The sequence below is a fragment of the Dendrobates tinctorius genome, unplaced genomic scaffold (assembly GCF_039654945.1).
Source record: "Dendrobates tinctorius isolate UK_male_01 unplaced genomic scaffold, ASM3965494v1 ptg000135l, whole genome shotgun sequence".
Taxonomy (NCBI): Eukaryota; Metazoa; Chordata; class Amphibia; order Anura; family Dendrobatidae; genus Dendrobates; species Dendrobates tinctorius.
Window position 1 is genome coordinate 3,001,197 of NW_027361803.1, and position 72,089 is coordinate 3,073,285.

Sequence of the window (72,089 nt, forward strand, 5' to 3'; positions counted from 1 at the left end):
TTTAACCCCACGTAGTTCATTTACGATGTCCCGGGATCAGACAGATGGTTGTTTTTCTCTTTAGAATAGGTCATGTTGGCATAAAAATGGCTCCTCTCCTACGATGTCTGGGGGACTTCGGTGCTGGCGTTGGGTGAGATTTGGGTAGCGTGATTTCAACATGAGGAAGTCCCTGAAAACCAGGGAGATAAATGCTTGGCCCGCCACTTCTACCTCCCATCTCACCAGGAATCAGAGAAGGACCAGACTCATCCCCGAAGGACCAGACTCATCCCCAAAGAACCAGACTCATCCCCGAAGGACAAGACCCATCCCCGAAGGACCAGACCCATCCCCGAATGACCAGACTCATCCCCGAAGGACCAGACCCATCCCCGAAGGACCAGACCCATCCCCGAAGGACCAGACTCATCCCTGAAGGACCAGACTCATCCCCGAAGGACCAGACCCATCCCCGAAGGACCAGACTCATCCCTGAAGGACCAGACTCATCCCCGAAGGACCAGACTCATCCCCGAAGGACCAGACTCATCCCTGAAGGACCAGACTCATCCCCATGTATTCCTTATGATAAATCATGGGGGATTGTCTCCTCTACCATAAAACATGGTGGGCGGTTATGTTGTTCCAAAAAACTTCAGACTGTTACAAAGAAGAAAGTCCCCTGACCGCCGTCATCCAAGGTCAGAGACGGCTGCTACCCCTGACTGAGGATGGAAGGAGTGACCTACCTGAGGAGCGCAGTGAGAATTCATAAGTCATCAGTCACATAGAGTGGTGAACCCTAAGCTTTGGAAAACCCCTTTAAAAAAAATTCTCTCGATATGTGAACACTGAGTTTTTTTAAGGAGTTTTTGCAGCAGAAACTAACTGATCAGAAACTCTCCAAATATCAAAACTCATCAAAATCACCAAGTGTCAGCTCCAATAACTCAGGAAAAAAAAAACCCCTCCATGTGCAGCTACCCTAAGGCCACGTTCACACATCTAGTATTTTACCTCAGCATTTGTAAGCCAAAACCAGGAGAGGAACAATCAGAGGAAAAGTCTAATAGAAACACGACACGACTTCTGGATTTATCACCCACTCCTGGTTTTGGCCTACAAATACTGAACGTGTGTACGTGGCCTTAGGGTAGCTGCACATAGAAGGATTTTTTTTTTTTTTAATAAACTGCCTGAGAAAAAAGTATGCGTGGATGACTCGTCCTCCTCATTTCTATCGCTGCTCGTGCTTTTGGTCTTTTGATGATTTTTTTCACATTTTCAAAAACACTTGATGGTAAAAAAAAAAAAAACAAAAAAAAAAAAAACAAAAACGTGATGAACGGCGCTGCCGATGACACCCAATGGTGGAGTATATGAGGATTCGAGGAACCGGCGGCCGCACTGTTGGTGGACTTTGTCGTGGGACTGTCCGGTTTGGGTGGTGCTCACTATCACACCTGGTCACACTTGCTGTATTCTGTCCGGAGGTGCTGGTCAGTGGTTTTTTTTTTGAGTGGCTGACCATCACCTCCTCCTCCTTCTAATCAGTGCCGGATCCCACCTGCCCTTTATATTTGGCAGCTCTGAGGTGCGCCTGGTAGACATGGGTCAGGTCCCATCGCAGCACGGTGGCCCTGTGGGACGAGTGAGGTCTGGGCGGTGGTAATGCAGTGTCTGCCGCATATAGGTCTCTGTGCACACCGCGGCCGCCGGACTCTGTGGTTAGTGATCATGTTGCGTGGTTTTTTTTTTTTAAATTCTATGGAATATTTTTTCAGCAGAAGCCCCCCCCTGCTGAAGACCACACTGTTACTACATCCCTTATAATAAACCTTTTATTCGATGTGGATTTTACAGGCAGAAAAATCCCAACTAGGTGTGAACAGGCCCTCTGGTTGAGTTCACATGGAAAAAAAAAAAAAAAAAAAATATTTGCAAGCAGAAACTGCTCCTTTTTTGGCTTTTTTTTTTTCAATATACTGTTGTGTTTTTTTTTTTTTTTTTTTTGCATTTTATTTTGCATTTTTTTAATGTTGAAAATCTCTTTAATGGTCCAAAGTGGATGTGATTTCCTGGAAAACTCCTGTCCGCTGCGCATAGAATGACGCCGTTAAATTGTTTGTTTTTTGGTGCTTTTTTTTTTTTTTTCTCCCCCCTTGAGGCCTCACACTTGCATTCTTTAAGAGTTTCTGTACTGTATATTAGGAGGAAAAAAAAAAAAAAAAAAGTCTGCACCAAAATTGCGCAAAAATTGGAGGAGCAGAAGAAAAAACCGACTCTGTGTGTGAACGCGTCCTCCAGCGGACTTTATTTTCCAGATGCAATTTTAATTTTTTTTTTTCTTGAAGTTTTATTTCCTTTGCAGCCTTTCGGTTGGTCGTCGCCTTGTTTGGAGCCAAATCCTAGAAATAACGAGAACTTTCTTTTTTTTTTTTTTTTTTTATTATTATTTTTATGTATTTTTTTTTTTTTTCCGAGGAGCTCTTCAAAACCTGACAATGGGAGTAAAAAAAAAAAAATAATAAAAAAAACCTAAAAAAAAATCTTATATGAAAAGCAAAGTGGATTTCCTTCCAAAATAGGAAAACTTTTTTTTGGGGAAAGATTTTGAAGAGGAGCCACTAAAAATAAATAATATAAAAATAAGTGAAATTATAATAAAAAAATAAAATAAAAATATATATAAAAAAAAAATAGAGAACAAAAAATGGAATATTTTTTTTTTATTTAAGTTTTTGGAAAAGATGGATTTTTTATTTCCCTGCCTAGAAAGCGCAAGCTTTTTCCATGAAAACGCTAGTACCGTTCTTCACTTTTTTTTTATGCACTTTTATTTGTTTAAAAAAATTTTTAAAAGCCATTTTGATCTCAGTGGTGACAAAACTGCTGAAAAAAATTGATAAACGCGAGAAAAAAAAAAATCTGCACCGTGTGAATGATCTTAACAGTCATTCGTTCTGCCGCTATGGTAAAATACTGTCGTTAAATGCCACAATATGTCGCAAAGCCCTTCCTGAAGTGTTTCGGAGAGGACTTGCATTAAAAAAAAACCTCATACAAAAATAAAAATTGGTGAATGTGAACGGTCGTCTCTTTTTTGAACATAAACAGCGGACTACTTTTTATCGCAAGGAAAGGGTTAAACCGCTGTCATCAGAGACGGTTTCCTGTCCGAGAGATATCCGTCCGCCGCTCGTGCCGGCACTAGATTGCGGAAGAGAATCGGCGATACTGCTAGTGGAGAGGGCGCTGCCGCCGCCAGAGGGCGCAGTGCACGGCGGAGGCAGAGAGCGGCTGCGGGGCGATGGTGTAGGGGAGACGAGCCGGTCCATGGAGAAGAGGAGGATGGACTGTCCGGCGCTGCCGCCGGGGTGGAAGAAGGAGGAGGTCATCAGAAAGTCCGGGCTCAGCGCCGGCAAGAGCGATGTCTACTACTTCAGGTGAGGGGCGCAGTGACTAACAGCTGAGCTGGGGGGCTGCAGAGTGGGCTTCTGACAGGAAGGGTCACGTGACGCCTTTTTTTAAATTTTTTTTTTTATTTTAATGTTTATTTTTATTTTGCGAGTAGTCGGCGGTCACTCATCCGACACCAAATCGCATGACCCTCTGTGGCGATCAGATCGTTGTCGGAGGTCTGCGAGGGGTTAACGGCATAATGAAAAGTTCTGTAACTTTCCAATAAACTTTGTCAGAGTTTCTCGCCGTCGCCGAGCTGCCAGCGAGCGGCCCGCCGACGGGCTCCCTCCCGGTCCACATCGGGCCGCCGACGGGCTCCCTCCCGGTCCACATCGGGCCGCCGACGGGCTCCCTCCCGGTCCACATCGGGCCGCCGACGGGCTCCCTCCCGGTCCACATCGGGCCGCCGACGGGCTCCCTCCCGGTCCACATCGGGCCGCCGACGGGCTCCCTCCCGGTCCACATCGGGCCGCCGACGGGCTCCCTCCCGGTTCACACTGGCCCGCCGACGGGCTCCCTCCCGGTTCACACTGGCCCGCCGACGGGCTCCCTCCCGGTCCACATCGGGCCGCCGACGGGCTCCCTCCCGGTTCACACTGGCCCGACGGGCTCCCTCCCGGTCCACATCGGGCCGCCGACGGGCTCCCTCCCGGTCCACATCGGGCCGCCGACGGGCTCCCTCCCGGTTCACACTGGCCCGCCGACCGGCTCCCTCCCGCTCACACTGGCCCGCCGACTGGCTCCCTCCCGTCCACGTCAGACCGGCTCCCTCCCGTCCACATCAGCCCGCCGACTGGCTCCCTCCCGCTCACACTGGCCCGCCGACTGGCTCCCTCCCATCCACATCGGACCGGCTCCCTCCCGTCCACATCAGCCCGCCGACTGGCTCCCTCCCGTCCACATCAGCCCGCCGACTGGCTCCCTCCCGTCCACATCAGCCCGCCGACTGGCTCCCTCCCGTCCACATCGGACCGGCTCCCTCCCGGTCACATCGGGCGCTATATTTCTATGTATTTTATGCCGAAATCGTCCAAATGGCGACGCCAGGCTTCACCGGAGAGCTGCCGTGTATTTATTATTTTTGTGCCTTTTCTTGTTTTTTTTTTTTAGATTCTTTTCAGTATTGTAATATCACATGTTCGTTTAAAAAAACAAACAAAACAAAACTCCATTATGACACCGCAATGAATTGGGATAAATAAAAAAACACAGACAAAACCAAATAAAGATTTTTTTTTTTTTTTTTTTACTCCGGAGGGAGGAGGAAGCACTAAGGCGATGATGTGTTCCTCAATTTTACAAGATAAGGCCCTGATCGGAGAGGAGCCCTCGGATTCTTGCAGTTGCGGTTCAGCCTCCGGGCCGATTTTCTGTGGTGGTCGGTCTTGGACACAGGATTTCGGCTGTAAAGAAGGGGGAAAAAAAATCGACCGCTCATCACTTGTCGCCCCAACTTTTTATTTGCTTGAATTATTTTTATTAAAAAATATATTCTTCTATATTAATAATAATAATAATACTTTTCTATTAAGCCATTATTAATAAATAAAATACAAAAATTATACTATATCTTATCTTTTTTTTTAATTATTTTTATTATATTACTTTTTATTTTCTATTAAATTATTAATAAATCAAACATAAAATTATATTTCCTATTCTTTGAATTTATTATATTAATTAATTAATTTATTTTCTACTAAATTACTAATAAAATACAATAAAAGATTATATTTTTTTCTTTGTATTTATTTTGATTATATTAAAATAATAATATTAATGATATAATCAAAATAAATAATACAAAGAAAAAATAAGAAATAATATAATTTTTATTGTAATTTAGTAGAAAATAAAACGTATTAATATAATAAATCAAAGAAAAATAGGAAATATAATTTTTGTTTTATTAATAATTTAATAGAAAACAAAAAGTAATATTATAATAATAATTCAAAGAAAGAATATCATTTTTGTATTTATTAATAATCACTTAATAGAAAATAAAAAGTATTAATAATATAACCAAAATAAATACAAAGAAAATAAGAAATAATATATTTTTTATTCTTTATTTTTATTATATTTTGTAGTATTTTTTATTTTTTTTCGCTGGTGAATTTTAAATCCATCCCATTTCTTTTGGCTAGATTTTCTTGTTTTGTGCCTCAGAATTTAAAGTCTCATGATTCTTTAAAAGGTTCCACTATGTAAAAAAAAAAAAAAAAAAAAAAAAAGCACAAATAATCCTTCTCTGGGGGGTTAGAATGCAAAAAAAAATAAATAGATCGAATGGTAAAAGATGAAATGGGCCGAAAATATCTGGAGCTGTCTAACCCCGCCCACATGGCTAAGAGAAAAGTGATAAATGGCAAATCCAAAAATGAAAAAAAATTACTCAAAAAAATGCTCCAATTTAATGAGGCGTCTGCCCCGCAGTTTAGGCTTCGTTCACACCTGCGTCTTCTGGTTTTGCCCTCGGAGCAGTATCGGATGTTTTCGGCCGGTCACTAATGGCGCCCGATGGCCTCTGTCGACTTGTAATTGTTCCGTCAAGGCCTCTGTGGTTGGCACTAAGTTTGTGTTCACATGGGTGGAATCTGAGCAGAGTTGTTAGTTGTATCCTGTGTAGACTCCAGACTGATCCATTGTAACAATGTCTTCTTTCTGCTGGATGTCACTGATCAGGAGCAGAGAACTGATAATGGGGGGAAGCAATAAGCAGGTTTAGAAAGTTTCACAACTGCTTTGTATGTTGGGAGCCCCTAGTGGTCAGTGTGGGGAGATGCAGCTGACCATACTGCTGAGAGAATGTGGGATGAATGCTGACTCACCGGACAGCGATGTCTGCCGGATACCCATACACACGTGGACGCTCTCTTCTAGAATGAGAGTCTCTCCTGACTCCCCCATACACCTGAACTCTCACTCTAACAGCTGTCTCTTAGGTCCTCCATATACATGAATGAACGCTCAGCTGACAGTTCTCTCCACAGCCCCCCACACCTGTACACTGACAGCTAACTCTCCACAGCCCCCCGCACCTGTATACTGCCAGCTAACTCTCCACAGCCCCCCGCACCTGTATACTGACAGCTAACTCTCCACAGCCCCCCCGCACCTGTATACTGCCAGCTAACTCTCCACAGCCCCCCGCACCTGTATACTGACAGCTAACTCTCCACAGCCCCCCGCACCTGTATACTGCCAGCTAACTCTCCACAGCCCCCCCGCACCTGTATACTGACAGCTAACTCTCCACAGCCCCCCCGCACCTGTATACTGCCAGCTAACTCTCCACAGCCCCCCGCACCTGTATACTGCCAGCTAACTCTCCACAGCCCCCCCGCACCTGTATACTGCCAGCTAACTCTCCACAGCCCCCCGCACCTGTATACTGCCAGCTAACTCTCCACAGCCCCCCCGCACCTGTATACTGCCAGCTAACTCTCCACAGCCCCCCGCACCTGTATACTGCCAGCTAACTCTCCACAGCCCCCCCGCACCTGTATACTGCCAGCTAACTCTCCACAGCCCCCCCGCACCTGTATACTGCCAGCTAACTCTCCACAGCCCCCCGCACCTGTATACTGCCAGCTAACTCTCCACAGCCCCCCGCACCTGTATACTGCCAGCTAACTCTCCACAGCCCCCCCGCACCTGTATACTGCCAGCTAACTCTCCACAGCCCCCCGCACCTGTATACTGACAGCTAACTCTCCACAGCCCCCCCGCACCTGTATACTGCCAGCTAACTCTCCACAGCCCCCCGCACCTGTACACTGACAGCTAACTCTCCACAGCCCCCCGCACCTGTATACTGCCAGCTAACTCTCCACAGCCCCCCGCACCTGTATACTGACAGCTAACTCTCCACAGCCCCCCCGCACCTGTATACTGCCAGCTAACTCTCCACAGCCCCCTGCACCTGTATACTGCCAGCTAACTCTCCACAGCCCCCCGCACCTGTATACTGCCAGCTAACTCTCCACAGCCCCCCGCACCTGTATACTGCCAGCTAACTCTCCACAGCCCCTCGCACCTGTATACTGACAGCTAACTCTCCACAGCCCCCCGCACCTGTATACTGCCAGCTAACTCTCCACAGCCCCCCCGCACCTGTATACTGCCAGCTAACTCTCCACAGCCCCTCGCACCTGTATACTGACAGCTAACTCTCCACAGCCCCCTGCACCTGTATACTGCCAGCTAACTCTCCACAGCCCCCCCGCACCTGTATACTGCCAGCTAACTCTCCACAGCCCCCCCGCACCTGTACACTGACAGCTAACTCTCCACAGCCCCCCCGCACCTGTATACTGACAGCTAACTCTCCACAGCCCCCCGCACCTGTATACTGCCAGCTAACTCTCCACAGCCCCCCCGCACCTGTATACTGCCAGCTAACTCTCCACAGCCCCCTGCACCTGTACACTGACAGCTAACTCTCCACAGCCCCCCACACCTGTATACTGACAGCTAACTCTCCACAGCCCCCCCGCACCTGTATACTGCCAGCTAACTCTCCACAGCCCCCTGCACCTGTACACTGACAGCTAACTCTCCACATCCCCCCGCACCTGTATACTGACAGCTAACTCTCCACAGCCCCCCGCACCTGTATACTGCCAGCTAACTCTCCACAGCCCCCCCGCACCTGTATACTGACAGCTAACTCTCCACAGCCCCCCGCACCTGTATACTGCCAGCTAACTCTCCACAGCCCCCCCGCACCTGTATACTGACAGCTAACTCTCCACAGCCCCCTGCACCTGTACACTGACAGCTAACTCTCCACATCCCCCCGCACCTGTATACTGACAGCTAACTCTCCACAGCCCCCCGCACCTGTATACTGACAGCTAACTCTCCACAGCCCCCCCGCACCTGTATACTGACAGCTAACTCTCCACAGCCCCCCCGCACCTGTATACTGACAGCTAACTCTCCACAGCCCCCCCGCACCTGTATACTGACAGCTAACTCTCCACAGCCCCCCCGCACCTGTATACTGACAGCTAACTCTCCACAGCCCCCCCGCACCTGTATACTGACAGCTAACTCTCCACAGCCCCCCCGCACCTGTATACTGACAGCTAACTCTCCACAGCCCCCCCGCACCTGTATACTGACAGCTAACTCTCCACAGCCCCCCCGCACCTGTATACTGACAGCTAACTCTCCACAGCCCCCCCGCACCTGTATACTGACAGCTAACTCTCCACAGCCCCCCCGCACCTGTATACTGACAGCTAACTCTCCACAGCCCCCCCGCACCTGTATACTGACAGCTAACTCTCCACAGCCCCCCCCGCACCTGTATACTGACAGCTAATACTCCATAGCCCCCCCACCTGTATACTGACAGCTAACTCTCCACAGCCCCCCCGCACCTGTATACTGACAGCTAACTCTCCACAGCCCCCCGCACCTGTATACTGACAGCTAACTCTCCACAGCCCCCCCACCTGTATACTGACAGCTAACTCTCCACAGCCCCCCCCACCTGTATACTGACAGCTAACTCTCCACAGCCCCCCCCGCACCTGTATACTGACAGCTAACTCTCCACAGCCCCCCCCGCACCTGTATACTGACAGCTAACTCTCCACAGCCCCCCCCGCACCTGTATACTGACAGCTAACTCTCCACAGCCCCCCCCGCACCTGTATACTGACAGCTAACTCTCCACAGCCCCCTGCACCTGTATACTGACAGCTAACTCTCCACAGCCCCCTGCACCTGTATACTGACAGCTAACTCTCCACAGCCCCCCGCACCTGTATACTGACAGCTAACTCTCCACAGCCCCCCCGCACCTGTATACTGACAGCTAACTCTCCACAGCCCCCCCGTACCTGTATACTGACAGCTAACTCTCCACAGCCCCCCCCGCACCTGTATACTGACAGCTAACTCTCCACAGCCCCCCCCGCACCTGTATACTGACAGCTAACTCTCCACAGCCCCCCCCGCACCTGTATACTGACAGCTAACTCTCCACAGCCCCCCCCACCTGTATACTGACAGCTAACTCTCCACAGCCCCCCCCACCTGTATACTGACAGCTAACTCTCCACAGCCCCCCCCCACCTGTATACTGACAGCTAACTCTCCACAGCCCCCCCACCTGTATACTGACAGCTAACTCTCCACAGCCCCCCCGCACCTGTATACTGACAGCTAACTCTCCACAGCCCCCCGCACCTGTATACTGACAGCTAACTCTCCACAGCCCCCCGCACCTGTATACTGACAGCTAACTCTCCACAGCCCCCCGCACCTGTATACTGACAGCTAACTCTCCACAGCCCCTACACCTGTATACTGACAGCTAACTCTCCACAGCCCCTACACCTGTATACTGCCAGCTAACTCTCCACAGCCCCTACACCTGTATACTGCCAGCTAACTCTCCACAGCCCCTCGCACCTGTATACTGACAGCTAACTCTCCACAGCCCCTACACCTGTATACTGACAGCTAACTCTCCACAGCCCCTACACCTGTATACTGCCAGCTAACTCTCCACAGCCCCTCGCACCTGTATACTGACAGCTAACTCTCCACAGCCCCTCGCACCTGTACACTGACAGCTAACTCTCCACAGCCCCTACACCTGTATACTGACAGCTAACTCTCCACAGCCCCTACACCTGTATACTGCCAGATAACTCTCCACAGCCCCTACACCTGTATACTGCCAGCTAACTCCCACAGCCCCTACACCTGTATACTGCCAGCTAACTCTCCACAGCCCCCCGCACCTGTATACTGACAGCTAACTCTCCACAGCCCCCCGCACCTGTATACTGACAGCTAACTCTCCACATCCCCCCGCACCTGTATACTGACAGCTAACTCTCCACAGCCCCCCGCACCTGTACACTGACAGCTAACTCTCCACAGCCCCCCGCACCTGTATACTGACAGCTAACTCTCCACAGCCCCCCCGCACCTGTATACTGACAGCTAACTCTCCACAGCCCCCCCGCACCTGTATACTGACAGCTAACTCTCCACAGCCCCCCGCACCTGTATACTGACAGCTAACTCTCCACAGCCCCCCGCACCTGTATACTGACAGCTAACTCTCCACAGCCCCCCGCACCTGTATACTGACAGCTAACTCTCCACAGCCCCCCGCACCTGTATACTGACAGCTAACTCTCCACAGCCCCCCGCACCTGTATACTGACAGCTAACTCTCCACAGCCCCCCCGCACCTGTATACTGACAGCTAACTCTCCACATCCCCCCGCACCTGTACACTGACAGCTAACTCTCCACAGCCCCCCGCACCTGTATACTGACAGCTAACTCTCCACAGCCCCCCGCACCTGTATACTGACAGCTAACTCTCCACAGCCCCCCGCACCTGTATACTGACAGCTAACTCTCCACAGCCCCTACACCTGTATACTGCCAGCTAACTCTCCACAGCCCCTCGCACCTGTATACTGACAGCTAACTCTCCACAGCCCCCCGCACCTGTATACTGACAGCTAACTCTCCACAGCCCCTACACCTGTATACTGCCAGCTAACTCTCCACAGCCCCTACACCTGTATACTGCCAGCTAACTCTCCACAGCCCCCCGCACCTGTATACTGACAGCTAACTCTCCACAGCCCCCCGCACCTGTATACTGACAGCTAACTCTCCACAGCCCCCCCGCACCTGTATACTGACAGCTAACTCTCCACAGCCCCCCGCACCTGTATACTGACAGCTAACTCTCCACAGCCCCCCCCACCTGTATACTGACAGCTAACTCTCCACAGCCCCCTGCACCTGTATACTGACAGCTAACTCTCCACAGCCCCCCCCCACCTGTATACTGACAGCTAACTCTCCACAGCCCCCCCACCTGTATACTGACAGCTAACTCTCCACAGCCCCCCCGCACCTGTATACTGACAGCTAACTCTCCACAGCCCCCCGCACCTGTATACTGACAGCTAACTCTCCACAGCCCCCCGCACCTGTATACTGACAGCTAACTCTCCACAGCCCCCCGCACCTGTATACTGACAGCTAACTCTCCACAGCCCCCCGCACCTGTATACTGACAGCTAACTCTCCACAGCCCCCCACACCTGTATACTGACAGCTCAAATACATATACACTCGCTCATATGACCGCTCTCTCATGACTTCCTCATTCACAAGAACTCTGACGTCACTGAAAACTATCGACCGCACCCATACACATGGACGCTCGCTCATCTGACAGCCATCACCCCTGACTCTTCCCCGCCATACACGTTATTGGTCGCTGCTATGACCGTCCTCTTTCCCAGACCCCCATGAGTGCATGCTCAGCCTGTTACTATCTCTGCTGACTCTCCCATACACATGAACACTCTCTCTGCTGACAGCGGTCTCTAAGAAACCTCACAATATAAATGAATGCTCACTTATCTGACAGCTCCAGACCCTCGCACACAAAACCCATTAAACACACGAGCATCTGCTCTGCTGACCCCTATCCCTCCAAACCCCCGCATCCCCGTACACATGATTGCTCACTTTGCTGACCGCTATCCCTCCAGACCCCCCCCACATACATGAACACTCGCTCTGCTGACAGCTATCCCTCCAGGCCCCCCGTACACATGAACACTTGCTCTGCTGACCGCTATCCCTCAAGACCCCCTGTACACATGAACACTCGCTCTGCTGACAGGTATGCTCCAAGCCCCCCGTACACATGAACACTCGCTCTGCTGACAGGTATGCTCCAAGCCCCCCGTTCACATGAACACTCGCTCTGCTGACAGGTATGCTCCAAGCCCCCCGTACACATGAACACTCGCTCTGCTGACAGGTATGCTCCAAGCCCCCCGTACACATGAACACTCACTCTGCTGACAGGTATGCTCCAAGCCCCCCGTACACATGAACACTCGCTCTGCTGACAGGTATGCTCCAAGCCCCCCGTACACATGAACACTCGCTCTGCTGACAGGTATGCTCCAAGCCCCCCGTACACATGAACACTCGCTCTGCTGACAGGTATGCTCCAAGCCCCCCCGTACACATGAACACTCGCTCTGCTGACAGCTATTCCTCCAGACCCCCCCCCCCCCCCCCGGACACATGAAGACTCCCTCTGCTGGCAGTTCTGCTCCAGGACCCCTCACATACATGATCGCTCGCTCATCAGAGTTGCCATCACTCCACGGCAGCTGTACCACCCAGAGAGCATTTGCGTTTCCCCAAACTTGTGACTTCGCCTGAATGGACAATTTAAAAGGCCTACCCCATCTGCAGCGGGAGGGGAAAGGCGGCGCAGATGTGGGATTTCTCTGCCACTTGCCAGGAATCGTGCACCTGTCTGATACTTTGCATGTGGCCGGCAGATGACCACATCAATAGCTCCTCTCGCCTCCCAATATGGAAGTAGGAGGTAGTGGAGAAACCCTTTAAGGAGACTAAAGGAAACTTCCCTTAAAGCTACAAACACGCTTGTTTTAGGGTGATCTAGTTTCCTGGCGGGGGTGGCCGGCCCCGGTCGGGTGGCCATATTTGAAGTATCAGATGTGGTGTGACAGTGGCAGGGTGGATGAGTAACAGGACGGGGCGTAGCCTGGATTGCCGGTGGAATTATGACCGGGTGTGGTCCATTTACGCAGCTCTCTGCTCGGGATCACTTTCTGTCCTTGTGACGTCAGGGACTTAAGTCCTTGGCAGCGTCTGATCTCGCACGTGCAATGTCGGACTGCTTATGGCTGCTCAGCTGATGCCTTCTTCCACGTGTTCTGGTCATTGACTAATCAGGACCGGGCGCCTGTATGCCACCATAAGACGTATCGCTGATCTTTGGGCTGATGCCCCCCCAAGGTGTCGACAGGTGTTTTGACCACCTAGCTGGTCACTTGCACCAGTCTGATAGGGCAAATGCACGATGCCTGACAGCCGAGCGAACCGTCATCGATGTGGACGTGAGGGGCACTGAAAAGCAATCCCTTGACTGAATGTATGGGGGTCTGGTAATCAGAATAAAGAGCATTGTCTTTTCTGTTTGCATCAGAAGGGATCTAATCCCCCCCCCCCCCCCCCCCCCCCGATGCTGGCACAACATGCACATCACGCGGAGGGTGCCTGGGGGTCTCCGCTGTGTCACCATAGCATGAATGCTGACCTAGGGGGTCTTATCCTATAGGGATATGTGCACACTGAGTACTTTCTTGAGATTAATTTGAGCTGAAACTCTGCAAAAATTTGGATTCTTTTTGCTCCAAAAAGTCAGCGCACACATCCTCTTTCAGCTGACAAGCTGAGCCGGGTGGTGAGGGGTTAATGCTGGTCGGGGCGTCGCATGAGGAAACCTTCCAGCAAAATCGTCATTCCAGGACGCGGCATCTGCGGGTGTCGTGTGGGGAGTGGGGACGATCACTTCCGGGATCCTCACCGACCTCATGGGCTCGGTTCTCCATTCACACCCTGCGGTGATGATGATCAGACGGAGATTTTCGATTTTTCTCTTCTGCGATGTCTCCTGGCAGCTCTGTATAAAGAATCCGTTGCACACTGTCCGTCCTTAAAGGGTCACTCCCGTCTTGTGACTGTTGATAGCAGGGCTGTGGAGTCGGAGTCGGAGCTCATTTTGGTGGAGTCGGTATAAAATGGACCGACTCCGACTCCTAAAATACAGTGGGGCAAAAAAGTATTTAGTCAGTCAGCAATAGTGCAAGTTCCACCACTTAAAAAGATGAGAGGCGTCTGTAATTTACATCATAGGTAGACCTCAACTATGGGAGACAAACTGAGAAAAAAAAATCCAGAAAATCACATTGTCTGTTTTTTTTTTCATTTTATTTGCATATTATGGTGGAAAATAAGTATTTGGTCAGAAACAAAATTTCATCTCAATACTTTGTGATATATCCTTTGTTGGCAATGACGGAGGTCAAACGTTTTCTGTAAGTCTTCACAAGGTTGCCACACACTGTTGTTGGTATGTTGGCCCATTCCTCCATGCAGATCTCCTCTAGAGCAGTGATGTTTTTGGCTTTTCGCTTGGCAACACAGACTTTCAACTCCCTCCAAAGGTTTTCTATAGGGTTGAGATCTGGAGACTGGCTAGGCCAATCCAGGACCTTGAAATGCTTCTTACGAAGCCACTCCTTCGTTGCCTTGGCGGTGTGCTTTGGATCATTGTCATGTTGAAAGACCCAGCCACGTTTCATCATCAATGCCCTTGCTGATGGAAGGAGGTTTGCACTCAAAATCTCACGATACATGGCCCCATTCATTCTTTCATGTACCCGGATCAGTCGTCCTGGCCCCTTTGCAGAGAAACAGCCCCAAAGCATGATGTTTCCACCACCATGCTTTACAGTAGGTATGGTGTTTGATGGATGCAACTCAGTATTCTTTTTCCTCCAAACACGACAAGTTGTGTTTCTACCAAACAGTTCCAGTTTGGTTTCATCAGACCATAGGACATTCTCCCAAAACTCCTCTGGATCATCCAAATGCTCTCTAGCAAACTTCAGACGGGCCCGGACATGTACAGGCTTAAGCAGTGGGACACGTCTGGCACTGCAGGATCTGAGTCCATAGTGGCGTAGTGTGTTACTTATGGTAGGCCTTGTTACATTGGTCCCAGCTCTCTGCAGTTCATTCACTAGGTCCCCCCGCGTGGTTCTGGGATTTTTGCTCACCGTTCTTGTGATCATTCTGACCCCACAGGGTGGGATTTTGCGTGGAGCACCAGATCGAGGGAGATTATCAGTGGTCTTTTATGTCTTCCATTTTCTAATTATTGCTCCCACAGTTGATTTCTTCACTCCAAGCTGGTTGGCTATTGCAGATTCAGTCTTCCCAGCCTGGTGCAGGGCTACAATTTTGTTTCTGGTGTCCTTTGACAGCTCTTTGGTCTTCACCATAGTGGAGTTTGGAGTCAGACTGTTTGAGGGTGTGCACAGGTGTCTTTTTATACTGATAACAAGTTTAAACAGGTGCCATTACTACAGGTAATGAGTGGAGGAAAGAGGAGACTCTTAAGGGGGTTTTACACTAAGCAATATCGCTAGCAATATCGCTAAAACGTCACCGGTTTTGTGACGTTATAGCGATATTGCTAGCGATATCGCTATGTGTGATACTTACCTCCGACCGGCTCCCCCGCTGTCCATCGCTGATCGCGCGAGAATGTCCGGCTCCATTTCTCGTCGGGCGCTTACTGCTGGGCTTCCTGCTGTGACGTCCAGCGACGTGTGGAGGCGGGCGGGAGGACGCAGGATCGCTGTGTGTGAATGGTAAATATCGTGCGCTGCGTCGCTGCTGCATCGCTGTGAGATCTTTCTGTATGAAAGCTCACTAGCGATCATTTAGCAATGCACCAGCGATCCTGACCGGGTCGTATCGCTGGTTGGATCGCTGGTGCATCGCTAAATGTAAAAGGGCCTTTAAAGAAGTTACAGGTCTGTGAGAGCCAGAAATCTTGATTGCTTGTTTCTGACCAAATACTTATTTTCCACCATAATATGCAAATAAAATGAAAAAAAAAACAGACAATGTGATTTTCTGGATTTTTTTTTTCTCAGTTTGTCTCCCATAGTTGAGGTCTACCTATGATGTAAATTACAGACGCCTCTCATCTTTTTAAGTGGTGGAACTTGCACTATTGCTGACTGACTAAATACTTTTTTGCCCCACTGTATATAATAAATTGGGTACAGTAATTCAATGCAGGATGTGCTGAATATTTTTTCATAGGAGTTTGGGAACGTTATGAAATGTCCTATAAATGGCTGTTCTATTCCTGATCTAAGGCTACATTCACACACAGCGTTTTTCCTGCGTTTTTTGAGGATACATTTTTCAGTTGCAAAAGCAGTTCAGCTTTTTAAAAAACCGCATCACCTGAAAGGTTTTTGAGCTCATAGATAATGTTTTCAATATCAAAAGCAGATTAGAAATCTGCTCTATCTAAATATCCATTTATCCATATCTGTCTATCCATATCTTATCTGTACCAAAAAGAATGAAAGCCGGGTAGCACACAGACTAAGGCTGTGTGCACACGATGCAGATTTGCAGCGGTTCCGCAGCAGATTTTACCGCGCAGAAACGTTGCATTTCTGCATTGTGATGTACAGTAGCCTTAAAATCAATGAAAAAAAAAAAAACGCTGTGCAGACGCTGCGGATTTTTCCGCGCGGTTTTCCTGCGGTACAAAATCTGCAGCATGTCACTTGTTTTGTGCGGTTTTCCATCTCCCCTGTCTCCAAATCTGCAGGGGGAAAACCGCAAGGAAACCGCAGGAAAAATGCAGTTCATTTGACCTGCGGATTTCTTCCATTCTGCACGGAAAATCCGCAGGGCTAAAAACTCCGTCTGCACTCAGCCTAACACTCCTTTTTTTTTAAGCATCAGTCAGGTACACCTCATAGCTGCCCAAAAGGACGCCCAGGACAGGCATTGCTCGTCTTCAGTAACACATCAGCATCAATCAATAGTTGGAATAAATAGACTGCATTCATTACCACATCTTCTTAAGGTGCAGGCTTTATTTTCAAGTGTAGGGGTGTGCAGTATGAGGTTCTGCAGCAGCTGAGGTGTGCAGTATGAAATTCTGTGCAACAGTATGAGGTTCTGCCCCCCCCCCCCCCCAGGTTTGTCCTGGCTACGCCCATAGTGTGAATGTAGCCTGAGGATCTAGGCTTTATCTTAGCCGAGATAAGTCATAGTGTGTATGTATGTATGTATGTGTGTGTATGTATGTGTATATATATATATATATATATATATATATATATATATACACACAGTACAGACCAAAAGTTTGGACACATCTTCTCATTCAAAGCGTTTTCTTTATTTTCATGTCTATGAAAATTGTAGATTCACTCTGAAGTCAACAAAACTATGAATTAACACATGTGGAATTATATAATTAACAAAAAAGTGTGAAACAACTGAAAATATGTCTTATATTCTAGGCTCTTCAAAGTAGCCACCTTTTGCTTTGGTTACTGCTTTGCAAACTCTTGGCATTCTCTTGATGAGCTTCAAGAGGTAGTCACCGGAAATGGTTTTCACTTCACAGGTGTGCCCTGTCATGTTTAATAAATGGGATTTCTTGCCTTCTAAATGGGGTTGGGACCATCAGTTGTGTTGTGCAGAAGTCTGGTGGATACACAGCTGATAGTCCTACTGAATAGACTGTTAGAATTTGTATTATGGCAAGAAAAAAGCAGCTGAGTAAAGAAAAACGAGTGGCCATCGTTACTTTAAGAAATGAAGGTCAGTCAGTCCGAAAAATTGGGAAAACTTTGAAAGTGTCCCCAAGTGTAGTGGCAAAAACCATCAAGCGCTACAAAGAAACTGGCTCACATGAGGACCGCCCCAGGAAAGGAAGACCAAGAGTCACCTCTGCTGCAGAGGATAAGTTCATCCGAGTCACCAGCCTCAGAAACTGCAGGTTAACAGCAGCTCAGATTAGAGACCAGGTCAATGCCACACAGAGTTCTAGCAGCAGACACATCTCTACAACAACTGGTAAGAGGAGACTTTGTGCAGCAGGCCTTCATGGTAAAATACAGTGCCGGCAAAAAAAATCTTTACACTTGCACAGCAAAAAAAAACTTTACATATAAAATCCACATCATAATTTCACTTTTTAAAAGTGTACACAATGGGGGAGATAATAAAAAACTGTCTAATATTAAAGCTGGCTTTGTTGCAAATATCAACCAATCAACGCTCAGTTTTCACTTCTCTGGTAAAGCGAAAGCTGCACTCTGATTGGTTATGTGCAGCTCAGCCAGTTTTGCTATTAGGCAGTCTATTATTATCTCCCTCAGTTTTTTATTAGCTTAAAATGGAAGAGAAATCCCGTGCCTTGGCTCTGCTCGAGAAGGGGGATTCGGTGATTGCTGTAGTTAGAGATCTGGGAGTGTCAAGAGAAGCAATTTATCAACTGAAGCGGTCGGCGGCATCATTGCCTCCTGGGATGGTACCGCAGAGGAAGTCAGGCTCTGGCGCACCTAAGAAGACTTCACCAAGGACTGATAGGCTTCTGAGGCGTGAAGTGATGTCACATCCTTCTATAACTGCTGTTGAACTAAAAAACAAGTACCCTATGCTCCTCCAGAACATCGCAACTAGGACAATTCGTCACCGCCTGCAGAAGGACCTGGGTCTACCAAGCTGCCGTGCCGCAAAGAAGCCCCTGCTCACAGCAGCAATGAAGAAGAAAAGGCTGGCCTTGTGTAAGAAATATCAAGATTGGACATCTGAAGAGTGGAAGAAAGTGATGTTTAGTGATGAGAGCACTTTCAGGCTGGTCAGGGGAGGCTCAGAGGTTGTGCGTCGTCCGAGTACAGTGTCACGGTATGACCCAAAATAGACAGTTAAGACCCTGACAGTGTGATGGTGAGGGCTGCATTCAGTGGAAGCATGGGCAGGGTTGTACTTCCTTCCCAAGAATGTAACTGTGAAAGCAAGCAATTATATTACTGCTTTGGAAGAACACAAGCTTACTTTTTGGGTCATACATCAGTGTGATTAATTTATGCATGATGGAGCCCCTGTCCACAAAGCCAAGGCCGTGAGAAAGTTTCTCAGTGACCATAACATTAAGATTTTAGAGTGGCCAGGTAATTCCCCTGACCTTAACCCCATAGAAAATGCCTGGAATTTAATGAAAAACAAGGTTCAAGAGACACGACCCAGCAACATCAACAATCTAAAGGAGGTGCTGAAGACACTGTGGGTAAACATGGACTCCGCATTCTTAGCCAGCCTTGCTGAATCCATGCCTAAACGACTGCAGATGGTGATAAAATGTAAGGGTGACATGACAAAATAGTAATTGTAATAAAATATCCACAATAAAACACTTGAATCCACTTGAATATTAAGATTTTGTGGTTTCATTGAACTTGTAAAGATTTTTTTTTGCCGGCACTGTAGCTGCTAGGAAACCACTGCTAAGGACAGGCAACAAGCAGAAGAGACTTGTTTGTGCTAAAGAACACAAGGAATGGACATTAGACCAGTGGAAATCTGTGCTTTGGTCTGATGAGTCCACATTTGAGATCTTTGGTTCCAACCACCGTGTCTTTGTGCGAATCAGAAAAGGTGAACGGATGGACTCTACATGCCCGGTTCCCACCGTGAAGCATGGAGGAGGAGGTGTGATGGTGTGGGGGTGCTTTGCTGGTGACACTGTTGGGGATTTATTCAAAATTGAAGGCATACTGAACCAGCATGGCTACCACAGCATCTTGCAGCGGCATGCTATTCCATCCAGTTTGCGTTTAGTTGCGCCATCATTTATTTTTCAACAGGACAATGACCTCAAACACACCTCCAGGCTGTGTAAGGGCTATCTGACCAAGAAGGAGAGTGATGGGGTGCTACGCCAGATGACCTGGCCTCCACAGTCACCAGACCTGAACCCAATCGAGATGGTTTGGGGTGAGCTGGACCGCAGAGTGAAGGCAAAAGGGCCAACAAGTGCGAAGCATCTCTGGGAACTCCTTCAAGACTGTTGGAAGACCATTTCCAGTGACTACCTCTTGAAGCTCATCAAGAGAATGCCAAGAGTGTGCAAAGCAGTAATCAAAGCAAAAGGTGGCTACTTTGAAGAACCTAGAATATAAGACCTATTTTCAGTTGTTTCACACTTTTTTGTTAATTATATAATTCCACATGTGTTAATTCATAGTTTTGATGCCTTCAGAGTGAATCTACAATTTTGATAGGCATGAAAATAAAGAAAACTCTTTGAATGAGAAGGTGTGTCCAAACTTTGGTCTGTACCGTGTGTATGTAATCGATATTATATAGTGTATTACATATTTACAATTTATTACAGTTTTTTTGTGTTCTAAAGTTGTATTCCAATAGAACATAATATCTATTTATCTAAATATCTTGATTATTGCATCATAGAAATGATTAAATGTCTGATGTTCACATTGTACTACAATACATTTTTCACTTAAATATAAGCAATATATGTGGGAGTCGGAGTTGTGGAGTCGGAGTCGCAGGTTTGACTTACCGACTCCACAGCCCTGGTTGATAGGAATATACCATCTGTGGGTGGGAGGTCTTGCGTTTGGGACCCCTACGATCCTCAGATTGACAAGGACTCTGCTGCAGTTCCCTGCATGGCAGAGTGGTTGTGGGGCGCCGTTGGGCAGAAAAAAAAAAAGGGGCATTCGCAAAGAAGTCTTCTCAAAATTGCTAGTTATTCCCTATCCCCACTGTCCTATTGATAGGAGGTAACTTGCAATTTTGAGAACGTAAAATGCTTAAAAACTTTATATAGCTGCTTCTTTGGCCACAGCAATTGCTCCTGACTCCCCAGTAAACATGCACCCTAAATTTGTGCGTGCATGTGTTCATAATGTAGAAAGGAATGTGCCAGTGCAAATCATCTGTGGCACCAACGTGCCCCATCGACCATGTGCCCCATCCTTCTTTTTCCCACACTATAGAATCACCCCACCAATACAATAGAAAATCGTACCCCACCCTCCCAAATAGGCATAGGAGTTTGACAAACTTTAAACCAGGGGTCTCAAACTCGGCAGAGTAAATGGGCCGCACATAAAAAAAATTTAGCTGCTTTCCTTTCAAACTTAATACAGTTACAATTGATAGTGGTATCTAAGGGGTTAAACGGCCGCGATCGGTGCTAATACCGATCGTGGCCGTTTAAATAGGTTGTCAGCTGTGATGTACAGCCTAAGCCCCCGTTACACATAACGATGTCCCAGCGATCCCACGAATGATCCGACATGATGAGATCGCTGGGACATCGTTAGGCTGATCGCTGGTGAGCTGTCACATAGACAGCCCCAGCGATCAGGACACTAGTTTCTAATGTAAACATCGGGTATCCAGGAGACGTGCGACTCCTGGATACCCGATGTTTACATTAGAAACCAGCGATCGAAAAACGGGCCAGGCAGCTGCTGCACGATCAGTGGTAACTGGCAGGGGTGCCGGGCGCTGATTCCCGTCACACAGCACAAAGTCAGTGATCTCGCTAGCGAGATCGCTGTGTGTGACGGGGCCTTACTATCATCTGCTGAGGTTATCCGCACTGCATGTGAGCCGGCGCTATCATCTCGCTGTACACGCACAGCCACAGTCACCTGCAAAATCCAGCAATGGGAGGAAAGTCACACCTCCGCTCTCTGTGCGCTGGCGTGATGTCATTACACAGCGCCAGAGGGATGTCATCACGCAGGCCCACAGTCACTGCAGAGCGGCGCACTCCTCCTCTCTTCTAGCGTGAGCAGTGGCGTAACTACAAAGTTATGGGCCCTGGTGCCATGCCAAAATACACGCACATCTCCGCTCCGCACACCTCGTACACGCGCGGCTCTGCTCCGTACACGCGCGGCTCTGCTCCGTACACGCGCGGCTCTGCTCCGTACACGCGCGGCTCTGCTCCGTACACGCGCGGCTCTGCTCCGCACACGCGCGGCTCTGCTCCGTACACGCGCGGCTCTGCTCCGTATACGCGCGGCTCTGCTCCGTATACGCGCGGCTCTGCTCCGTATACGCGCGGCTCTGCTCCGTATACGCGCGGCTCTGCTCCGTACACCTCGTACACACGCGGCTCTGCTCCGTACACCTCGTACACACGCGGCTCTGCTCCGTACACCTCGTACACACGCGGCTCTGCTCCGTACACACGCGGCTCTGCTAAATCCACCCTATAAACCTGTCCTGACCCCACACATAAACTTACCGGCATCCAGCGCCATGACAACCAGCACAGACATTAGCGTCCTGCATACACTGAAGGGATCATGTGACCTGACTCCTCCCCTCCTGTGACCTCATCACAGGTCCTGTGCACACAGCCATCTCACACTCCTAATGCGTGCCACTGCCTTCCCCCTTCTACCTACCTCAGGGAGTGTGACGTGGTGCACCGCGGGCCGCATATGACTGCTTTAGGGGCCGCATGCGGCCCGCGTGTTTGAGACCTCTGCTTTAAACTAATGAGTATGAGCACCTTAAAGGGATACTTTAATCTCAACGCTCAGACATTCCCCCAGGACGTGTCATAAATGTCTTCTAGATGTTGGTTCCGCCTCTGAGACCTGCACTTATGCAGAAAATGGTGGTCCCCTACCTCAAGGAGGCAGTTAGTGGAGAGGTGGCTCTCGTCATTGGCTTCTGTTAATGTTCCAAAATTATCTGCGTCCCCTTTACTGGTTTCATCCGGTACGTTGTCCCCATTGTGCAGGAAAGACTGTGAAGGGGAGAGAGTGCTATGGCCCCTTCATTTTTTAGGATCTGTAGTGGGAGCAAAATGGGGACTAGGAGAAAGGGGCGCGTGTTCACCAGCATTATGGATTTGTGGGCAGCCCTGGTTGGTTCTGGGTGAGGTTTCGGACTTTCGGGGTTCGCCACTGGGCTGTAATCCACCATAAACGTATGGCTACATGCAAACACAGGTTTTATGTGGATCAACCTGGCGCTGAGGCTCTGATGGTCTCTGTATCGCACACAGACATTTTGGGAATGTTTTTGGGAATCTGCTGACCCATTTGTTAGGACTGGCAGATACTTCCAGGACCGTCAGTGCTTGAGCGACCATCTCATGAGTGCAAACAATGTTGCGTCGAGAGTAGAAGACGACTAGCGACATGCATAACCAGCGAGCTGCACGCTCGGCCACTGTCGGCGGAGGGCATCGAAAAACGTCTGCTCCTGGTCAATGGGCAAGTGACTAGACCACAAGAATGAGAATCACAAATATATATATATATATATATATATATATATATATATATATATATATATATATATATATATATATATCATTAATGGTGGATGTTATACCTTTTTAGACAGGTGATAACTTTCATTGTAATCCTGTCTGTGATAACGAGACTGCTGAAAACTCATCTCTACAGAACTATTCGAGTGAGGGTGAAAACTGCATCATTTCAAGACTTAGTAAATGCTAGATGAAGAGTTACCCAATAGGTCATTGGTGACGTCACATTCCCTGTAGGGTTTTAGAGTGGTGCTCGCACACGCTCATGAATATCACATCTGTCTTGTTTATGCATCGAGTAGTCGGATCAAAGCTGTGCCTGTCCCGTCCTCCCTGTATGCGACCCCCTACCTTGCTTTAGCAGGAGCGAAGAGCGTGATGCCCAGTCCAATGATGAAGACGGCAGAGTAGTAGGATCAGGCCTCCTCCCCTGTCTGGATAGACCCACACTTATGTTTTTTTTTTTTTTCTTCTTTCTAGTCCAAGCGGGAAGAAGTTCAGAAGCAAGCCCCAGCTGGCGCGGTACCTGGGCAATTCTGTCGACCTCAGCAGCTTTGACTTCAGGACGGGAAAGACTATGCCCAGCAAATTGCAGAAGAACAAACAAAGGCTGCGAAACGAAGCTCTCAACCAAGCGAAGGTTCGCGAGATTTTCATTACCTAAGTGAGATGTCCACAAATGATCCCACACTCTAAATGGCATCACCTTGTGATGGCGGCAGGGGGATCGGTCTTATACTAATTTGCTTTTAACGATTATTTACTTAGGAAATTGATGCATAATGGATTGTTGGCAGATGTTTTTATTTTTTATTTTTACCCATTTAATTTCATTTTTAATTTGTTTTTTGTGCCCCCCTATAAGGTCATAAATGACCTTTTGTTGGCATTTCAACATATAAAAAAAAGAACCTGAATTCCCCTGTAACCTGGGGCTAGTAAATTAGCCCCAGTTACAGGGGAAATTCAGCCTCTTGAGCTGACAAACTCATCTAGGACCCAGCTGCTGCTGCTCTTTCGCTACAGCCAGCGATCACATGACCACCGTGACCGGAGGAGGGAGCGTCTTAACACTTCCTATTACAGTATACACAGAGCTTGTTCAGTGCTTTTTCTATGTGGAGTCTGGCTGTGTCTGACAGTCGACTTTCAGTTGCAGGAATGTATGCAGCTGCTCTACTATACAGTGACGTTTTTAGAACGCGGACCACCCTGGACATTTATAGTTTGTTTTGGACGATCCGGAAGTTTTTAAAGGTGTTGTTCGCTACTAGGACAACCCGCTTCTTGAACCGAGTGTTCGGCCCTCATAAAATAATAAACCAATACTCACCTCCCATGCCGGCGCGGTTCCAGCGATGTCGGCACTTGCGGTCCCGGGGCTCTCACGTGGTGTTGTGACACGTGATGCCATAAAATAAAACCGTTGTCTTGGGGGAAAAAAAAAATAATTTTTTTTTTTTTTTTTTTTTTTTTTTGAATTTATATATTTTTCTTACAAAGTTCTGAATTATTTTAGCCACTAAAATAATGAAAGTTTGGTATCACCGCAAGCGTCCTGACCTGGACTATAGTGATATTAGTTCATTTTTTTACTGCCAAATGAACGGCATAACAAAAAGCAAAAAAAAAATGGCAGGATTGCATTTTTTTTTTTTTTTTTATCAGATTGCTTTTTTTTTTCTACTCATTTTGCAGTATCTTTTAGGGTAAAATGAATGGTGCCATTGAGTACAGCAACTCTTCCCGCAAAAAACAAGCTCTCATATGGCCACGTGGACGGAAAAATACAAAGGTTATGTGAGAAGGGGCGGAGAAAAAACAAGAGTGCAAAATAAGTCACCCAGTTATGTGTCGTGCTCTGCTGCGCCGTCCTTCAGTACATACTGTATACACATGACGTGCTCCATGTGAGGCCGCTGTGGTAGACCATACATTCCCCGCTGTATGCGTGCCACCATGTTATGCCTCGTTCTGTACCATTGAGGAGCGCAGCTGAGCAGAGGCCGCAGACACGCCGTCCTGGGCTGTGCACACACGGCTCGTCCCAGTATAATGAACACCACACACCTACAGCTCTGACTGTACAGTCCTGTGTGACTGAAGACGTTTCTACATCGCCCCCCCCCCCACGAGATGATTGAAGACATGACCGTAGTGACTATGACCACTGACAAACTGATTATTGAAGACATTTATTCACCCTGTATTACTGAGATGTATTCTTCATAGTATTCAATGTGTTACAGGAATCAGGGCAGAAGTTTACATTGAATTACATCCTGTATTATACTCCAGAGCTGCACTCACTATTCTGCTGGTGCAGTCACTGTGTACATACACTACATTACTGATCCTGAGTTACATCCTGTATTATACCCCAGAGCTGCACTCACTATTCTGCTGGTGCAGTCACTGTGTACATACATTACATTACTGATCCTGTACTGATCCTGAGTTACATCCTGTATTATACCCCAGAGCTGCACTCACTGTTCTGCTGGTGCAGTCACTGTGTACATACACTACATTACTGATTCTGAGTTACATCCTATATTATACTCCAGAGCTGCACTCACAGTTCTGCTTGTGCAGTCACTGTGTACATACATTACATTACTGATCCTGAGTTACATCCTGTATTATACCCCAGAGCTGCACTCACTATTCTTCTGGTGCAGTCACTGTGTACATACACTACATTACTGATCCTGAGTTACATCCTGTATTATACCCCAGAGCTGCACTCACTATTCTTCTGGTGCAGTCACTGTGTACATACACTACATTACTGATCCTGAGTTACATCATGTATTATACCCCAGAGCTGCACTCACTATTCTTCTGGTGCAGTCACTGTGTACATACATTACATTACTGATCCTGAGTTACATCCTGTATTATACCCCAGAGCTGCACTCACTATTCTTCTGGTGCAGTCACTGTGTACATACATTACATTACTGATCCTGAGTTACATCCTGTATTATACCCCAGAGCTGCACTCACTATTCTTCTGGTGCAGTCACTGTGTACATACATTACATTACTGATCCTGAGTTACATCATGTATTATACTCCAGAGCTGCACTCACTATTCTTCTGGTGCAGTCACTGTGTACATACACTACATTACTGATCCTGAGTTACTTCCTGTATTATACTCCACAGCTGCACTCACTATTCTGCTGGTGCAGTCACTGTGTACATACATTACATTACTGATCCTGAGTTACATCATGTATTATACTCCAGAGCTGCACTCACTATTCTGCTGGTGCAGTCACTTTGTACATACATTACATTACTGATCCTGAGTTACATCATGTATTATACTCCAGAGCTGCACTCACTATTCTGCTGGTGCAGTCACTGTGTACATACATTACATTACTGATCCTGAGTTACATCATGTATTATACTCCAGAGCTGCACTCACTATTCTGCTGGTGCAGTCACTTTGTACATACATTACATTACTGACCCTGAGTTACATCCTGTTTTATACTCGAGCTGCACTCACTATTCTGCTGGTGCAGTCACTGTGTACATACATTACTGATCCTGAGTTACATCCTGTATTATACTCCAGAGCTGCACTCACTATTCTGCTGGTGCAGTCACTGTGTACATACATTACATTACTGACCCTGAGTTACATCCTGTATTATACTCCAGAGCTGCACTCACTATTCTGCTGGTGCAGTCACTGTGTACATACATTACATTTCTGACCCTGAGTTACATCCTGTTTTATACTCCAGAGCTGCACTCACTATTCTCCTGGTGCAGTCACTGTGTACATACATTACTGATCCTGAGTTACATCCTGTATTATACCCCAGAGCTGCACTCACTATTCTGCTGGTGCAGTCACTGTGTACATACATTACTGATCCTGAGTTACCTCCTGTATTATACTCCAGAGCTGCACTCACTATTCTGCTGGTGGGGTCAGACGTGCCCGCTCGCTCCCGTTTGCTGCTTCCTTCCCTTTGCGCTGCAGTAGATCCTCTTAGGATAGCGGGGCCGGGCGCTGTAGCAGTGATGACCCTGTATGTGCACCTGTTTCTTACCAGAGCGGCACTTTTCTTTGTGGTTTTTAGGGCGCCGGTTTTGCTTCTACTTTTCGTTGAGTAACATCTGTTTTGGGGGAAGGTGAAATAAAACAAACAAACCCAAGTTTTTTGTGATTTGATATTATTGGCCCTTTTTTGGCATCATACCTCTGGGCGAGGAGCGCTGGAGCCGTCTGGGGGCCGTCTGTCGGGGTCTTCTGCTGTCGGTCGTGCTGTGATATGTGATCGGCATTGGGTGAAGTCCTGGAGAAGTTTTAACTGTGTAATTTATAAATGATCCTTTAGACCGACAACAGTCTGCCGGCGGCCGTGTGGTCCCATAATCTGCAGCAGTGGCTTCTCGCATTGCTGGGTTCCCGCTCCTGTGATGTTGCAGTTCGGCTGCCAGACAGGAGAACACGTGTAACTTGCTAGACCCCCGATCAGCTCTGCCACGGACTGTCCCTTATATACTGGGAATACCATGGAGGTCCCAGTAGAGCCGTGTTCCCACATGTGGAACTGCTGCAGTTTTTCCCTCTTTTCCCCACACCATCTGCCACCATTTATTTTTATTCCCTTACATTGCTTGTTTTACCGCTCAGAACACAGTAGTTTAGCTGTTTAATGAACACTAGAGTGTAAGTTCTTCACCAGCTAGCTGGTCTGCAAAACTGTAACAAATCCAACAGAGCTCTTTGCCTGTTACTGCTTCCTGCTCTTCCTCAGTGTTGGAGATAGCAGCTGGGAAGGGAAGGTAGCTGCACACTGCAAATCAGAGAGAAGGAGAGAAAGCATCTAAGTTATTAGGGAGGGTTGATCACAAAGTCTGTATATGGGGAGGAAAGCACCCAAGTTATCAGGGGTGGGTATAAGTTACCTCCTTATCTGGTCTCCCTCTTTGTGCAGTCGGCGTCACATTTACTCTGCTGATGAAGGGAGTTATGATGCCAACATCACTGGTTGACACGAGCACGGTCAAGTGTGTTCCTGTGTGTGAGACTTGTACTGCCTTACCAAAGAGTGTTTGTTTCTGTAGACCAGCTAGTTAGCAGGTGCAGTTTGCTCCCTAATGTATTCTATGTAGAAACACCACACCCTGTTGAACCTCCCAGTAGGCTGATGACAGGTGCCAGTATGTTTACCTGTTACTTGGTCTGGCTTGCTTGATATTTGTTGACTTCACCCTCTGCTTGCCTGACAATTCTGACTTAGTCCTCCTGGTTCTCACCTCGGCAATCTTCCTGACTTTGTTCCCTATTTCTTTATTGTCCCTCTTTAACATTGACCCAGTAAGCCAACATACTGGACTCAACATAGGGGGCCCCTGTTGTAAGTCCAGGTTGTTGTATGGAGGTTAGAGAGGGAAGACCCAGGGTACCTCTGACACCTACTAAGCGACGTGACTTGGGGGGGGGGGGGGGGGTTAGTTGCTGGAAGCCCCAGTAAAATCTTCCAGGATGGTGGTAGATCTGTCTCAGCCCTGTAGAAAGGAGCAAAAAAACTTGATGCTGATGAGCTGTAGAAGGGGAAATTACTCCAGGAAGGAAGCTGTGCTGATACACGAGAGCTAGTGAAGAGAACCCTGGTCACACAGACATCACGTCCAGCATGTATTACTGGCAGGGGCACTCCCAGTCGAATAAGATCTGGAATCATGAGCAAGTTGTAAACTGTATATATGCGAATGTCTGATACTGAATGAAAATTGCAGAATAGAAAATAATTTACTTGGCAAGGAACAGTGGAAAAAGTCTTTATAGAAGTTTTCCAGTTTCTTATAAAAAGTTCTACAAGCCATAAATGTTGTTTAGTTTTCAAAATCTCTGCTTGAGTTAAAACCTCAAGTGTTCATTTCAGGAGATATAGTGTAAATCTGCTGTGATTGTAATTGATTGTGTGTGACGCAATTGTATGATACTTTACAATCCATTGTACAATCTTTATTCCCTAAACCCGGGCATAACCCCTTAATGATGAGGCAGCTTTACTTTATAGAAAGGGTACAACACTTGTAATTCTTTAATATTTTACATCTTTTAACAACTGAAATATATATATATTTTTCTTTTGATAACAGTCCAAACCAGACTTGAACACGACATTGCCCATCCGTCAGACCGCATCCATCTTCAAACAGCCAGTGACTAAAATAACCAACCATCCCAACAATAAAGTCCGATCGGACCCCCAGCGGGTGATTGAGCAGCCTCGCCAGGTAAGCCGGGGACAAGGGGTAATGAGCGGGCCATCTATTGTGATCTATTAGGATCATGAGATCTAACTTTACTACTGCTAAGATGTGTTGATGTGAGTCCAGGCTTTGCTGCCTTACTGCTTTTTAGGTCCCAAATTCTCTAAATAAAAAATTATATGTATTTTAAGAATTATAGGGCAGCACGGTGGCTCAGTGGTTAGCGCTGCAGCCTTGCAGCGCTGGAGTCCTGGGTTCGAATCCCACCAAGAACAACATCTGCAAGGAGTTTGTATGTTCTCCCCGTGTTTGCGTGGGTTTCCTCCGGGCACTCCGGTTTCCTCCCACACTCCAAAGACATACTGATAGGGAATATAAATTGTGAGCCCCATCGGGGACAGTGATGAAAATGTGTGCAAACTGTAAAGCGCTGCGGAATATGTTAGCGTTATATAAAAATAAAGATTATTTATTATTATCCAAAGGCGCTGCAGCTCTGCTGCTCCCAGTTGGAGTCTGTAACTCCGAGTACACCTCTGCATGCAACTAATCAAAAATAATAACTCTATGGTTTTAAAAGGGTCCTTTGCGATTGTTTCCAAAAACTGGCCTTAGCAGAGGGATGGTCTTAAAATATAGAAGGCAGTGTTGCTTACCCGTCCCTAATACCAGGTATAATGACTCCTAGGTCATAGTAGTATGTCCTAGAGAGAGTGGGAGCGGGCTCAGAAGCTGCAGTGATATACAGCTGGCTCATCCATCAGACAGCAGCGATCGGAACGAGCTCCTATCACTGCCATTTAAGCACTTACATGGATTTAAAGGGATCCGAAACGTCGCATGGGCTGATTTTGGGGCCAATTTGATGGGAAAATGAAAGTTTTGATTCTCTCTTAAAAAAAAAAAAAAAAAAAAAAAAAAGGAAGTGCACAAATAAAAGTTGCACCATTAAGGGGTTGAAATCTTTTGCTGAAAAATTTTAGATATTAACGGAATCAGCCAATGATCTTTTCAGGCTATGAGATCCTCGGGTGGAGGGGAAACGAGGGTTGGACACGCTTGGATTTTAGCTGGTAGAGGTTGGAGTCAGCAGAGTCTTCACTGAGTGCATGTTAATGGGGGGGGGGGGGGAATAGGGCTGCCTGAGGACCCCCGCCACTCGCACACTAATGAACTTGGTCATCTGCTTTCTGGGAAACCCATTAGATGTTGCTACGTTTGCTGAACTACCTGTCAGTAAAGTGTTAATGAACCCCAAGGCAGGAAGCCACAGAGCTTTATACTGACACCCGCTAACTTCCTGTGTGTTGGAGAAGCCGAGGCGCAAGTAGCAAATTGTCGTATATGAGCGAGCAAGGGTGACGTGGAGGATTTCATAGCTGCTGCTTATAGCAGTGCCCGATCCATCGTATGGCCCCAGGCATCGCCACCACCATTAGGGGGACCCATACTCCACACTACATGTTTAGGAATCCTGCACCCACGTGGCCAAACTTTGAACGCTGCAATGAAGATGAATGAAGGAAATAAAATAACAGACCTCCAAAGGCAAAGTATTTCCAGTTTCTCCACTTTCTGTTTAGAAATAAACTATGAAATGTTTGAGGCGTCTTTTCTGAGGGACAAACCCCCTTGGACAAATGTGGTAACGCCTAGTTGTCAGTTTTTCTCCATTTACAGCACTTGCAAAGTTATAAAAAAAGACAATGTAGCGAGAGGTCGAGAGCTGTGTGATGCCATGAGTTCATTCATTCCCAGCATCACTGGGCAGGCAGGGGGATGGGACTGGAGATGGGTACAGGTCCCAGAAGTGAGACCCACTACCGACCACGAAATATTTCTGGTCGATCTTGTCGCTATATGTTATTTTTTTTTCAGCTCTTCTGGGAGAAGAGGTTAGAAGGACTTAGTGCATCAGATGTAACGGAGCAAGTCATAAACTCCATGGAGCTTCCTAAAGGTTTACAAGGTAAGTCTTCAGTGTGTCGTACCGCAAGGGCTGGATGCAGCCAAGATTTCCTCTTTTGTTTTTTGTTTGTTTTTGTTTTGTTTTTTGTAAATTGTGCAGTTTCCGGCTTTGGCTCAGAAAACTCCGTCCCAAACTGCTCGTGTGATTTCCGCCTTCGCTTACTTTCAGAGGGAAGCCTGAACAGGGCGATTGTAGTAACAAGGAGGTCAATGTTTCAGAACATTGTCTATTGATATTACAGTGGGATGTGGTGTGGATGTGGGAGAGGGGCTATCTTTAGGTTGGTAAGTTTCTGACCACTGAGACCCCAATCCGGTCCCAGGACTGCAGAGCCCACTTTTCCTCTTCCTTCTGGTGTGGTCGGATGTTATTATGTAATCTTACCTCTCTAAAAAAAATCCCTCCCAAACGCCGTCCACTCTGTGTCTCCCTTCTGCATAACTCACTGCCTGTTGTAGAGTGCAATCCAGAGACCCCAAGACAGATTATATGATATGGGGGTGGGGGGCTTATGCCTTCCTACAGGATGTGCCGTATTTATTGAGAAGCAGGGATGGGTCTCTCTACAAGAAGCGGGGCAGGCGTCTGTCTCTATGGAGAAGCGTGCATGAGGCTCTCTTTTTCTACAGGGAGCCGGGGTGGACCTCTGTCTCTGGGCAGCTGGTGTCGGCCTCTGTCTTTCTATGGGAAGCAGGGTTGGGCCCCTCTTCCCCCTTCTCTTTGGGAAGTGAGACAGGCTTCTGTTATTCTCTACAGGAAGCAGGGGGTAGACCTCTGTCTCTCTCTTCAGGAAACTGGGTGGGAATATGTTGCTCTCCAGGAAGTGGGGGCAGGCCGCCGTCTCTCTATGGGAAGCGGGGGCGGGCTGCCGTCTCTCTATGGGAAGCGGGGGCGGGCCTCTTTCTCTTTCTCTTTTTCTCTTTCTTTTTCTTTCTCTCTTTCTTTGTTTCTTTCTTTCTCTTTCTTTGTTTCTTTCTCTCTCTCTCTCTTTTTCTTTCTTTCTTTTTTTCTTTCTTTCTTTTTTTCTTTCTTTCTTTCTCCCTCGGCATGAACTGGTTTTAAAATCCTTTTTCCTTCTCTTCACGCTGTAGGTGTCGGGCCAGGAAACAATGAGGACACCCTTCTTGCCGCCATTGCCAGCGCCCTGCACACCAGCTCGGCACCGATCACAGGACAGCTTTCTGCAGCCGTAGAGAAAAATCCGTCCGTCTGGCTAAACACATTGCAGCCGCTGTGTAAAGCTTTCATAGTCACAGATGAGGATATCCGGTAATGGCTGGCGCCAGAAGAAGGTGCCGACATGTCTCAGTGTAATGTCCATCTGGATACGGGGGAAAGAGCCCCCCAAGGGGCTGAGTCCTGAGCTCCCAGGGTCCAGGGGGCTCAAGGCGGACTCTACGCCTGTTGCTGTGTGTCTGTAGGTCGATGCACCCTGGCTGTTACTCATATTAAAAGTGGAAGTGAAGAACAGATGAGTAAAAAAAAATGTATTTATATTTTTTTCTTGGTATCTGTACATTTGTGGGTTTTTTCCCAACTTGTCGCCAGTTGGAGTTTGTTTTTCCAGTAAAAAAAAAAAAATTCAACTCATCCCACAAAAATCCAACCCCTCACAGCTATGTGCTGGGAAAATAGGAAGGAGTGCAAGGAAAACGCAAAGTACAAAAACTAAAATTGGCCATGGCAGTAAGTGGTTGATGGGAATCTGTCACCCCAGTTTTGGACTATGAGCTGCCGGCACCGCCATCAGGGGCTTATCTACAACATTCTGAGTTATATTATACTCACCCAGGGGCGGTCCGGGTCCGGTTTTGGTCCGCTTCAAGCTGGGAGGCGCCGGATCGGACCGCGACACCCATCGGACCAAGACCGGACCGCCCCCCAGTGAGTATAATATAACTCATTTTTCTTTCAGGTTACATCGGGGGCTTATCTACAGCATTACAGAATGCTGTAGCTAGGCCCCTGATGGCGGTGACAGATTCCCTTAAAAGAGAACAAAATCCCCATCATTTACTACATCCCAGTACATTCTTCATTGTAGTGTGAAATATTTCGTATGGGACATGTTTTCTGCAGATTGACCACTAGGTGGCAGACAAGAGTAATTTTCTGTCCTCTGACACCGTTTCAGACGGATCACTTCAGTTACTGCTCCTCTACATGGTAGGACTGTCTGCCGCATGACTGAACGTGCAAAGGAAGCTCGTTCCCACTCATACATTCAGCTAAGCCGCTCTATGCCCCATTCCCCTGCCTGTTTGGTGTCCAGGCTGCTCTATGCCTCAGTTCCCTGGCTGTCTGGGGTCCGGGCTGCTCTATGCCCCTGTTCCCTGGCTGTCTGGGGTCCGGGCTGCTCTATGCCCCTGTTCCCTGGCAGTCTGGGGTCCGGGCTGCTCTATGCCCCTGTTCCCTGGCAGTCTGGGGTCCGGGCTGCTCTATGCCCCTGTTCCCTGGCAGTCTGGGGTCCGGGCTGCTCTATGCCCCTGTTCCCTGGCTGTCTGGGGTCCGGGCTGCTCTATGCCCCTGTTCCCTGGCTGTCTGGGGTCCGGGCTGCTCTATGCCCCTGTTCCCTGGCTGTCTGGGGTCCGGGCTGCTCTATGCCCCTGTTCCCTGGCTGTCTGGGGTCCGGGCTGCTCTATGCCCCTGTTCCCTGGCTGTCTGGGGTCCGGGCTGCTCTATGCCCCTGTTCCCTGGCTGTCTGGGGTCCGGGCTGCTCTACGCCCCTGTTCCCTGGCTGTCTGGGGTCCGGGCTGCTCTACGCCCCTGTTCCCTGGCTGTCTGGGGTCCGGGCTGCTCTACGCCCCTGTTCCCTGGCTGTCTGGGGTCCGGGCTGCTCTATGCCCCTGTTCCCTGGCTGTCTGGGGTCCGGGCTGCTCTATGCCCCTGTTCCCTGGCTGTCTGGGGTCCGGGCTGCTCTATGCCCCTGTTCCCTGGCTGTCTGGGGTCCGGGCTGCTCTATGCCCCTGTTCCCTGGCTGTCTGGGGTCCGGGCTGCTCTATGCCCGTCTGGGGTCCAGGCCTCCCTGATTCTCTGGGGTCTGAGCCGCTCTATGCCCATGTTCATGGCTGTGTGGGGTGCTCTTTGTCCCTGTCCCTCCCCTTGTCTGGGGTCCATGCTGCTCTGTGCCCCTGCACCTGGCCTGTCTGGGGTCCAGGCCACTCTATGCCCCTGTTCCCCGGTTGTCTGAGGTGCTCTTTGCCCCTGTCTCCCGGTTGTCTGGGGTCGGGCCACTATGCCCCTGTTCCTGACTGTCTGGGGTCTGGGCCACTATGCTCCTGCACCTGGCTGGCTGGGGTCTGTGCTGCTCTGTGCCCCTGCACCTGGCTGTCTGGGGTCCAGGCCACTTTATGCCCCTGTTCCCCGGTTGTCTGAGGTGCTCTTTGCCCCTGTCTCCCGGTTGTCTGGGGTCCGGGCCACTCTATGCTCCTGGCTGTCTGGGGTCTGGGCCACTATGCCCCCTGCACCTGGCTGTCTGGGGTCTGGGCCACTATGCCCCCTGCACCTGGCTGTCTGGGGTCTGGGCCACTATGCCCCCTGCACCTGGCTGTCTGGGGTCTGGGCCACTATGCCCCCTGCACCTGGCTGTCTGGGGTCTGGGCCACTATGCCCCCTGCACCTGGCTGTCTGGGGTCTGGGCCACTATGCCCCCTGCACCTGGCTGTCTGGGGTTCCGGGCCGCTCTATGCCCCCTGCACCTGGCTGTCTGGGGTTCCGGGCCGCTCTATGCCCCCTGCACCTGGCTGTCTGGGGTTCCGGGCCGCTCTATGCCCCCTGCACCTGATTGTCTGGGGTTCCGGGCCGCTCTATGCCCCCTGCACCTGATTGTCTGGGGTTCCGGGCCGCTCTATGCCCCTGCACCTGATTGTCTGGGCCACTATGCCCCCTGCACCTGATTGTCTGGGGTTCCGGGCCGCTCTATGCCCCTGCACCTGATTGTCTGGGGTTCCGGGCCGCTCTATGCCCCTGCACCTGATTGTCTGGGGTTCCGGGCCGCTCTATGCCCCTGCACCTGATTGTCTGGGGTTCCGGGCCGCTCTATGCCCCTGCACCTGATTGTCTGGGGTTCCGGGCCGCTCTATGCCCCCTGCACCTGATTGTCTGGGGTTCCGGGCCGCTCTATGCCCCTGCACCTGATTGTCTGGGGTTCCGGGCCGCTCTATGCCCCCTGCACCTGGCTGTCTGGGGTTCCGGGCCGCTCTATGCCCCCTGCACCTGATTGTCTGGGCCACTATGCCCCCTGCACCTGATTGTCTGGGGTTCCGGGCCGCTCTATGCCCCCTGCACCTGGCTGTCTGGGGTTCCGGGCCGCTCTATGCCCCCTGCACCTGATTGTCTGGGCCACTATGCCCCCTGCACCTGATTGTCTGGGGTTCCGGGCCGCTCTATGCCCCCTGCACCTGGCTGTCTGGGGTTCCGGGCCGCTCTATGCCCCCTGCACCTGATTGTCTGGGCCACTATGCCCCCTGCACCTGATTGTCTGGGGTTCCGGGCCGCTCTATGCCCCCTGCACCTGATTGTCTGGGCCACTATGCCCCTTGCACCTGATTGTCTGGGGTTCCGGGCCGCTCTATGCCCCTGCACCTGATTGTCTGGGCCACTATGCCCCCTGCACCTGATTGTCTGGGGTTCCGGGCCGCTCTATGCCCCTGCACCTGATTGTCTGGGGTTCCGGGCCGCTCTATGCCCCTGCACCTGATTGTCTGGGGTTCCGGGCCGCTCTATGCCCCTGCACCTGGTTGTCTGGGGTTCCGGGCCGCTCTATGCCCCTGCACCTGGTTGTCTGGGGTCCCGGCCGCTCTATGCCCCTGCACCTGGTTGTCTGGGGTCCCGGCCGCTCTATGCCTTTGCTCCTGACTGTCTGGGGTCCCGGCCGCTCTATGCCTTTGCTCCTGACTGTCTGGGGTCCCGGCCGCTCTATGCCTTTGCTCCTGACTGTCTGGGGTCTGGGCCGCTCTATGCCCCTGCTCCTGACTGTCTGGGGTCCCGGCCGCTCTATGCCCCTGCTCCTGACTGTCTGGGGTCCCGGCCGCTCTATGCCCCTGCACCTGGGGTCTGGGCTGCCCTGCTGCATTAATATCCTGCAGTGATATTTTTTGGGGCACTGATTGGCGCTAAATCTATATAAAATAACCTGCTATATTAAAACCCCATTTTTCCTGTGCCACTAACGATACAATGTTCCCAATATCTGGGTGTAACTTTCCATTATCCCTCAAAATGGTAAAGAGACCGTTCATCCTCCGTGATAGTCCGAGAGCCGCTGGCTCAGCAGTAGCTGCCTGCGCAGTATCGCATCCCTGGAAGCAGATGATACATCTTCTCTACCGGGCGCTTTGTGTAGAGGATCTCGGGGGCATTATCCAGTTGTTCGTCAGTTCTTCTTGTGTAAGAAAGTTGTCAGATTTATGTCCTGCGAATGCAGAGAGTGCGGCTGCTTTACACGATCAGCGCTGCATTCAGAGGTTCATGTCGATAAGCTGAGCGGGCAATAAAAAGGCTGTAGAAATGCTTTTGGGTCGAGGGAGAAAATCTCCCCGGTGTCCTCTAAATAAGAGCTATTACTGCATGAAAATAAATCTAGATTTCCCATGTCTGGCCGGAGGATCCGTGCAACGAGGAGCGATGGATCTATGAAGAACAAACTTCTGCTACATGTTATTGGGCATATTGATACGTACTGTGCTCCCCTAATCTGCGATAGTCTGTAGATCTGCAGTGTATTCTACCTGGTCGGACATCAGCCATGGAGACCCTGCCACCAGTGTCCTCATCTAAGCAATGGGACACGTGTACATTGCCTTCAGCCAGACCGTGGCCTGAGCTACTGTCCATCCCAGCGTACAGCAACGTTTCCCCACACTCGAACCTCCCTCCCCCAGTATCCTGGCCGATCACTCGATCCTCCCTTACCCCCTCGCTGTATCTTCACTGATTGCTTGATCCTCCCTCACCTCCCCATACCTTGAGCGATCACTGTTTCCGCACTCCCTCTTTACTCAGCCCCCTTGGCCGGTGGTTTCCTTTCCTTCTCCTTCCCTTTCCTTCTCCTTCCCCTTCCCTTTCCTTCTCCTTCCCCTTCCCTTTCCTTCTCCTTCCCCTTCCCTTTCCTTCTCCTTCCCCTTCCCTTTCCTTCTTCTCCTTCCCCTTCCCCTTCCCTTTCCTTCTTTTCCTTCTCCTTCCCCTTTCCTTCTCCTTCTCCTTCCCCTTCCCTTTCCTTCTCCTTCCCCTTCCCTTTCCTTCTCCTTCCCCTTCCCTTTCCTTCCCCTTCCCTTTCCTTCTCCTTCCCCTTCCCTTTCCTTCTCCTTTCCCCTTCCCCTTCCCTTTCCTTCTCCTTTCCCCTTCCCCTTCCCTTTCCTTCTCCTTTCCCCTTCCCCTTCCCTTTCCTTCTCCTTTCCCCTTCCCCTTCCCTTTCCTTCTCCTTTCCCCTTCCCTTTCCTTCTCCTTTCCCCTTCCCTTTCCTTCTCCTTTCCCCTTCCCTTTCCTTCTCCTTTCCCCTTCCCTTTCCTTCTCCTTTCCCCTTCCCTTTCCTTCTCCTTTCCCCTTCCCTTTCCTTCTCCTTTCCCCTTCCCTTTCCTTCTCCTTTCCCCTTCCCTTTCCTTCTCCTTTCCCCTTCCCTTTCCTTCTCCTTTCCCCTTCCCTTCCCTTCCTCCCTCTGCCGGTGGCTCCCTCTTTCTAGTATGTTCTGATATATTATTCTATATCCTTAGTGTTGGAGGAGGACACTTAATGAACAACTTGGAGGCTGCAGGGGATGCTAGCTGTTGTAAGAAGATTGCTGCAATGTTCTAAGTTCCCCACATCAGATCCAACAGTCGTCTCCATTCTGCAAATCACAAACCCCATACACTTACTATGAGAAAAAAATAACATTGCCGAATACAATGGCTGAAAACACAGGAAAAAAATCCTGTGCCTTCCAACCAACATGGCTGCAGATGTTGTATAGTTGCTCCTCGGGCTCGCGGTACACCACCCCGCGCGGCTCTCCACGCAGCATCGCTCGCCGCCTGACTGTGCAGCGGAGCAGTTTGTGTGGAGCCTTCGCTCATTAGTATTTAATGCAGGCAGCCGCCTAATCAATAAATTAATGGAGCTCGTCCAGCGCTGCAAATCTCGCTTCAAGGTGGCGTTTTGTGCCTGCTCGGTTCTGCCAAGTCCTCCGGAGTCGTCCCTGGAGTTACAGCTCCGGAGTTCAGACTCTGTGAGTGACTGATGGAGGATCTTAGAAGTCTGTGCGCTCTCTGCATGTCGCACCCGAGGTGCCGCACAGATCCTCACTTATGTACTAATCGTTCCCCTGCGCGGTGTCCTGCATGATAAGTGATAGCCAGGCGGCTGCGGTTTACTGATGGGGGAGCATGGGAGCCGAGGTCCATGTGTCAGCGACTGCTGGCTAAGACCTCATATGGCTCTTCCTTCTGATACAGAGTCTGTAAATCACGTGCTTTTCTAGTTAGACGCATGGCTTGTGTAATATATCATGTACACAGTGACTGCACCAACAGAATAGTGAGTGCAGCTCTAGGGTATAATACAGGATGTAACTCAGGATCAGTAATGTAATGTATGTACACAGTGACTGCACCAACAGAATAGTGAGTGCAGCTCTGGAATATGATACAGGATGTAACTCAGGATCAGTAATGTAATGGATGTACACAGTGACTGCACCAGCAGAATGTTGAGTGCAGCTCTGGGGTATAATACAGGATGTAACTCAGGATCAGTAATGTAGTGTATGTACACAGTGACTGCACCAACAGAATAGTGAGTGCAGCTCTGGAATATGATACAGGATGTAACTCAGGATCAGTAATGTAATGGATGTACACAGTGACTGCACCAGCAGAATAGTGAGTGCAGCTCTGGAGTATAATACAAGAATAACCACGTGATTTCCCCTGTATTTTTGCTAACCAGCCAAACAAGACTCAAGGCTGGTTATCAGGAATAGAGGGGTCCCCATGCTGCTTTTTTAAAATTATTTAAATTTAAAAAAACTGCGTGGGGTCCCTCCCATTTTTGACAACCAACCTTGCTAAATCAGACAGCTGGGGGCTGTTATTCTCAGGGTGGTAAAAGGCCATTGATATAGGCCGCCCAGCCTAACAAGAGCAGCCCGCAGCTGCCCAGAAAAGCCACATCTATTTGATGCGCCAATCCTGGTGCTTTGCCCGGCTCTTCCCACTTGCCCTGTAGCGGTGGCAAGTGAGGTAATATTTGTCGGGTTGATGTCACCTTTGTATTGTCCGGTGACATTAAGCCCACGGCTTACTAATGGAGAGGAGTGTATAAGACACCCCTCCATTACTAATCCTATAGTTGTATGGTAAATAAAGACACACAGCCAGAATAAAGTCCTTTTATTAGCGATAAGACTAAACACAGTTTTTCATTTTTATTTAAACGCCTAATCCCAGCGAAGTCCTCAATCTCCTGTAATAAAAGTAAAATAAAACAACAATATACCATACCTGTCCGTTGTTCTGTCCCACGCCGTAATCCGTCTCTCGGGGATAAATAGTTTTCAACCTGGATGGTGCCAAGCTGCAACTGTCCAGGCTGAGAACCACTGGTGACTGAACTTCTGTGAGTGCAGCCTCAGAGACCAGTGGTGAGGTCATTGAGGTTACGTCCGGTCACTGAGGCTCCGTTCCCAGCAAGGCTGAACTTCGGTGATCTCGGTGACATCCCCGCTAGCACTGTGAGAGTTTCCTGCAGCTTCCAAGCATGGAGGAGCAGCAGCTACCACCAATACCATCTTCCCTACTGCAAGCATGGCTGGAGCCCCCCCAGCGCCATCAGAAGCAAAGAGGGCACAGTAGCAGTCTTACAGGCAGCCGGACCAGCCCGAGAAGCAATGCAGGTCACGAGCCCACTGCCATGGAGAGGCGTTCTTCAGAACCGGCTCAGCCTTCCGGTACCGTAGATTGATCAGCAGGATGGTGAGTGATCTATGTGAATGTATATTATACTAAAACAGCCCCTCCCTTTTCTCTGTGTCCTTGATGGGGAAGACCCCTGAAGCGCACTTCCAAACAAAGTAATAGGCTATGCGCTCTGTGCAAGGGAGATCTACCTAGCTCTTACCATAAGAGGCTTTGCCCAGAGTGCATACAGCAGACAATCTCAGAGGAGACTCCTGGGTTTGCTATGGATCTTAAATCCATCATCAGATTGGAGGTCCAGGAGTCCTTACAGGACCTGATGGGGGGGGGGATAGGCCAGAACCACTTTATTCAGAGTCTGAGGGATCAGTACAGCTTGGGGAAAGCTCAGACCTGGAGTCATCCTCCTCTTCCTCTGATAAGGATACAGGGGGTAGGCCCTGCTTCCCAGCAGAGGATACTGACCAGCTGGTTAGAGACATAAGGTCCACTATGGGCATCTCAGATCCCCTAAGTCAACAAAGTCAGTTCATGACGACATGTTTGGGGGCTTAGGTCAGATGAAGAGACGTTCCTTTCTGGTTAATGTGCATTAAAATGCTCATCAATAAGGAATGGAAGAAGCCATAGAGGAAAGGGTCACTACTGTCTTCTTCGAAAAGGAGATACCCTTTTGAAGAGGAGGCAGGCATATGGGAAAGGACCCCAACGATTGATGTTGCGGTGGCTAAATCTGTTAAGAAATCCACTTTCTCCTTTGAAGATCTTGGGACTTTAAAAGATCATTTAGACAGGCCGAGACCTTCCTAAAACAAGCAGAGGAATCTTCAGCAAGTTCATTAAAACCAGCAATAGCAGCCACCTGCACGGCGAGATTGTTGATGGTGTGGCTACAGCAGCTAAACGACTGTCTAAAAGACAATATCCTAAGGGAAGAGATTCTGACGGATCTTCTGTTGCAGGGGGCAGCTTCCTTTCTGGCCGATGGCTCAGCGGACTCGCTTAGGGTAGCGGCAAGATCGGCAAACCTCTCTAACGCTGCCTGTAGAGCTCTATGGCTCAAGAGCTGGCTGGGGGATGCTCAGTCCAAAACGGGACTATGCTCCATTCCATGTGAAGGCAAATATCTTTTTGGGCAATCTTTAGATGATATTCTTGATAAGGCAGCAGACAAGAAGACGGGGTTTCCTACTGTTTCATGTCCACAGTTTGAGTTCCTTTCAGAGGAGAAGATATAGCAGGAGCAGACCACCCAAAGAACAGGATGACTGGAGAGATAAGAAGCCAAAGAACAAAGTTTTCATGTTTGGGGGTTCCTCATCAAGGAACCGAAAATCCTCCAAGTGATGGGCCGTCCCAGGTGGGAGGAAGGCTGTCCCTCTTCCGAACTGTCTGGGAGAAGATCTCAACCAATACCTGAGTGCTCAATATAATAAAATCTGGACTGAAACTAGAGTTTGCATCTATCCCCAGGCACAGCTTCAGGATCTCATCCCCCAGATCCTGGAAGGAACAGCAGGCCCTGGAAGCGAAGGTACTACTCTTGCTTCAAAATAGGGTGCTAGATGAGGTACCTATTCAGCAGCAAGGGAGAGGATTTTATTCTCCCCTGTTTCTGAAAAAGAAACTAGACCTATCATACAGGACTATCATCAATCTGAGAGGCCTCAACAGATTCCTGGTCTACAGACCATTCAAGATGGAGTCCATAAAAACAGCAATCAAAATCTTATTCCTGGGCTGTTAAATGAGTGTTAGACCTAAAAGACGCATATTATCATGTCCCCATCCACTGGGAAGACCAGCAATTCCTAAGGGTAGCGGTATATGTAGGAGGACAGCTCAGACTGTTTCAGTACAGAGCACTACCCTTCGGTCTGTCCATGGCCCCAAGAAATTTCAACTAAGATTATTCTGGAGGTGACAGCACACTTACGGGAAAGGAATGTCCTGGTAGTACCATATTTGGACGATTTTTTTAGTGATTGGCAGGGCGGAATACAAATGCAGTGCTCAGCCAAATTTCATCCGAAACGCTATGTCCAATCTTGGTTGGATGATAAATATGGAAAAGTCGAGGCTTCAGCCCCTGAAGGTTCAATCCTTCTTGGGGCTTATTATAGACTCAGAGAAACAGGTCTGTCTCCTACCAGAGGAGAAGGACCGTATGATAGCCCTAGTTTCAGCAGTCCTGTCCATCTTGATCATATCCCTGAGGAAGGCCATGTCTCTTCTAGGAACAATGACTTCATGCATTCCAGCAGTGCAGTTGGCGCAATGTCATTCCAGGGCGTTGCAGCAGGATCTCCTAGAAGTAGAAGAGGCTGTCTGGTCATCTGGAGGGGAGGATTATGCTTTCCCAGGAAGCAGTAAACTACATGACCTGGTGGCTAGATTCAGAGAATCTATCGCATGGCGTCCCATGGTCTCTCCCAATATCAGATGTGATGGTGACGGATATGAGCGCAGAGGGATGGGGGGCGCATCTCAAAGACCATTTGATACAAGAGATCTGGTCAGAAACAGAAGCAGACAGCTCCTCAAATTACAGAGAGCTGCTAGCAATAAAAACCCCAGAGTTCATTCCCCGTTTAGAAGGGAGCCATGTTCAAATATTGGCGGACAATCAAACTTCTGTAGTCTATAGCAATCACCAAGGGGGCACAAGATCCTGGCCCCTAATGCAGCTAGCTCAGGAGATTCTACAGGTGATGGAGGAACATGAGCTATAGATATCGGCCCTACGCATAAAAGGGAAGGAGAAAGAGGAAGCAGACTTCCTCAGCCGGACAACTTTGAGACAGATGGATCTACCTCTCATTCCTCCAGCTTTCGGCAGAATGTGAATCTTTGTGGGTAGCCAGAGATAGAACTGTTTGCCAACAGGAAAACAAGAAGCTTCTGTTACATAGACCCAAGAGAAAGGCCATATGCACTACAGATTCCTTGGGATTTTCGACTAGCTTATGCATTTCCTTCATTAATGTTGATCCCAACAGTGCTGCTGAAGATTCGGGAAGAGACGGCGGATGTCATCCTCATTGCTCCCTTTTGGCTCAAGAGATCATGGTTTTCTTGGCTGAGGAGAATGGAAAATGTCCTTGACAGATCCCTGGGTTCTCCCGGATGTTCCAGGTCTCCTCAGGCAGAGTCCAGTGCTACATCCTCAGAAATCGGATCTTCATTTGATGGCTTGGATTTTGAGAGGACACTGCTAATACAGAGGGGGTTTTCTCCAGCCTTGGTAGCTACTCTGATGCGGAGTAGAAAGCCCATAACTAGGATTTATGGTAGACTATGGGCAAAAATTATGGCTTTCTCATGGCAGCCTGTTGGGTGCACGGTCCCAATCAGAGATCCTAGAATTTCTTCAGAGGCATATGGAAATGGGCCTGGCCACCAGCACCCTTAAGGTGCAGGTATCTGCCTTGGGAGCCCTTTACAACGCTAACCTGGTGGTAGATAGGTGGGTGGTCAGGTTCATTAAAGCATGCCAGAGGTCTAGACCAGTGCTAGCCCCAAAGACGCCTTCATGGGATTTGAACTTGGTCCTGGAAGTTTATACAAAATCACCCTTAGAACCCATTCAGGAGGTGCCAGATAAGATACTGGCGCTGAAAACAGTGATTCTGGTAGCCCTATCCTTTAATCCCGTCATGCAGGTTTTAGAGGATAGGGCGGTGTTGAGACCTGATCCAGCGTATCTCCCCAAGTTGGCCTCCAAATTTCAGGAGGTAGTGCTTCCCTCCTTCAGTGACCCAAAGACTGAAGAAGCGTGCAGGCTTCACACATTAGACGTCAGGAGGGCCCTGATACAGTACCTAGACAGAACTAGGCAATGTAGAAAGGATGAGACCTTATTTGTATAATTCCAGGGAAACAGGAAAGGGTGCAGTGTTACAAGGGGGACTATAGCTAGATGGATAAGGGGCGCCATTAGATTAGCCTACACCTCTAGCGGTAGACCAATTCCTGGAAATCTGAGAGCCCATTCTACCAGGGCTGTGGTGACCTCCTGGGCCAAGAGAGCAGAGGTGTCCATCGAGGAAATATGTAAGGCGGTCACATGGTCTTGCCCTTCTACCTTCTATAGACACTATTGCCTCAAACTGTCCTCCTTTGTTGACCTATCCTTTGGGAGGAAGGTACTGCAAGCGGTGATCCCTCCCTAGGATGCTTTAATCTATATAAATCTCTCAGGTGGTGCTGTCATGGGAGAAGGGGAAAAATCTAAGTTACTTACCGTTAACGGTATTTTACAGAGCCCATGACAGCACCCTTATATTCCCTCCCCCGCTTTGTCACTTGTGGTGTGCACTATTAAGGGCGTTAAGAAAAATGTATTTGGTGATGGTTGTGTTAACTGTCTGGAGGTCCTCTCATGCTCTGAAACCAAACTGATGTGGAGGAGCGGTACCGCCTTTTTATTCAGTAGGTTTCCTGTCCTGGTGGGTGGATACACTCTCGGGTGGTGCTGTCATGGGCTCTGTAAAATCCCATTAACGGTAAGTAACTTAGATCATGCTGGCTGTGTCTTTATTTACAATACAACTGTAGGATTAGTAATGGATGGGAGTCTTATAGACGCCTCTCCATTACTAAGCAGACTGCTTGGTGTCGCCGGACAATACAAAGGTGACATCAACCCCACAAATATTACTCCGCTTGTCACCGCTACAGGGCAAGTGGGAAAGAGCCGGGCAAAGCACCAGAATTGGCGCATCTAATAGATGTGCCTTTTCTGGGCAGTTGTCTATTTTTAGGCTGGGGGCAGTGTCCATGGCCCTTCACCAGCCTGAGAATACCATCCCCCAGATGTCTGTTTTAGCAAGGTTGGTTGTCAAAAATGGGGGGGGGGGGGGACCACGCTGTTTTTTTTTTTTTTATTATTTATTTAAACAATTAAAAACAGTGTGGGGACCCCTCTATTTTTGATAACCAGCCTTGCTGAAGCTGAGGGTTGCAGCCCCCAGCTGTGAGTTTTGTCTGGCTGGTTATCAAAAATACAGGGGAACCCACAACTTTTTTTTTTTTCTTCATTATTTACAGCATCGGAGCGGCTAGTAAAAATTCCCACCCGCCGCTCCTGCTCTCACTGTAATTAGCGGCAGCAGGTGTCGGATGATGGGAGCTGCAGTCCCATCAGCTGACACCAGTGACTGGAGGGTAAGCTTTATACCTCCGATCGCCAGCTGAGCACTCACGCTGTCTTTTGACAGCAAAGGAACCGTGGCTCACTGACCGGCAGGGATGATTTCCCCGCCTATCAGAAGTGGTGTTTGCCAAGCTGTCATGCACATGACAGCGCGACGAACACCCGATGTTGGGGCAGCGGAACCCGAACAGTAACACAGACTTCCTGGTGAAGTCCGTATTCAGTGTCCATGCTTGAACAGTAGGTGTTCGGTATGGACTCCGAACTGTTCGGGTTCGCCCATCGCTACTCGGGGATCAGTACAAGATATGTAATGTATGTACACAGTGACTGCACCAGCAGAATAGTGAGTGCAGCTCTGGAGTATAATACAGGATGTAACTCAGGATCAGTCATGTAATGTATGTACACAGTGACTGCACCAGCAGAATAGTGAGTGCAGCTCTGGAGTATAATACAGAATGTAACTCAGGATCAGTACAGGATCAGTAATGTAATGTATGTGCACAGTGACTGCACCAGCAGAATAGTGAGTGCAGCTCTGGAGTATAATACAGGATGTAACTCAGGATCAGTCATGTAATGTATGTACACAGTGACTGCACCAGCAGAATAGTGAGTGCAGCTCTGGAGTATAATACAGAATGTAACTCAGGATCAGTACAGGATCAGTAATGTAATGTATGTGCACAGTGACTGCACCAGCAGAATAGTGAGTGCAGCTCTGGAGTATAATACAGGATGTAACTCAGGATCAGTCATGTAATTTATGTACACAGTGACTGCACCAGCAGAATAGTGAGTTCAGCTCTGGAGTATAATACAGAATGTAACTCAGGATCAGTAATGTAATGTATGTGCACAGTGACTGCACCAGCAGAATATTGAGTGCAGCTCTGGAGGATAATACAGGATGTAACTCAGGATTAGTAATGTAATGTATGTACACAGTGACTGCACCAGCAGAATAGTGAGTGCAGCTCTGGAGGATAATACAGGATGTAACTCAGGATTAGTAATGTAATGTATGTACACAGTGACTGCACCAGCAGAATAGTGAGTGCAGCTCTGGAATATAATACAGGATGTAACTCAGGATCAGTAATGTAATGTATGTACACAGTGACTGCACCAGCAGAATAGTGAGTGCAGCTCTGGAGTATAATACAGGATAAGTAATGTACCTATAGCCTGGAGTCACACTAACCTGTGCAAAATACGGTCAGTATTTTACATGTGTAATACGGATGACAGACCCCTAAACAGTGCTCCGTATGTCATCCGTAATCAAGGTGTGGCCGCGTATTTTGCGCATGTCAGCATCCGTATGTAATCAGTATGGTGAGATTTTCTTGCCGCCTTGCAAAATGGACATATAATGGAGCCCTATGACAGGGTTTCTAAAAGACACCGGGTGCGTATTTCTCGCAGGTCACACGTGTGGTCCGTGTGTAATCCGTATTTTTTGCGCACCCATAGACTTGCATTGGTGTATTACGGGCGTAGTACGCTGACAATCACAGCATGCTGCGAGTGGCACGGAGCGTAGAATACGGATGAGAAATATACGGCTGTTGGGAGCTGCCCCATAGAGAATCACTGGTCCGTGTCTAATGCGTGCTTTTTGCGCCTCTCACTCTCCCGTATTCCTCGCCAGTGTGACTCCGGCCATATAGTGACTATTAACAGGGGGCACTTACTTTAGGACCATTTTAAAAGTACATGCATTAGAATTGTATTGAATGACAGTAATGGAGGTGTCGCACCATTATTCTGCATTTTCCTTTGTAACTTCTGCTTTCTTTTAATATTACAGAAAACAAGAGGAGCGAGTGCAGCATGTCAGAAAGAAATTAGAAGAGGCGTTAATGGCCGATATATTAGCACGAAGCGCTGAGACCACAAGTGACACAGAAAATGCCATGGAAACATAACTCTGTCTTTAGGTAAGAGCAGAAATCCTGTGTCTGTTCTACTTCCGAAGAATTGGTACCTGGACGTCTCCCCCCTCCTCACTCCGGCTCCGTGCCCCTACCAGCCTCGCTGCGCTCCTCCGCACTCACTTCTGTCTGAGCAGGAAGAAACTTTCTCTTTCTGCTCAGATGGAATTTTGAAGGCTGCAGCCAATGAGAGGCCAAGGATTGGCTCCAGCAGTCACATGACCTCCCCTGATGTGGAGGCAGAGACTGGTGGGGAACACAGTACTGAATGCGGAGGAGCAGCCCCATTCCAATAGATAACAAAGAAACCTTTTATGATGGTAACACTTTTTTATAGGTGGTTCTCCATAGACTGTGCTGTGGCTTATGTTGCACCATTAAATGACTAGCCACAACCACAGGAGCGGCGCTGTTTCTGAAATTATCGTCAGCCTCTGTTTTTTGGTTTTTTTTGTTTCAGCTATTTGTTGTAGTCTCAGTAGTTTTTTGTGAAAACACTTTTTTTAATGCTATTTGAAGTTTTCAATATATATATATTTATTTTTTGCAGGTACCGCGACTATTTATCAAGAAGTGCAATTCCTGGATCTGAGCTTTGAATAAAGACATATGCACATTTATGTAGGACTTTTTTTTTTTTTTTTTAACTCTCATCGATGCAATGCCTTTCTAGACTTTGTATTTTTGATGTATATATCTATATTATGATGGAACAGAGCGATTTTTATTTTATTTTTTATGACTTTTAAAATGTATAGCGATATTAACGTTAATCCAGCCTCCGTTTTTATGCATCAGGTCCACGGTCTGCCGGAGTCTACGGCAGATCTTTTGTTTGTTTTTTTTTAAATTTTATTATTGATATAAAGCCATGACTTTTTTTTTTTTTTTTTTTTAAACTTTTTTTTTCTTTTGAAACTTTGATGGACGTTTATAGTCGTTTTCAAGTTATTTAAATCCCTTTTTATACCTCAGAGACATGTAATATTATCGGCATCTTATATATTTAAATCTAAAAAATATTAAAGAATTTTTATGCAATGATGATTCATGCCTGCTCTACACCTTACTTGTATTCATCTACGGTCGCCAACAGGAGGTCTGACGTGCCATGGGGTGCTCTTAACGTGTGCTCCTAATCTTAATGAAAATTAAGCTTTTCAGCCTTTTAAAAAGATATTGCTATCTCTAAGATCCTATCCCACTATGTAGGAGGTGTAATAATAGCAAATTCCTCCAATTAAAAATGTAGCATAGTTCTTCTGATTAGCTATTTCTCTTATCCAATGTGCAGGGCATTGCAGTAGCTTAGGTATCCATGGTTACGACTACTCATATAGTGACAGTTAGCGGTCGTAACTATGGATACCTAAGCTACTGCAATGCCCTGCACAAGACTTAGCTAATCAGAAGGACTATGATATATTTCTAATTAGAGGTATTTTCTAATATTACATCTACTACATATTTGGATAGGCTGTCAGAGATGGAAATACCTTTTTAATCATCATACTTTTTTTTTTTTTTTTTTTTTTTTTTAAATATGGTATTTATTTTGTGTTTAAAAAAAAAAAAAAAATGACCTGACTACTTTTTATATATAATTTATTTTCTGCTTTTTAAATTCTGAAATTAATGGTGACAAACCCCAATTTTTTTTTTTTCTTTGAGGGAGCAATGTTAGAACTTTGTTTTTTTTTTTTTTTTTATTACGCGGAGAGAGCTATAGCTTTTATTGCCACCGCTCCCGTCGCTGTCCCTCTGCCCCGCTCATCAAGCCCGCATACCTGTGTCACTGAGAGAGCGCCGAGCAGAAAGCTGAGGATGGGATTCTGGAGTCACGCTGCCATTTTCTCTTGGAGGCAGTGGAACTGCAGGATGGCTCCCCTGCCCAGCACGCTGCATATGATGTAGGCAATTTAGCCATGCCCCCCCCCCCCCCAGAGTCTCTGGCTCAGAGGCCAGATTTCCCTCATTATTAGCCGCCTCCGAGCCCCGATGCAGCTGCAATGGCTATATGTCCGCTCCTGAGTGTAGCTGTGAATCCAGCTCTGGGAAAGTGGAGGAGAGAGATTTGTGTTGCTAAACTATTTAACTATTTTTAGCAATTAGAGTATTCTCTAGACGGCATACAATTGTTCTTAAGCCTCCACTATTCTCATTACATCTACCCATTATTACACTCTGGATGTTAATGTTCCTATTCACTGACATCCAGCAGAAGTGTTCACATTGATGAGAAATTGAAACATTTAGGTCTTAAAAAAAGGAATGGATTAATGATCTTTTCTTGTATGGGGGAATTTTGCTCCAAATTCATAATGGCGCAGTAAGTTTGAAATGGCCAAAATCCAAAGTTCTGTAGTGGCCCCGTACTGTAGTGGCCCCGTACTGTAGTGGCCCCGTACTATAGTACTGTAGTGACCCCGTATTGTAGTGGCCCCGTACTATAGTACTGTAGTGACCCCGTATTGTAGTGGCCCCGTACTATAGTGGCGCAGTACTGTAGTGGCCCCGTACTATAGTACTATAGTGGCCCCGTACTATAGTGGCTCCGTACTATAGTACTGTAGTGGCCCCGTACTGTAGTGGCCCCGTACTATAGTGGCCCCGTACTGTAGTGGCCCCGTACTGTAGTGGCCCCGTACTGTAGTGGCCCCGTACTGTAGTGGCCCCGTACTATAGTGGCTCCGTACTATAGTACTATAGTGGCCCCGTACTATAGTGGCCCCGTACTGTAGTGGCCCCGTACTATAGTACTATAGTGGCCCCGTACTATAGTGGCTCCGTACTATAGTGGCCCCGTACTATAGTACTATAGTGGCTCCGTACTATAGTACTATAGTGGCTCCGTACTATAGTGGCTCCGTACTATAGTACTATAGTGGCTCCGTACTATAGTGGCTCCGTACTATAGTGGCTCCGTACTATAGTGGCTCCGTACTATAGTACTATAGTGGCTCCGTACTATAGTGGCCCCGTACTATAGTACTATAGTGGCTCCGTACTATAGTACTATAGTGGCCCCGTACTATAGTGGCCCCGTACTATAGTACTATAGTGGCTCCGTACTATAGTGGCTCCGTACTATAGTGGCTCCGTACTATAGTGGCTCCGTACTATAGTACTATAGTGGCTCCGTACTATAGTACTATAGTGGCTCCGTACTATAGTACTATAGTGGTCCCGTACTATAGTGGCTCCGTACTATAGTACTATAGTGGCTCCGTACTATAGTACTATAGTGGCTCCGTACTATAGTACTATAGTGGCCCCGTACTATAGTGGCCCCGTACTATAGTGGCCCCGTACTATAGTGGCTCCGTACTATAGTGGCTCCGTACTATAGTACTATAGTGGCTCCGTACTATAGTACTATAGTGGCTCCGTACTATAGTACTATAGTGGCTCCGTACTATAGTACTATAGTGGCCCCGTACTATAGTACTGTAGTGGTCCCGTACTGTAGTGGTCCCGTACTATACCGGTTCATCTGTCCTCTGCAGTCATTATACAGCGTTCCAGCATCACAGAACAAGCCCATTCAAAGCCTCTTCCCATGTAAGCTGAAGCATCGACTTTTTCCCTTTTTCTTTCTGCGCCATCAAAACTGGGATAAAAGCTTTAAAGTTTTCCTAGTGAGTGGCTGCAGGTCACTATCAAAGTGGACACTTGTAAGGAGCAGATGGTAAAAACAACCCTGGGACTCTCCTACTAAACGCCGGCTCTTCATCGCTTAGCGTCTAATCCGGCTGTGAAATTTAATTAGGTAATCGGACAGTGACGGGCAAATGTGCCGCACGCTGCAATCCAACGTTAATAATGGACAAGACGGAGATGGGGTCACTTACTTTGCGAAACCATCTGCACTGCACTGCGGAAAAGCTCTACAGTATTTGTTTTATCATCACTTTTCTTTTAGCGGAGTTCTCCACTTTTATTTAACTTCTTTTACAGATGTTGCACTATTTGTCCTCTAGGCGGCAGCATTGTATAATGTTAAGGCTCAAATGTGTCCTCTGCTGCTGTCGTCACAAGATGAGAATCATTGGACTTGGAAAGGTTCCTTCCTGTATTTTGACATAAATTGTCATCTCCATATGTTCTACTATAAAACTGTCCCTATGTACAAGAATAACTGCTATGCTGCCCACTGTATACAAGAATATAACTACTATAATACTGCTCCTATACACAAGAATATAACTACTATAATACTGCTCCTATGTACAAGAATATAACTACTATAATACTGTCCCTATGTACAAGAATACAACTACTTACTATAATACTGCTCCTATGTGCAAGAATATAACTACTATAATACTGCTCCTATGTACAAGAATATAACTACTATAATACTGCCCCCTATGAACAAGAATATAACTACTATAATACTGCTCCTATGTACAAGAATATAACTACTATAATACTGCTCCTATATACAAGAATATAACTACTATAATACTGCCCCCTATGAACAAGAATATAACTACTATAATACTGCTCCTATATACAAGAATATAACTACTATAATACTGCTCCTATGTATAAGAATTTAACTACTATAACACTGCCTCCTAGCTGTGAGGTTGTGTTTCGTGGATCTCCTCATGTCTGGAGCAAGCCCAGGGAGGGGCCACCCTGGACGGGGAAGCTTCCCAGGCAAGGCCCTTGCTTCCCGGCCTACACTGGGACAAGCCTCCCAGGCTTCTACTAATGGGAATGTTAATCCCAAAGCCACTGTGAGTCCAGTGAATGCAGCGAGTCAAAGCTGCAGCAGTTTGGTGAAGGAGGAGAAAGCTGTGACTAAAGTTTTGGGAGGAAAACCTCCAGTTCCAGCAAAGAAACAAGAAGGAAAAGTGTCAGTGAGTGATGGAAACCAGCTGAATGTGAAGTCTTGTAGCTCCCCAGTCAGTAAGCTGCTCCTGCCAGGTACTGTCATGATCTGACAGTTTTAAATTGCACTGGGTGAACTTTTTTTACTTTGGAAAGTTCCAAGGTGTCTTGACTGTCCCCGGTGGTGGTTAGTGGTATTGCACTTTAGGTTTTTGTGCACGTAATTATGTATCAGGTGTGACACCCTATAAAGGTGTGCTAGGGGTGTGCAATCACTGCCTGTGATATTGTGAGATTGTGTTCACTCTGAGTTTGAGAGCCTGGTGGAAGGATTGAGCTGGAGAGGAGTCCTGCGCAGCTTAGCCAGGGGGGACGTGTTTCAGCTATGGTGTCTGGACGAAGGGCTGGCATGGCGTGGTGGGGTCGTAGTGATGGTGTCGGCGGGAAGTGTCTGCATGGACTGGTGGAGTGGCGACTATGGAGAGTGGCACTCACCATGTGGGACTTGGCTGCTGAGCTGGACTCAAGCATGCTCGACTTCGTGGCAGAAGCTGGACTCATCTTGGGGACTCTGTTACTAAGCAGCAGCAACTGGTGGTGGACTCTGCTCCAAGGCTGCACTATGGTGAAGGATCCTGTTATGGTGATGGATCCAGGTGGAGGAGAAGATGCACGCAGGTGGTGGGCTCTGTTGCTAGGAGCGCACGCAACAGAGCAAAGCTAAGTGGTGTTCCCCCTGTATTGTCTCTTTCCTCGTGTGTTATTAGTGCAGTGGTGGGATTAGTCTCCGCACCGACCCATTCCCTAGTGAGGGTTTAGGGTCAGGGCGAGCAAGGGGTTAAGGTTTGCGTGCGGCGACAGGCGCGGAGCCTGTATAGGGAATGTTAGGAGTGCAGGGACACTGGCTCAGGGGAGCTTAGGTGGTCTCCATCTCCCCATTCCCTATCGCAGGGCCCACCATTGTTAATGTTTCCCAGGTTCCCTCTTATTATTTAAATTCGCCTTACTGGAGGCGGGGTTTCCAGAATTATTGTATAACGTGTAATACCTAAATTCGCCAGGTGGAGGCGGCGTACCCACCTGCACGTTTTATTATTTAAAAGCGCCCCACTGGAGGCGGTGTATCCAGGGTCACGTGTGTTATGGGTTCACCTTGCGGTAACCGCTGTGTGCCCAGAGACACGTGACCATTACAGGTGCACAGGTGAGATCGGCCCCAGCTGTGCAGATCACCTCTCCTGCTTCCAGGCAGAGACGGACGTCTTTGGAAAGGCAGACAATGCAGGAGAACCTACAGCAGTATGGCGCGGTCAGGATGCACACGGTCACAGTCAGGTGGCAGCGATAAACCTGCTGCGGAACCTGCATCCAGCCAAGGAGCCACAAAAGCATCCGTGGTGGACCCGCACAAGACTGTCTTCAAAACCCCTGTACCCGTGGTCAAGACTAAACCTGTGGGGCCGGCGCGTGCACCCGAGCTGCAGCTAGCGGATGAGATACCGGGACTTGTCCGAAAACTGGGTGAGTTACAGCAGCAAAAAAAAAGCGCTGCAAATGGAGGTAGACTTCATCTATAGTCTAAAGACTAATCCTGCCAGTAATGACGCCTATGACCTGACACTGAACACACTGGGTGTACAGCTGGCGAGTGTTGTGCAGGACACTGAGTCTGTGCTGGAGAGCATGGGGCCCCTGGCAGAGACCTACAGGAACCGGGAGCGGTTCACCTCCTATAAGCAGGACTGTGCTGTAGAGGCCAGAACCCCTGATGTTCAGGATGGGACCCCCCAGCAGCGGACACGGCCAGTGCTACAGGCTGCCCGCTTCTGCTTCCAGGAGGGAAAACAACTGCAGCAGCAGGCAGCTCAGTGTGAACAGGAGCACACACTGCAGACTCCAGCAGAGGCACCACAGGTCCCAGAGTGCCCCACACAGGAGCAGGACAGTGTATGTGAGACTGTGCTGATGAGGCTGAGGCTGAAGCACAGACTGTGGCTGGTGATGCTGTGCCCATGGGGTCGGGGGTTGGAGGGGTTTCACATTCTGTATTGGACGTCGCACTGTCTGATAATGATGCTGCTTATGATAATGTGCATGATATGTGTGATTGTCCCCCCTTTGCCATCTAGTCCACAAGGTGTGACAGCCCCCCCTGCTGCAGACCCTCTCCCTGTCAGTCAGCCCAGTGTGACCCGGCAGGTGCCCCCCAGGAATGCCTGGAGCCGTGGCGCCCCATCCTTCACTTCCAGCGCCAGATATACCGGCTAGACATTCAAGCGCATTAATGTGGTGCGGTTTAAATACATAGGTGCCAAGGAGGATCTGCCACAACGCAGGTATGTGGTGAGAGAGCTGCTCTGCGGCCAGATGGGGTTTGTGGCAAATGAGATACTGGCGGTGTCTAATCTTCAGGACAGGCAGGGCTACGAGGTCAGCTTCAAGCTCATGTCTGACCTGGATAGATTCTGGGCCAATTACCCCAAGTTCAGAGATGTTGAGGGCTGGAATAAGTTTGTGTTAGTTACTATCTCCAGGCCGGACACAGTCACAGTAAACCTCACGTTCTGGAATGAGGCCGTTCCTCCACAGGACATCGAGGTGTGGCTCCGGAGACACTGTGACCTCGTCTCTGGACTCACCAAGGTCAGAGATGAGGATGGTATCTGGACAATGGGGTGGCGGGTCTTGGTAAAATTGCGGCAATGTAATAACATCACTGCCCACTTACCCAACTCCTTCTTCATTGGGAGGGAAAAGGGAAGGTGTTATTATCCCGGGCAACCCAGAAAGAGTTTCAAATGTGGTGGGAAAGGTCATCTGGCTAACGCCTGTACTGTGGTGAAGTGCAGTCTGTGTGGGGCAATTGGCCATGTCGCTGCAGACTGCCGGGATGTCAGGTGCAACCTCTGTGGTAGGATGGGCCACCCTCACAGGGACTGTCCAGACGCCTGGCACAACATCTGCAGAGTCTTCCCTGATGAGTTAGTGATGGCAGGGGCAGAGGCTCAGGAGGATGAGGATGTGGTGGCAGGGACACATGAGGAGGAGGATTTAATGTCAGGAGAGATGTTGACCAGCTCAGATGCCCACCAGGAGTCCACTCAGGCAGCACCAGAGAAGCAGGGTGCAGAGGGGAACATGGAGGTCGTCCATCAGGTCCAGCAGCCTCAGATACCCCCCCCTTCAGCATCGCTGTCTGTATCTGATGACTGGAACAATAATAATAAAAGGAAGAAAAAGAACACATCCTCCCGTAAACCTGAGGCAGAATATGACACTGGTCAGACTGCTAGTAAGAAGGTTCAGAATTCTGCAGGAGTGATGGTCGTGTCCAACAAGTATGGAGTTTTATCTGACTCCAATGGTGACGATTATGAGGAAGAGTTGAGGAAAGTTGATGCTGAGTGTGACAGGGACATAGAGGACCATCCCCCGCCAAAGCGGAAGCCCTTATCTGTGGACCCTCAGGTAGAGTCTGACATGGACACCAGTGGTGGACAGAACATCTCTGACTCATGATGATGGCTGTTACTCTGCTCCTTCTATATTGTGGTGTGATGGCAGGGTTCTCATTGACAGTGACCTCGAGCAATGTGAATAGCATTAGGCTGAGGAGAACTAGACACGTGGTGTATGAACATCTCAAATATCTGGACACAGATGTCATCTTCCTGCAGAAGACACGACTGACATCTCTGGGGCTTATGAGAGAGGCTGAGAGGGAATGGCGGTCCGGTCCTTCTTTCTGGTCACTGGCTGTGGAGCCTTACGCCGGGGTCGCTGTCCTGTTTAACACCAATGATGTGACTGTGCATAGGATGACGAAGGTGGTCATGGGAAGATGTCTGGTCCTCGAAGTCACTAGCCATGGGAGGCGACTCCGGCTTATTAACATCTATGGGCCACAGACAGTGACTGACAGGATCCAGCTGTTTAATGACGTCAAGCCTTACCTCTTCACTTCTCTTCCAGTGGTGATGGTGGGGAACTTTAATGCCATAATGACATCAGGTGACAGCTCCTCAGGCAGGGCAGTGACCAGGGACGGTAAGGTCCTACATAACGTCATAATGCAGGCAGGACTGACTGATGTTTTCGCACAGGGTGGGCGACAGCCAAAATTCACATATTCATGTTCCAACAGGAGCAGTAGGATAGATTTTGCTTTTGTCAGTCCTACTGAGGCTGTCGGCGCCCTGAGTGAGAAGGTCGTCCCTTCCTCTGATCACCTCGCCTTGTGCTTCTCTTTGGGTTCCTCTAACCGTCCGGATATTGGTAGAGGGTTGTGGAAGCTCAATTCCAGTCTCCTGGATGATGCCTATGTTCAGAGCCGTGTTCACTCCCTTATCCAGCTTCATCTAGACAGGGTTGACTTCTATGACAACATGACCGACTGGTGGGAGGACGTCAAGGAGGATATCAGATCCCTCTTAAAGAGACTGTCAGTTAATAAAGGGAGGAATAAGTACAGCCAGTACCTAAAGCTGCGCAAAGAATTGGAGTCACTGTATTCAGCGGGCGGGGATGACAAAGTGAAGATCGACCTGCTGAAATCTGAGATAAAGCAGTATCAGTATAGCAGGTATACCTCCCTGGTTCTTGAATGGGATTATGGGTCCTTAGGGGCCCCTGATCCCTTTGAGAATTGCAGGGAGAGGGTGGCCGAAAAAATGGTCACGGGTCTCATTGACTCCCAGGGTGTATTGCAGGATTCACGGGAGGGTATCCTGGAGGTGGTGAGATCTTACTATGCTGACTTGTTTCAGAGGAAAGTTTTGGATAAAGATAAGATGGCTCAATTCTTAGAGGCAACTCCAGTGCCTGATACTAATGATCTGGACTTTTCTCCATTGACAGCAGAATTAACGGTGGAGGAAGTTAAGGAGGCTATTGATAAGTTATATCTGAAGAAGGCACCAGGTCCAGATGGTATAACAGCAGAATTTTATAGGAAATTCAGAGACCTCCTGGCTCCAATTGTCGTGGATGTGTATAGAAATTGTCTAGGAAATCACCTGATGCCTCCATCCATGAGAGTGTCCTCGTTAATTCTGCTGTCTAAAGGTAAAGAGCCGAGCGACATCAAGAACTGGAGGCCGATTGCCCTCTTGAATGTGGACAGGAAGATTCTAGCATAGATCCTATTTTCTAGATTAGTCTGTTTGTCCCCGGCACTGTTGGTAGGCTCTCAGTTTGGCACAGTAAAAGGGCGGAACATCTCTGGAGCAGTCATCTCGATACGAGAGATGTTTGAGAGATGTAAAGCTCTGCGGTGTGGGAGATATGTTGTTAGTCTGGACCAGGCTAAAGCCTTTGACAGGGTTGATCATGACTATCTGTGGGCCACTTTGTCAAAGTACGGTATTCCGGGACAATTTGTGGATTGGCTGAAGACGTTGTACAGAGAGGCGGTGAGCTTTCCTCTGATTAATGGTTGGCAGGGTGACACTTTTGGAGTTGGGGCGGGGGTGAGACAGGGCTGCCCAATGAGTCCGCTCCTGTATGTTTTTGCCCTAGACCCGTTTCTGAGGTCACTGCAGGAGTGCGATTTTCAGGGGGTGCCGGTCCCCCACTGCCCGCCTATGAATGTTGTTGCCTATGCGGATGATGTGACGCTGGTGATCTCCAATCCTCGTGAGGTGCAGATGTTATCTGCGTCCATCAGAAGCTACTCAGAGGCCTCCGGGTCTCTGGTTAACCTTGAAAAGAGCCAAGCTCTGTGGACATTAGATACTGAGCCCAGCTTTGATCTGCCGCAGTTTTCCAAAGCCTCCACCCATATTAAGATCCTAGGGGTTAAATTTGGGAGGGATGATAATGCCACGCTAAATTGGGAGGAGAAATTGGAAACCGGAAATGCAAAGGTTCAGCGATGGAAGAGCTGGAGGCTGACCTACAGAGAAAGGGTCACAATGTTGAAGACGTACCTGGTCCCCGTTTTCTTGTATGTCTCTGTCGCTTTCCCTTTGCCAGAATCTTTCTCAGCGAGGCTCTTCAGCCTGTTCTTCCAGCTCTTGTGGGGGAATAGGTTGAACCTAATAAAGAGGGGAATAACGTACCTACGGCGGAGAGAGGGTGGGCTGGATATGTTGAATCCAAGGGTTTTCTTTGACTCCTTGTTTCTAAAGGTGAATTTTGGGAACATGGACTCAAACAGTAGCTCCCTGTGGGTAAATAGTATCAGGTACTGGATATTTCCTTTTGCAGAATCTTGGGTGCGAGGCGGCAGTCTCAAGAGGAGGAGATGGACAGGTGACCACCTCCCCCAGTATCTGGACTATGGTCTGAAGTGTGTTAGGAGGTGGGGACTGGAGAAGTCTTACATTGAGGGCAGTACGAGAAGAGACCTGTATGCTCGTGTATGTAGGACTTTCTTCTACTCTCCACTGGCCCTGAGAGATTGTGTCACCACCACCCTGCAGGAAAGCCTTAGGTTCCTAAATGGGAAACGGCTACCTCCTAAACTGTTTGATGTTACTTGGCTTTCACTGCATAGTCGGCTCTTTGTCAGAGGGAACCTGAAACATCTGTGTGTCTCTGATCGGAATTGTCCCCTTGGTTGTCAGCAGGAGGAAACTATGGAATACTTTATATGTGATTGCTGGGGAGGGAGGAAGATCTGGGAGCAAGTGTCAGATAATCTAAAAATCCCCAGACTGCGGACCCTAAAGTATCCCGACATAATCTATGGTGTCCCCTCCACTGTTAGTAACATCAACAGAGAGACGATGTACATTATAATCAGTGTCATCAAATATTATCACTGGCACATGAGAACCCGGGTGTCACTACACAATGAGCTGTTCGATCACACCGCTGCTGCCAATCAGGTTATGTCAGAACTCCGGTGGATAAAATCACTGGAAGTTGGAAGGAGTCCAGGAAACACAACGTTATGGAGAAACGTAAAATTCAGTTAGAAAATATGATAATTTTTTTTTTTTTCTCTAACTTTCTTTTTCCATCGCCAGGTGTGGATACTTTAATTTATTTATGAATACGATCTGATTATGTAGTGCTGTGTATATATTACCTAAGTGATTTGTAATACTGGATGATTTTTGTTTTATTATAATTGTATTTGTTTTGTTTACAATAAAAATTGCCCCTATGTTCAAGAATATAACTACTATAATACTGCTCCTATGTACAAGAATATAACTACTATAATACTGCCCCTATGTACAAGAATATAACTACTATAATACTGTCCTCTATGCACAAGAATATAACTACTATAATACTGATCCTATGTACAAGAATATAACTACTATAATACTGCCCCTATGTACAAGAATATAACTACTATAATACTGCCCCCTATGTACAAGAATATAACTACTATAATACTGCTCCTATATGCAAGAATATAACTACTATAATACTGCCCCCTATGTACAAGAATATAACTACTATAATACTGCTCCTATGTGCAAGAATATAACTACCATAATACTGTCACCATGTGCAAGAATATAACTACTATAATACTGCTCCTATATACAAGAATATAACTACTATAATACTACCCCCTATGTACAAGAATATAACTACTATAATACTGCGCCTATGTGCAAGAATATAGCTACTATAATACTGTCACCATGTGCAAGAATATAACTACTATAATACTGCCCCCTATGTAATAGAATATAACTACTATAACACTGCCCCTATGTACAAGAATATAACTACTATAATACTGTCCTCTATGCACAAGAATATAACTACTATAATACTGCTCCTATGTACAAGAATATAACTACTGTAATACTGCCCCCTATGTACAAGAATATAACACTGCCCCTATGTGCAAAAATATAACTACTATAATACTGCCCCTATGTACAAGAATATAACTACTATAATACTGCCCCCTATGTACAAGAATATAACTACTATAATACTGCTCCTATATACAAGAATATAACTACTATAATACTGCTCCTATGTACAAGAATATAACTACTATAACACTGCTCCTATGTACAAGAATATAACTACTATAATACTGCTCCTATGTACAAGAATATAACTACTATAATACTGCTGCTATGTGCAAGAATATAACTACTATAATACTGCTGCTATGTGCAAGAATATAACTACTATAATACTGCTTCTATGTGCAAGAATATAACTACTATAATACTGCTCCTATGTGTAAGAATATAACTACTATAATACTGGTCCTATGTGCAAGAATATAACTACTATAATACTGCCCCTATGTACAAGAATATAACTAATATAATACTGCCCTTTATGTACAAGAATACAACTACTATAATACTGCTCCTATGTGCAAGAATATAACTACTATAATACTGCTCCTGTATACAAGAATATAACTACTATAATACTGCCCCTATGTACAATAATATAACTACTATAATACTGCTCCTATGTGCAACTATATCTAAACGAGAAAAGCCCGTGCCAACACACATAGGGCATCATTGTTTGTGATTTACCGAATTGAATCCGAAGACACCAAGCATGCCATACTTAGGACACTCCGTTTGGGAGCAATCCATATCTCCGTTTCTGGAGGGATTAGGATTATGAAAATTAGAGATTAGCCTCTGCTTGGTGAGGTCAGTCAAGGGTTTTGCAAGGGCGCTATAGTCTTGAACAAACCGCCTTTAGTACCCTGCAGTGCCCAAGAAGGACTTCACCTGTTTCTTGGTCCTGGGGGTGAGCCAGGACGCGATTGCGTCCACCTTTTCTGGCTCTGGACTCATGGAACCCCCGCCTACCCGGTGCCCCAGGTAGTGGACCTCGCTCATGCCCATCTGGCACTTTCCCGGCTTGATAGTCAGGCCTGCCTGTTGAAGATGCTTGAGCACCTCCTGGAGATGCTGAAGGTGTTCCTCCCAGGTGGAACTGAAGATGGCGATGTCCAAGTACGCCGCCGCGTACTCCTCCAGTCCCCAAAGCAGGTGGTTGACCATCCGCTGGAAAGTGGCAGGGGCATTTTTCATGCCGAAGGGCATGACCGTGGACTCGTACAGTCCAAAGGGGGTGATAAAGGCGGATTTCTCCTGCGCCTCAGGGCTCAGTGGAATCTGCCAGTATCCCCGACTCAGATCCATGATGGATATGTACCTTGCTTTTGCCAACCGCTCAAGCAGATCCTCGATGCGCGGCATCGGGTGGGCATTAGAGGTCGTGATGGCGTTGAGTCCCCCTGTAGTCCACGCAGAACCGGGTGGTTCGATCCTTTTTAGGCACTACAGGTGAGGCCCACGCGCTTTTTGACCGTCGAATCACCCCCAGCCTTAACATCTCATTGATCTCTTGGCGCATGACTTGTTGCACCTCCTCAGAGATCCGATAAGGTGTTTGCCGTAGTAGGGCGTGATTCCCGGTGTCCACCTCATGAACCGCTAACTCCGTCCTCCCAGGTCGGTTGGTGAACACGGCCCGGAAGGGTTCCAGGGCTTCCACCAACTGCGACCGCTGGGATACGGTTAGCAATCCACTCATCTCCATGTCCTCAATGGACCCATCGGCCTTGGCTTGGGCCAGCATGTCCAGGAGGGGATCTTCCTCCCCATCCTCGGGCAGGTTGCAGACCGGTAGGACGCAAGCTTCACGTTCGTGGTGTGCCTTCATCATATTGACGTGAAAGGCCTTGCGCCTACCCTGAGCATGGTCAAGCGTGACCACGTAGGTGACCGGGTTGAGCTGTTGGTGGACGACGTATGGTCCTTCCCAGTCTGCCTGAAGCTTATCCGTTGGTATGGGGACCAGCACCCACACCTTTTGACCCACCTGGTAGGTCCGCTCCCAGGCGTTCTGGTCGTACCAGTGCTTCTGGTCAGCCTGAGCCTGCGTGATGTTGTCATGCACCAACTGCGTCAAGGTCTGCATCTTGTCACGGAAGCGCATGACATAATCCACGATGGACACTTCTGTGGGGTTTGGCTCATCTTCCCAGGATTCTCTTATCAACCCAAGGGGTCCCCGGACTCGCCTGCCATACAGGAGCTCGAAGGGGGAGAACCCGGTCGAGGCCTGCGGAACTTCTCTGTAAACGAACAGCAGGTGTGGGAGGTTGCACCCTTGGGTCTCAACCAGCATGCGGAGCATCTGCTTGAGCTACCGTTGAAGCATTCACACAAGCCATTAGTCTGTGGGTGATACGCACTCGATACCAGGTGCTTCACCTGCATTTTCTTACAGAGAGCCTCCATTAGGCGAGACATGAATTGGGTCCCTTGATCGGTAAGCATCTCCCTGGAAAATCCTACCCTTGAAAAGATGGTCACCAGTGCGTCAGCCACCTTATCTGCCCTGGTTGAAGACAGAGCTACTGTCTCTGGGTACCGGGTAGCGTAGTCTACCACGGTGAGAATGTATTGCTTTCCAGAGCTGCTGGGGCGGCCAGCAGGCCTACAATGTCCACCGCGATTCTCTGGAAAGGCTCCTCTACCACCGGCAAAGGAATAAGGGGAGCCTTAAGAGCAGGTCCCGCCTTACCCAGTTTTTGACAGGTGTTATAGGTGCGGCAGTATTGTGTTACATCTGTCACCATCTTGGGCCAATAGAAGTGTTGAGACAGTCGTGCCTTTGTTTTGCTGATCCCCAAGTGTCCAGCGAGTGGAATCTCATGGGCAATCCGCAACAACTCAGTTCTGAACTGTAGGGGGATGACTAGCTGTCTTTCCCTCAACCACTCCTATTGGGGATCTCCGGGTACTGTCGCCCGGTGCAACCTTCCTCGTTCCCAGAACACCCTCTCCTTATCAGGCTGGGAGGTGGGCGTCTCGGCGAGGTGTCTCAAGTTCTCCAGGGTCGCATCTTAGTGCAGAGCATCCTGGAACTCCTTGCTGGAGTCTGCCAGAAGTGACGTCAGGGTTCCTTCCTTACTGGGACCCTCTGGAACCGGCTCTGGGGTCACCTCTGGTTCAGTCTCTCCGGTAGCAGCAGAGGGTCCAGAAGACAGGGCGCTGCCTGCGATCTGGGCACTCTGACTGCGTGTGACAGCTGCTACGTATGCTGTCTCCCTGGGGTTTTCTACAGACCCACCAGTCGGTGCTGCTATGGGCTCTACCTCCCTGTCCACCCCCAACACTTCAGGAGCAGTGCTACTTATGGGCCAGTTACCTTCCTTGGTGGCACTGGTCAGTTGCATGGCATTACCTTTCTCATGGTCCCCATGCACCTCCCCATTTCCTTGAGCACCGTTGCTTGCTCCTGCCAGGGGTTCCTCAGCCGTCTCACTCCGCAGAGTGACGGGGCTGAGCACTTCGGTACCTGTGGACACATCTACCGTTTCAAAGAAATGGTTAACAGGTTCAGTCGGCACAGATACATCATCATTCCTAGGAAAAGAATGGTTATCAGATTTCTTTGGTACAGTTACATCACCATCAGCATCATTCCTGGGGAGAGAATGATTGTTAGTTGCATCATTACTCATCACGTCATTAGCAGGTAACACATTCAGTTTCTCATCATCATCATCATCATCATCATGGTTAACGTTACCCTTATTATCAGACTTGGGAGGTGTGTCAGGGATGTAGTATGTAACCATCCTCCCCTAGTCAGTCCCCAATAAAACATCAGTGGGCAGGTTTTCAGACACTCCCACTTCCCTCAACCCGCTCCCAGCACCCCAATCAAGAAAAACCCGGGCCACTGGCAAGGGACAATGGGTGCCTCCAATCCCGGTGACAGTCAGGGTTTTCCCCTCAACAAACTCTTCAGGGGCCGCCAGTCCAGGACGGATGAGGGTTCGTTCAGCCCCTGAAAAGGTTGAACGTTGTCGTCAATCCTCCCAACCACACCTCCCACCAAAAGAACAAAGGCGTTGGGCCCAGAGGCCTTGGCTGGGGGATTCTTCGGCTTTTCCGGACAGGCGTGACGGAAGTGACCAGTCCGATTGCAGTTGAAACACAGGCGACTGTCAGTAGTAGGCCTGGTGTTGGCAACAGGGACAGGGCCTTCGGAGAGACGGCTAGCTGGGGCACTGGGGTTGGTTGCAGGCTTACCCCCTCTCCAGCTGGTGGTGACTGGCCTCCGCGTCTCTGGCTTCCGGTTGGCCTCGTAGTTGTCGGCGATCTGCGTCGCTTTGTCACCGTTCGTTGCTTCGCGGTCCAGGATGAACGTTCGGACCTCAGCTGGGCAAAGATGTAGGAACTGGTCTGTGATCATCAGGTCCCGTAGCTGCTCAAAGGAATCAACGGACAGTTCATGGATCCACTGGTCAAAGTGGGTCCTGAGTCCTTGCAGCACATCACTGTAGCTATCGTGTGGGCCACGTTGGAGGTTCCGGAACTTCTTTCGGTATACCTCAGGTGGCAGCCGGTATTTGGCAATCAGAGCCTGCTTGATGGCATCATAGTTGTCGTCGTCTTCTGACGGCAGAGAAGCAAACGCCTCCAGAGCTTTGCCTTTTAGCCTTGGGGTCAAGTACCTGGCCCATTGGACCTTATCCAGCCGGTACTGTCTGCAGCTTTCTCGAAGGCTCGCAGAAACGTGTCCAAGTCCCCGTCCTTTTCCATCACGGGAAAATGCTCTGGCCGGGGTTTAGGAGTCTGGACGCTGCTGGGCTCACTGCTTCGGGCTGTGGGGGTATTCCACCCCCGCTGGAGCATCTCCAGCTCATGGGCCCTCTGAGCTTCTGCTTGGCGCTCACGTTCGGCTCTCAGCCTCTCTCGGCTCGGGCCTCCTGCCGATATTGCTGGATCAGCCCCACCCGTCCCTCACTGTCTTCGGCAGGGAGTGCGTCCAAGGCCGCTTGCAGGTAGGGGTCTAGCGTGCTCTGGTTGCATATGGGGCCAGCGCTCAGGAGTGGAGCCTCTGCTGCAGCCCCATAGTCACTTGGGCCAACTTCTGCGTCCGCTGGACCCTAGGTGTTGTCCAGCTGCACCCGGGCCGCGATCAATTGATCTCTAGTTTTGCTTGTGGCGTCAATGCCTCGGTACGTGCATACTGCAGCAAGGTTTTCCTTTTTCTGCTGTCTGTACCAGTGTTCTCCTTTTGCCGCCATGGTTGCCAAATAAAAGATAGAAAAGAAAAACGAAGAAGGAGGGAGGGAATACTTGCAAGTACACAAAAATGTCTCAGGACTAGTAACCACTGAGTCTGTTCTCCAAAACCTATGATGCTGGATTCGCGCAGGAACCGTGCAGGTTTTTAGTGAGAGGAATGATTGCTCAAACCAAATCACTAATGCTCTAGGATTATCCCACCGCTCTGGCACCAATATGTGACGAACAGCCCACCGCTGCCACCAATATGTGAGGAACGGCGGACCGCCGTCGCCAAATTGTGATGGACAGCAGACCCTGTGCCACCAATAGGTCACGATCCCACCACCGACACAGGTTTGTCAGCAGACGGAGGGACGTGACGCACTGCCGGCACACGACTATCACAGGCACAGTGGGGGCTTATCTTAGTTATCCCACCACTAGCACCATGTGACCAAAACACAGCAAGCTAATCTTGCTCTAACAATTTATCGCAGGGGGGTATTTTGGTTGCCCCACCGCTGCTAACAACCTTCCAAGAACTGCGGGGATTTATGTATATCCCACTTTTTCAGTTCCACTTTGGAACTGGCAGCTCTCCGGCACCCCCCTTACCCTCAGGTCACTCAGGGAACTGCACCTAGGATAATTAGTAGCCGGATGGGCTGCTTGTTGTGCACGGGCCACTAGACTACTGCAGTAAGGGAATTATCAATGCTGTGGCCGCAGCCCCTCATTCAGCATGTAAGACCCATCTGTACTGCCAGCTAGCCTAGCCGTGCACACCACGCTGCCACCAGCCAAGCTTTACTTAATCAAAGAGTTAATTAAGAGGGTCCGTGACAAACCCCAAATTAGTAGGGATTATCTAAAAAAAGCGCACAGTTCGTTTCTTAGAGCATGGAGACAGAGCTAATAGATTTTATCATTTATTACCAATAGGGCAGTGATTACATAGATAAAAGTTGCTATAAATTGAGACATTACATATGTACAAATACAAATATAAAACAACGTGGATGAAAGAACAGAAAGTAACACTCACATGTGCATAATTGGTATTAGACAGACCATGTGGCTGGGGGGAGGGGCGCTTAACCAAACGTCCCCACTCATCGGCACGTGTCTCTGGCAGGAGGACTCCAGCTGAACTGACTGGGGTATGGTAGGGAGGACCCTATAGCCTAGGGTCTGTGACCTCACGAAATGGGCGGTCTGGAGAGGTCCAACCTCCCTCTCTCCAAGTTATGATTTGGCTACAAAACTTAGAATAACTATATCTAAACGAGAAAAGCCCGTACCAACACACATAGGGCATCACTGTTTGTGATTTACCGAATAGAATCCGAAGACACCAAGCATGCCATACATAGGACACTCCGTTTGGGAGCAATCCATATCTCAGTTTCTGGAGGGATTGGATTATGAAAATTATAGATTGGTAAGCTGCTTTCGTTGCCTACGCAGTGATATGGTTATTATATCTCTGAGTTGTATGGTATATGCAATATGACTTGTTTTAATACTTCCCATAAACTGGCATCCAGCCCCGGCAGGAACAAAGTAATCTTTTCCCCCTAGCTGTGCTTCGAGAGGAAATGCCCGGTATCAGGTTTCAGATGCCGGCAGAAAGCACAAACACAGACGGCTGCTAAGGGGGGCAAAGGGAGGGGGGAAGTGCTGCCAGCTGACAGTGGATAATGTCCTCAGTAGTGTGAAATGGGAGATTTCTAGAAGGTTCTAGAAACAACATACTTTATAGACATTTTACATTACAGCACAAGAATATAACTACTATAATACTGCTCCTATGTACAGGAATATAACTACTATAATACTGCCCCCTATGTACAAGAATATAACTACTATAATACTGCCCCTATGTACAAGAATGTAACTACTATAATACTGCTCCTATGTGTAAGACTATAACTACTATAATACTGCTCCTATGTACAAGAATATAACTACTATGATACTGCTCCTATGTACAAGAATATAACTACTATGATACTGCTCCTATGTACAAGAATATAACTTCTATAATACTGCCCCCTATATATAAGAATATAACTACTATAATACTGCCCCCTATATATAAGAATATAACTACTATAATACTGCCCCTATATACAAGAATATAACTACTATAATACTGCTCCTATGTACAAGAATATAACTACTATAATACTGCCCCCTATGTGCAAGAATATAACTACCATAATACTGCTCCTATGTACAAGAATATAACTACTATAATACTGCTCCTATGCACAAGAATATAACTACTATAATACTGCTCCTATATACAAGAACATAACTACTATAATACTGCTCCTATGTACAAGAAAATAACTTCTATAATACTGCTCCTATGTACAAGAATATAACTGCTATAATACTGCTCCTATGTGCAAGAATATCCAAGAAGTATAATTTCTCCTTGCGGAGAATGACATGCTAAGCATGTCGAGGTGAGGAGACTTAAAGGTGCAATGCTCCTACCGGAAATATGCTAATTATGCAAATTGTCTCTTCAGGGAGGAAGAGGACTAGAACTCTAGTGCCACCTATTGGAGGTAGCAATCCTAAAAGTCAATGTTCACCCTTTAACGAGCCTAGTTACATGACTTAGGATAAAAGCCAAGCCAGAATCTCCATTTCAGTGTCTGCAAATGGAGATTCTGGCTTGGCTTTTATCCTAAGTCATGTAACTAGGCTCGTTAAAGGGTCAACATTGACTTTTAGGATTGCTGCCTCCAATAGGTGGCGCTAGAGTTCTAGTCCTCTTCCTCTCTGAAGAGACAATTTGCATAATTAGCATATGTGCAAGAATATAACACCTATAATACTGCTCCTATGTACAAGAATATAACTACTATAATACTGTCCTCTATGCACAAGAATAATTATAATAATAATACATTTTATTTCTATAGCGCCGACATATTCCGCAGCACTTTACATTTCGGAGGGGACTTGTACAGACGATAGACATTACAGCATAGCAATAATCACATAGATTATAACAAATACCAAGAGGAATGAGGGCCCTGCTCGCAAGCTTACAGTCTATCAGGAAAGTGGTAGACACGAATGGTGGGTGGTAACAATTGCCCTGATTGTATGGACCAGCCATAATGTTAAGTGTGTAACAGTACAGACACAGAGGGCTAATGGATGCATAAAGCATGTGGGAACATGATGCGGGGAACCTGGTTATGGTAAAACTTTTGGCTGTGCCACACAAGGATAGATTAGGTTAATGTGTTGAGGCGATAGGCCAGTCTGAATAAATGCGTTTATAACTACTATATATAGAATATATATACTATATAACTACTATAATATAACTGCTATAATACTGCTCCTATGTCCAAGAATATAACTATTATAATACTGTCCTCTATGCACAAGAATATAACTACTATAATACTGCTCCTATGTACAAGAATATAACTACTATAATACTGTCCTCTATGCACAAGAATATAACTACTATAATGCTGATCCTATGTACAAGAATATAACTACTATAATACTGCCCCTATGTACAAGAATATAACTACTATAATACTGTCCTCTATGTACAAGAATATAACTACTATAATACTGCTCCTATTTACAAAAATATCACTACTTTAATCCTGCCACTATGTACAAGAATAGGACTACTATAATACTGCTCCTATGTACAAGAATATAACTACTATAATACTGCCCCTATGTACAAGAATATAACTACTATAATACTGTCCTCTATGCACAAGAATATAACTACTATAATACTGATCCTATGTACAAGAATATAACTACTATAATACTGCCCCTATGTACAAGAATATAACTACTATAATACTGTCCTCTATGTACAAGAATAGGACTACTATAATACTGCTCCTATGTACAAGAATATAACTACTATAATACTGCTCCTATGTACAAGAACATAACTACTATAATACTGCTCCTATGTACAAGAATATAACTACTATAATACTGCCCCCTATGTACAAGAATATAACTACTATAATTCTACCCCCTATGTACAAGAATATAACGACTACAATCCTGCCACCAATGTACAAGAATATAACTACTATAATACTGCTCCTATGTACAAGAATATAACTACTTTAATACTGCTTCTATGTACAAGAATATAACTACTATAATACTGCTCCTATGTACAAGAATATAACTACTATAATACTGCTCCTATGTACAAGAATATAACTACTATAATACTGCCCCTATATACAAGAATATAACTACTATAATACTGCTCCTATGTACAAGAATATAACTACTATAATACTGCCCCTATGTACAAGAATATAACTACTTTAATACTGCTTCTATGTACAAGAATATAACTACTATAATACTGCCCCTATGTACAAGAATATAACTACTATAATACTGCTCCTATGTACAAGAATATAACTACTATAATACTGCCCCTATATACAAGAATATAACTACTATAATACTGCCCCTATGTACAAGAATATAACTACTCTAATACTGCTCCTATGTACAAGAATATAACTACTCTAATACTGCTCCTATGTACAAGAATATAACTACTATAATACTGCTCCTATGTACAAGAATATAACTACTATAATACTGCCCCTATGTACAAGAATATAACTACTATAATACTGCCCCTATGTACAAGAATATAACTACTCTAATACTGCTCCTATGTACAAGAATATAACTACTATAATACTGCTCCTATGTACAAGAATATAACTACTATAATACTGCCCCTATGTACAAGAATATAACTACTATAATACTGCTCCTATGTACAAGAATATAACTACTATAATACTGCTCCTATGTACAAGAATATAACTACTATAATACTGCCCCTATGTACAAGAATATAACTACTATAATACTGCCCCTATGTACAAGAATATAACTACTATAATACTGCTCCTATGTACAAGAATATAACTACTATAATACTGCCTCCTAGCTGTGAGGTTGTGTGTCTGTGGTTCTCCTCATGTCTGGAGCAAGCCCAGGGAGGGGCCACCCTGGGCGGGGAAGCTCCCCAAGCAAGGCCCAGGCTTCCAGGCCTACACTGGGAGGAAACTCCCATCCTTCTCATGTGGATGGAAATCCCAGAGTTGCCTCTGTGGGAAATAAACCTCAGAATTTAAGTCCCAGCAGCATGGAGAAAGATCCTGTGTTGAAGTTCAGCACAGGAAAGAAACAAGAGAAAGTTTTGTCTGTGTGCAAGGATGGTGCAGTTAAACAGTCGGCCAGTCAAGGCAAACAGTGTCCAGAGCCTGGAAGGAAATCCCAGAAGGCATCTTCTGCTGAGAACCTGAGTGCTGGAGGGCAGGTGGCTGCACAGAAGGTGAGGCAGAGTCCATCACCAGCTTCAGGTGTGCAGCTCACTCCAGGCAGACAGAGACGGACATCTCTGGAGAAGCAAATACTCCAGGAGAACCTTCAGCTGGGACATGTGGTGACCAGCATGGCGAGCTCTGGACGCACAAGATTGCAGGCTGGGGGCAGCGGTAAAAGTGTTGCGGAGGCTGGAGTCACAAAACCAGCGACATTAAAAACCAACGTGTCAACCCCTAAAGCAAGACCCCAGAAGGAGCCGCCGCGTGCCCCAGAGCTACAGCTGGCAGAGGAGATACCAGGACTGGTCAGGAGGATGGGTGAGTTGCAGCAGCAGAGGAATCTTCTGCAAATGGAAATTGACTGTATTTACAAGTTGAAGGCTGCTAATCCTGGGGATCACTCTGTATATGACCAGAGACTGAATGCACTGGGGGTAGAACTGGCGACTGTGGTGCGGGACATAGACTGTGTGCTGGCGAGGATGGGGCCCCTGGCAGAGACATATAGGAACCAGGAGCGGTTTAGGTCCTGCACGCAGGACTCTGCTGGTTCCCGCACAGACATTGTCCCAGGGGGGACCCGGCAGCAGGTATGGCCGGTGCTGCAGCCCGCTAGCTTCTGTTTTAAGGAGGGTCAGATACTACACCAGCAGCCGCAACTACCTGCGGCAGACCCCAAGCAGGAGCAAGAGGCTCAGAACCCAGCGGTACCACAAGTCCCAGCATGCCCAGCACAACAGCAAGACAGAGGACATGAGACTGCATCTACTGTTGGAGCCCAGGAGAGCACTAATTCTGGGGATATTGATACTGTTCATGTGGGGTTGGGGGCTGAAGGGGGTACAGAGACTGTGGTGGACATTGCGCATCCTGATGACGCTATTGAGATTGATGATGATGATAATAATGTGCAAAATGTCTGATTTCCCCCCTTTGGTTTCCAGCACACAAGGTGCAACAGGCCCCTCCGCTGCAGACCCTTGCCCTGTCAGTCAGCCCAGTGTGGCCCCACAGGTCCCTCCCAGTAATGTTTGGAGCCACGGCGCTCCATCCTTTACCTCCAGCGCCAATTACACTGGGCAGGCTTTCAAAAGGAGGAATGTGGTGCGGTTCAGGCACAGAGGTGCCAAGGAGGATCTGCCGGACAGGAGGCTGGTGGTCAGGGAGCTTCTGTGCCGCCAGATGGGGTTTGCGCCGGTTAATATCTTGGCGGTCATCAATCTGCCAGACAGACAGGGCTATGATATCAGCTTTAAGCTTATGTCTGATCTGGACAGATTCTGGGCCAATTTCCCCAAGTTCAGGGACGCTGAAGGGTGGAATAAGTTCAGCTTCATTCCAATATCTAAGCCGGATACCGCCACGGTTAATATCATCTTTTGGAATGAGGCTGTTCCCCCGCAGGACATTGTGGTGTGGCTCCGGAGGCATTGTGACCTTGTCTCCGACCTCACCAAAAACAGGGATGAG

The 72,089-nt window shown here is 47.9% G+C and overlaps 1 protein-coding gene across 2 annotated transcripts; it reads left to right on the top strand.

The window, feature by feature from the left end:
* The first annotated feature begins 1,552 nt into the window (after nt 1-1,552).
* Nucleotides 1,553-48,467, top strand: LOC141048366 (methyl-CpG-binding domain protein 2-like). Of its 2 annotated transcripts, none has more exons than XM_073543871.1 (7): nt 1,553-1,709; nt 23,696-23,855; nt 29,354-29,491; nt 31,346-31,436; nt 32,528-32,705; nt 47,299-47,428; nt 47,973-48,467. In XM_073543871.1, the coding sequence occupies exons 1-6, from the start codon at nt 1,654-1,656 to the stop codon at nt 47,414-47,416; spliced, it is 741 nt and encodes a 246-aa protein (XP_073399972.1). In that variant the 5' UTR covers nt 1,553-1,653; the 3' UTR covers nt 47,417-47,428; nt 47,973-48,467. The 2 variants fall into 2 exon arrangements, with proteins under 2 accessions (XP_073399972.1, XP_073399971.1); XM_073543870.1 differs by lacking the exon at nt 1,553-1,709 and adding an exon at nt 3,163-3,428.
* Nucleotides 48,468-72,089: the final 23,622 nt, after the last annotated feature.

Bases quoted from the DNA above. Each gene is read 5' to 3' on its own strand.
- LOC141048366 (XM_073543870.1), top strand. From the start codon at position 3,319: ATGGAGAAGAGGAGGATGGACTGTCCGGCGCTGCCGCCGGGGTGGAAG. The intron at 3,429-23,695 runs GTGAGGGGCGCA...TCTTCTTTCTAG, and splicing joins AGCGATGTCTACTACTTCAG to TCCAAGCGGGAAGAAGTTCA. The intron at 23,856-29,353 runs GTTCGCGAGATT...TTTTGATAACAG, and splicing joins AAGCTCTCAACCAAGCGAAG to TCCAAACCAGACTTGAACAC.